Source organism: Nansenia antarctica (genome assembly GCF_963989245.1).
Source record: "Nansenia antarctica genome assembly, chromosome: 17".
Classification (NCBI taxonomy): Eukaryota; Metazoa; Chordata; class Actinopteri; order Argentiniformes; family Microstomatidae; genus Nansenia; species Nansenia antarctica.
The window spans coordinates 22874346-22946434 of record NC_137687.1 but is presented as its reverse complement, the minus strand read 5'-3'; positions in this window follow the sequence as shown (position 1 = coordinate 22946434).

Genomic DNA, 72089 nt, shown 5'->3' with positions numbered 1-72089 from the left:
ACAACCTTCTTGCTGAAGGTGTTATATCGCATTGAATATCTTCAAACTTGCAGTGGCCTCAACAGTGTGTGTGTTTTAGTAAATAGAGCCTACTACAGATATTGATTTCACTTTCTCATTATCTCTTTTTAGGACGTCTTCTGCTGGGACAGACAACAGTCGGGGCCGTGGAGATGCTGGTGCCGGTGATGCTCGTAGCCGGTCACCAATTCGCCAGCCCAACAGTACATCAGCTTGGAAAACCCTGGAAGACGCTGACATAACACCTCAGCAGCCACGGTTTACTCCAAAAAGAAAGCCTGGTGTCCAACTACCACTCAATGTTGGGAGACCAATGCCAGGGGAGATATTCTCCCACTTTTTTGACCTGGAAGTCCTCAGAGTGTTGTGTACCAACACCAACAAGAATGCTCTGAGGAACAAAGATAAGGGGAAGAAGTTCCTCTGCAAGGACATTGAAGTAGAGGAGTTGAGAATCTACCTGGGGATGCTGCTGTACATGGCAGTCATAAAATTGCCAAAGAGGGTTGACTTTTGGAGGAAGAACACCATATTTGACGCCTCCTTTCCTGGCACTGTCATGGCCAGAGATAGGTTCATGGCTGTTTCAGATAACCTCCATATGAGTGACCCGGACGAAGACGCTTCCAACGACGAGAAAAGGGGCACAGAGGAATATAACCCTCTCCAACGCCTCCAGCCCCTACTTGAGACGATGAGGAATCGGTGCATGAGCATTTACCAACCGAAGCAGCACATCTCAGTGGATGAACGGATGGTGGCTACGAAGGCCAGAGTGTCCATCAAGCAATATATGAAGGCCAAGTCTACCAAGTGGGGCATACAATTCTTTGTTCTTGCTGACGTCAATGGCTACACCGTTGACTTCAGATTATATACAGGAAAGAACAAGTTTGCGTCGGGGAAGGGGCTGTCCTTTGACGTGGTGGCGTCGCTGGTCAACAAACAGTTCCTGGGGTCTGGCTACATTGTATACTGTGACAATTTCTACACCAGTCCCCTCCTCTTCAGGCACCTGGGTCAGCAGGGCTTTGGGGCCTGTGGGACATACAGGCAGGGAAGAGTGGCTGTTCCATCAACACTGGAAAATGCTCTGAATAAAAGGTCACCGAGAGGCACAATCCGGTGGATTAGGGAAGGTGACCTTTTATTTGTGAAGTGGATGGACACCAGAGAGGTCTCCCTCCTTACATCCATCCACAGTGTGTACAGTGGGGAGACAGTCTTGCACTGGCAGAAGACAGGTATTGATATTGTGCCTACCATATGATTTATTTTGTGTTGTGTGGATTTTCCTGTGGATCAGTATGTGTATGCTGCAACTAACCTATCTATCTGTCTGTCTGCCTGTCTATCTATCTAGGTGACGGGCGGGAGCAGAGGGTCCCTATCCCCAGACCCACAGCAGTGTCTCAGTATAACAAGTTCATGGGAGGAGTCCACACCTCTGACCAGATGCTGGGGACCAATTCAGTCCACCGAAAAACCAAGAGAAAATCAACAGCACCACATGAAACAACAGCTGTAAGCGATAGTCACGCAGTGTCTGTCTATCTGTACCAGCTAACAGTCTGTCTGTCTGTCTGTCTGTACCAGCTAACAGTCTGTCTGTCTGTCTGTCTGTACCAGCTAACAGTCTGTCTGTATGTCTGTACCAGCTAACAGTCTGTCTGTCTATCTGTACCAGCTAACAGTCTGTCTGTCTGTCTGTACCAGCTAACAGTCTGTCTGTATGTCTGTACCAGCTAACAGTCTGTCTGTCTACCTGTACCAGCTAACAGTCTGTCTGTCTGTCTGTCTGTCTGTCTGTACCAGCTAACAGTCTGTCTGTCTGTCTGTACCAGCTAACAGTCTGTCTGTATGTCTGTACCAGCTAACAGTCTGTCTGTCTACCTGTACCAGCTAACAGTCTGTCTGTCTGTACCAGCTAACAGTCTGTCTGTCTGTCTGTCTGTCTGTCTGTACCAGCTAACAGTCTGTCTGTCTATCTGTACCAGCTAACAGTCTGTCTGTCTGTCTGTCTGTACCAGCTAACAGTATGTCTGTCTATCTGTACCAGCTAACAGTCTGTCTGTCTACAGTAATAGTTTACATTCATGCTGATTTGAATGGTGAAATCAATTCCCATATATGATTTGTTAAAAAAGAATTAACTAATGGTAATTTCACTGATTGAATTGTATTCCTTGACCCATAAAACCTAGGGTTAGACACCAACCCTACCTGTCTAAGTTGTACAGAAGTGGAGATATAGCCATTTGAAGATCGCGACAGCCATCTTGAAAATGACACCTTTCGTAAAATGTGATTTTACTAGATGTTTAGTATGTTTTTTAGCATGCCTAGAGGAACCCTAACCCTAACCCCACTGAAGCCCCTCCACCTGGCCCAGAAGCACCATGGGCTCAGTGGAAAACTCTCTAAATAAGAAAGAAAGAAAGAAAATAAATAAGAAAGAAAAAAAGAAAATAAATAAATAAGAAAGAGAGAAAAATAAATAAATAAGAAAGAAAGAAAAATGAATAATAAAGAAAGAAAATAAATAAGAAAGAAAGAAAGAAGATAAATAAGAAAGAGAGAAAAATAAATAAATAAAGAATGAAAATAAATAAGAAAGAAAGAAAGAAATGGGCAGACCATGGTCTGGAGCACTGCCTTGTCTGCCCACTACTCAATAGACCTTGCAGTGTCCAACAAACGTGAAATAAGAAAGAAAGAAAAATAAATAAATAAATAAAATAAATAAGAAAGAAAGAAATGGGAAACTGTCATATAACCACCATTCAGAGAAACGAAAAGAAGTAGAAGTACTATGGGTGGCATCAGATGTGGTAAAACACTGTGTTATCTCCTGGACAGAATCCAAAAAGAAACAATTGAATTGGATGGCTAGTCAGTGGGGTTTCCACTAATTAATTCACTAATATTAATTAACTTTGTTGCTTTATTTGTTTTGTCTACCAGTTAGTGGCTGCATCGCATCTTCAATCTTCAATCTTCAGAAAAGCTTTCAGTCTGGGGGAAGATGACAGAAAGACAGAAGTGGAGAGATAATTAGCCATAGGACTCTCACATAGACACGTGACAACATTAGACAACCAACTTTTTTGTTGTTGTTGTTGTTGAGCCAAACACCTCAACAAGCCCCTCATACTCAACAGTCTTGGTCACATTTTATATAAATTAAAGAACATGTGTGTTTGAAATGTCTGTGCATCGTACTTCCAACCTGCATTTCTCACCTCAACTTTCTTTTCTGCCAAATTGTCATCTTCCGGTCTGGAAACCTAGCTGCCTCTGGGTCCCCTGCCATCTCCTCGGTATAGAATTCTCCAGCGCCACTCTCCACCGCCTCCAGCCTCCGGTCTCTCTTATGAGCAGCCCACTTCTCATAGCGCTCCTCCTCCTTCTGAGTCTTGGCACTCTTCTTCTCTGCTTTTTCCTCCTGGATCTTATTCCATTTGTCCTCCCTCTTCTGTCTGTTCCTCTCCCTCTTTAAGAGCTCGGCTCTCTTCTCCTGCTCTCGCTGGGCCCGGGTGCACGTCGAGATTAAGCCCCCAGACGTGGGGATACCTGGCAGAGAAAAGGACGATATCCAAAGGTACGAAGTTTAGAATAGAATAGAACACCTAACAAAACGTTGACAGTAACTGATCCGAGAAATTGCTAATTGTCAGGCCTTGCTGTTGTAACTTTATACGTTACATGATTGATTAATATGTTACATTATTGATTGACAGTTAAAAGAGAATAGATTGATTAATATGTTACATGATTGATTGACAGTTAAAAGAGATTGATTAATATGTTACATTATTGATTGGCAGTTAAAAGAGATTGATTAATATGTTACATGATTGATTGATAGTTAAAAATAAGTACATTTCTGTTGTATTAACCAAATGGGTAATCATATAAGTTGACAGTTTGTTGTTTTTTGAGAAATACGAATTGTACATTGAATTGAAAGTGAATATCTAATAGCTCGTTTTATTGAAAAGAAAGTGATCACTAGTGTATGTCTGCAGATTTGAATATAAAGAACCTTTCGCTTGATATCACCAGTCCTAGCCATCATTTAGGCCATATAGTGTATAGAAGTATAGAAGTTCACATAATAGATACATTCTCAGATGTCTACCGATCACTTATCCCCCTATTTTTATTTATATCCCCCCCTATTTATGTCTCATTCTTGTTTAGTTTTTTTTATCTTAGGACTGTGTTTGTTTGTTAGCACCTAGGGTTTGCATTTGAATTTTGTTGTACCTGTCGCAATGACAATAAAGATCATTTTCTCTGAGTACCACATGTACAAAAGAAGAGATTTGGTGAGGCTGCATTCTCATTTTATGCACCCAAATTGTGGAATTCACTGCCAGTTTACATTAGGGATGCAACTTCAGCAAATATGAGTATATAATATATATATAAGTCAAGACTAAAAACCCATCTTTTTAATATTGCCTTTAAATGACTAAATAATTAAATGATGATTATATAATGATTGGAGCACTTTGAGCTGCAACGTTTGCAGGAAAAGCGCTATACAAATAAAAAGTTGTTATTATTATTCATTCATTCATTCATTTCAGAAGGTAGAAATACTACACTTACGTTGGATGTAGGTGTTGTGACCCTCCTCCTCCTCTCTCTGGTAGGTCCTCTGAATCCTCTGGAGATTGTTCTCCTTCTGCTTCTCATTAATGAAATTGAAGGCTCTTCTCCAGATGCTCTTGTCTTTCTGTGCCTCCATTCCATTTCCCTCTTTCTCAGGGGTTTTCTTTTTTTCATCCTCCATTGCCCTGTTGTTCTGCTCTTCCAACTGTTTCATCTGTTGCCCCTCCTCCTTCTGGATTCTCTCTCTCTCTAACTGTTCTTCTTTTTCTAGTTTTTGTTGTTCTAATCTAACGATATCTCTCTTCCTTTCCTCCTCTCTCTTTCTCTTCCACATCCTCTCTCTGTCTTCTCGTCCTCTCAAACGCAACTCTCTCTCCCTGGATGGTCCCCCCCTCTCTGCTCTTGCCTGGATGGTCCCCCATGCCTGGATGGTCCCCCCCTCTCTTCTCTTTTGTGTCGGTCTCTCCCAAGAGTTCTTAACTGTCTCTTCAGGCTTTTCAGCTTTCTGCCTTTCTTCCTCCTTTCTCTTCCTCTCCATTTCTTTTTGCTCCTCTCTCTGCATTCTGTCTCTCTCTAACAGTTTTTGCTTTTCTTGTTGCATCTGTCTTTTTCTAATTGCTGCCTGCTTTTCGGCTTTTGTCCTTTCCTCCTCTCTCTCCATCTCTATCATTTGTTCTTCTTCTCTTATCAATCTATCGATCTCTTTCTTCCCATCCTCCTCTCTCTCCATCTCTATCATTTGTTCTTCTTCTCTTATCAATCTATCGATCTCTCTCTTCCGTTCCTCCTCCTCCTCCTCCTTTCTCTTCCTCTCCATTTCTTGCTCTGCCTCTCTCTGCATTCTCTCCCTCTCCGTGTTCTCCGCGTCTCTTTCAGGGAGGATCTCCACCTGTCGCTCTTCCTTTCCCAGGTTTTCCTTGTCCCTTCTATCAATAAATAAATCTTGAATCTTGAATGTTGAATCTTCAGCACTCTTCCTCTTCAGCACTTCTTCATGTAACGCCCAAATCACTACCTCCTGATCTTTAATCTTTTGATTCAGTGATAGTATTATCGTTGGATATCGTTCCATCATTCGATTCACCAGGCTTTCTGTCTTCAACTTCAACCTTGGTATCACACCTTCCTCACTGTCTTCCTCACTCTTGTTTGAACATGTGAACATGAGAACATGTGAACATAAGAATATGCATATATATGTACATGCATGTATACTGTATGTATTATATATGTATATGCATGTATACTGTATGTATTATATTATATTAACACTTTGACACATTGTTTACAATTTCTATAAACAGTTCACAAGGCATATACACATTACCACATTGTATAGCTGTATTATAGAACATCAAGTATCTTTACAGTTTCATTTACATTAAACTTCACTCAAGTGTCAGTCTACACGCCATGCAACAGCATACTTCAAGACAATATCTTCATTAAGATGCATTGCTCTAATGCCTAATCTGTACAACATACCGTGTTACTGTCAGAGTGAGACATGGTGGTCTTCTCACTGTATTCATCACGGGATTCCTCACTCTTTTTTGAACATGTGAACATAAGAACATGTGAACACGTGACGTTAGAATTAAAAGGTTCTATCTCCATTTTTGACGAAATTTAGTTTTTTACATAATCTGATCCATTAGGTGTTTATTAACGCCTGTGTGGTGTTATTTTTAAAATGTTGACATTTTTGAGTTAGTAATTAATAAAATACAAAGGTTCCATCTCACAAAACATAATGGAATGTAAAAACTTTGACGCTCAATATCTCTGAACTGCCCTAAACGGAGATAGAACCTGATCATTCTAAACGGAGATAGAACCTTATCATTCTAAACGGAGGTAGAACCTGATCATTCTAAACGGAGATAGAACCTTCTCATTCTAAACGGAGATAGAACCTTATCATTCTAAACGGAGGTAGAACCTGATCATTCTAAACGGAGATAGAACCTGATCATTCTAAACTCACGAACATGTGAATGGCTCATGAATAAAACTAGCAGCAGCCTGTCCTTACAGACAATAACACACCATTGAATCTGTCTCATTAGACTTGAAGGGGCAATCTGGGATTGGTACATGCAGAATTATTATTATTATTATTTTTATTATTTTCTTCTTTTTTTTACATAAAACTTCCAATGAGTCCCAGATTTAATGTAACCTTTATTTTAGCAGGGAGTCTCTTTGAGAGCAAGGTCTGAGTTTACAGAGTTTACAACCATACAGAATACAGAGACCAGGGTCTGAGTTTACAACCATACAGAATACAGAGACCAGGGTCTGAGTTTACAACCATACAGAATACAGAGGCCAGGGTCTGGGTTTACAACCATACAGAATACAGAGACCAGGGTCTGAGTTTACAACCATACAGAATACAGAGAGCAGGGTCTGGGTTTACAACCATACAGAATACAAATACAAAATTACAACATTATAAAACAATCAAGACAAAAACAAACACATAGAGGTCCTCAATCAAAACGTTAAACTAGCTTCAGCACAAGAACACCCCACTGAAACGCTCTCTGCAGATTGGCCCAGCAGAGGGGCATAGATATCCATACTATATATACATATATACAGTATGTTACGGTACATGTGGGAAAACTAGGGTTAGGGTTAGGTGCTACGTCGACTTGGTACATGCTGGCATGTCTAACCCTAACCCTAGTTTTTCCCACATGTACCGTAACATAATACATATATACTAGCCTACATATATATTAAAACTAAACCCCAGGACACCCGGGGTTAGGTAATTGGTTAATGAGGTAATTAGCTAGGCAATTGATCATTGATGCAAATAAGCGCCTTCCCCTACCAAATGCTGGGTCAAAATGAACAGTTTAACGGTATGCATGTATACTGTAGCTATGTATTATTGACACTGGTATTTATTCAACAGTTTAACAGATCGTTTATAATTTCTATAAACAGTTCATAAGGCATATACCGTATACAGATTACTACATTGTATCCACTGTAGAACATCAAGTATCTCTACAGTTCATTTATATACATTAAACTTCACTCAAGTGTTAATCTGCACACCATGCAACAGCATAATTCAAGCCAATAACTTCATAATAATAATAATACTTATAGCAGACTTATATAGCGCTTTTCTAGCCACTCAAAGACGCTTTACAAACTGAAAAGATCGAGTAGTAAAATCAAAAGAAACAAAAAAAATATAGATAAAAGACAGTATAGCCTAGGGGTCTAATTAGTTTTTAGATTACTAAATCGAAGTGTCTTTGTAGGACAATCTACTCTGCATACTGCAATTACACCTATAGATTTCGGGCGGAGAAGCGGCGAACAAGCAACGCCAGCGTCCGGCATTTATTTAAAAAAAAAGTGATCATATCATACAATATAATGTGTTAAAGGAGCACAGTCTAATACTGAGCTACTGAGATGCTAACCCGCGGACTCTGGTTGACGCGCCGTGCGTTCTAGTTTGATGTGTGCTGTTGGTTATACACGATCCGTAGTCATTGGTTTGCTGCATAATAGACCTTTATTGCGTTACTATGTGCCATCAATGGCTTAATCACGGGTACAAAACACTAACAACAACAAACTCAGCGCCCTTGCGGTCAAACCTATTTGCCCTTCCGGGGTCAACACCTGACGATAACAACAAATGTACTACCTTATAAAGACCTGCCTCAGGTATTGTGACAGCGCCACCCCATGCCCACACAGTGAATTACAACACATATGACAGGACCATATCTGGCTCCTACATAATGTTTAGATTACTATATATAATATCTTTCTGTATTTATCAGAAATGACGAGAGTAGAACATACCGTGTTCTCCGCGTCTCTTTCAGGGAGGATCTCCACCTGTCGCTCTTCCTTTCCCAGGTTTTCCTTGTCCCTTCTATCAATAAATAAATCTTGAATGTTGAATGTTGAATCCCTCTTCAGCACTTCTTCATGTAACGCCCAAATCACTACCTCCTGATCTTTAATCTTTTGATTCAGTGGTAGTATTATCGTTTGATATCGTTCCATCATTCGATTCACCAGGCTTTCTGTCTTCAACTTCAACCTTGGTATCACACCTTCCTCACTGTCTTCCTCACTCTTGTTTGAACATGTGAACATGAGAACATGTGAACATAAGAATATGCATATATATGTACATAAATGTATACTGTATGTATTATATATGTATATGCATGTATACTGTATGTATTATATTATATTAACACTTTGACACATTGTTTACAATTTCTATAAACAGTTCACAAGGCATATACACATTACTACATTGTATAGCTGTATTATAGAACATCAAGTATCTTTACAGTTTCATTTACATTAAACTTCACTCAAGTGTCAGTCTACACGCCATGCAACAGCATACTTCAAGACAATATCTTCATTAAGATGCATTGCTCTAATGCCTAATCTGTACAACATACCGTGTTACTGTCAGAGTGAGACATGGTGGTCTTCTCACTGTATTCATCACGGGATTCCTCACTCTTTTTTGAACATGTGAACATAAGAACATGTGAACACGTGACGTTAGAATTAAAAGGTTCTATCTCCATTTTTGACTAAATGTAGTTTTTTTACATAATCTGATCCATTAGGTGTTTATTAACGCCTGTGTGGTGTTATTTTTAAAATGTTGACATTTTTGAGTTAGTAATTAATCAAATACAAAGGTTCCATCTCACAAAACATAATGGAATGTAAAAACTTTGACGCTCAATATCTCTGAACCGCCCTAAACGGAGATAGAACCTGATCATTCTAAGCTCACGAACATGTGAATGGCTCATGGATAAAACTAGCAGCAGTTTGAATCTGTCTCATTAGACTTGAAGGGGCAATCTGGGATTGATACATGCAGAATTATTATTATTATTATTATTATTTTCTTCTTTTTTTTTTACATAAAACTTCCAATGAGTCCCAGATTTAATGTAACCTTTATTTTAGCAGGGAGTATCTTTGAGAGCAAGGTCTGAGTTTACAGAGTTTACAACCATACAGAATACAGAGACCAGGGTCTGAGTTTACAACCATACAGAATACAGAGACCAGGGTCTGAGTTTACAACCATACAGAATACAGAGACCAGGGTCTGCATGTATACTGTATGTATTATTGACACTGGTATTTATTCAACAGTTTAACAGATCGTTTATCATTTCTATAAACAGTTCACAAGGCATATGTATATATATATATATATATATATATATATATATATATATATATGTATTAGTGGTTAGTCAGGGTTATATTATAAATATAGGTGTAGTTGACTCTAAGCGTTGCTAAGGACTCTAAGCGTTGCTAAGGACTAAGGGTTGCTAAGGACTCTAAGCGTTGCTAAGGACTCTAAGCGTTGCTAAGGACTCTAAGCTAGATGTACTTGCAGTATACAGAGCAGATTGTCCTATACCGTATACAGATTACTACATTGTATCCACTGTAGAACATCAAGTATCTCTACAGTTCATTTATATACATTAAACTTCACTCAAGTGTTAATCTGCACACCATGCAACAGCATAATTCAAGCCAATATCTTAATAATAATAATAATAATAATACTTATAGCAGACTTATATAGCGTCGAGTCGAACCCCGATCTCCCGCATAACCGACGGCCGCGCTAACCACTAGTTAACTCTCTTGGTATAGTGGTTAGCGGGGCCGTCGGTTATGCGGGAGATCGGGGTTCGACTCCCGCATGGGGCGAGTTACACTAGAAGATTCCCTTTCGCTACAATATCATACAATATAATCTTTAGATGACTATATATAACATCTTTCTGTATTTATCAGAAATGACGAGAGTAGAACATACCGTGTCGGAGTCTGACATTCTCTATCGCTATCACTCTCTATCACTCTCTATCTCTATCTATCTCTATCTATCTATCTCTATCACTATCTCTATCTCTATCTATCTATCTCTATCTATTATGTTCTTAACGCTTTCCAAACTTTCTCTACTCTTAATTCTCTCTTCTCTTCTCTTCTCTTCTCAACTAGTAGAATGGTGATAGAATAGCATCTCTTTGTCTTGAGATTCCACGGCGTCATAACCCCTCTGTTGCTATAGTATTCCGACATGGAATGTCTCTTCATATGTATACAAGTCAAATCCTAATGTGTCCTTAATATGTCAGATAATAATAATAATAATAATAATAATAAATCATACATAATATTATATATATATATATATATATATATATATATATATATATATTTGTATAGCGCTTTTCTTTGCTAGCATATCAGCCCAATAGAGCTCTCAGGTCTTCTGGCGCTGGTTTTCTCTGTGTACCACATGTACAAAAGAAGAGATTTGGTGAGGCTGCATTCTCATTTTATGCACCCAGATTGTGGAATGCACTGCCAGTTTACATTAGGGATGCAACCTCAGCACATAATATGTTCAAGTCAAGACTAAAAACCCATATTTTTAATATTGCCTTTAAATGACTAAATATTAAAATGATGGTTATTTGATTGGAGAACTTTGAGCTGCAACGTTTGCAGGACAAGTGCTATACAAATAAAACGTTATTATTATTATTATAATTATAATAATTATTATTATTATTATTATTATTATTATTATTATTATTATTATTATTATTATATTATCAGTACTCAGACACACTACACTCCACGAGAGAAAATAGATCCATAACAAGTCAAACAAAAGCACAGTCAGTAAAAACAACAATGAAAATAGTTAAAGATTAAAAGCAAGTTTAATGATTTGACTTTGAGGGATCGTTTGAGGAGGAGAACTATGGAACGCCCGCTCCGCTAAAATGGACTCGCGTATCATAGCCAATGAGGGACCTTGAATCAAGGCACTCATACATATTAATGAGGAGTTTCGCGTCATTGCTGTCGACAACAGCGTAGGGGGTACGTTTCGCTACGTATGGAAGGCCACACCCTGCAGGCGAGCCGATTTGAAAACTTCTCGCGGGGGAGTAAAGTTTCACAAGCAGACCAACTTCGTGAGGATGGCATTGCCGATTTGAAAACTTCTCGCGGGGGAGTAAAGTTAAGTGACTTCGTGAGGATGGCATTGCGGGCTTTTCTTTCGAATGCAACCGCACATTTAGTGAATGTGTGAGACTAGCAATGTCGGACGATGAGGAAGTAGTCCAAGCAGCTTTGGCAAGGTAAGATCAATCCTAGCTTTATGCATAGGTAATTAGGATATGATACAGTGGCTGGTCTGAATCTTATAGCCTGTTGTTTTACCAGTGGCGGGCGGTGCATTTCACACCTAGGCCTTCAGTGATGTCCGACACAGTCCTACCTGAATTATTCTACCTCTTAATACCATCATTATGACGCCATGGCTCTAGAAACTAGACAGAAACACAGTATAACCGGGCGTTGCATCACCTTAACATAATCAGACAAGTACAACAGAGTTATATTAATATTTCCGAAGCATTTTTAATCAATAAATCCGCATTTACAATGAAGAGTGTGATCTTTAAGATCGCTTCGCTTGGATACTGTCAAAACTTTTAAATAAAAGGCACTTTTATCGTCAAGAAACGTGACAAAACAATTCAACAAGTCTCCTTGAGTACTTTTACTGCACAGCTGATTCACGTGCGCCACCCACGTAATCTCCACATCTCTTGCAACCTGCAACAGACGCATCAAACATTTATTTTATAAGCCTATATTTGTCGTTTTAATTACCTATATATTAATTCGTTAATATTGAAACGAAAATAAAATGAATTTTAATTACCTATATATTAATTCGTTAATATTGAAACGAAAATAAAATGAAATAACGAAATAAAATGACAAAAATATATACAAATAAAATAAAAAATTAAATGCTTTGTACTCACCAAAACAACTTCATTTGAAAACAAAATCCATCCTCCTTTCTTTCCCAAACACCCGATCGATCTGTTGCAAATAGCAGGCATTGCCAGCAGTACAATTTGCAGTGCCTTTCGGAGCCTGTGAGCCAGGGGTACCGCTCGTAGTTAGCGATCTGAAAGTGCCGGACAAACCCTTTTCCCCGCTGAGAAAGGCTCGCAAGAGTCGGGGTTGGCCGTTCTCTGATAATGTCTATCTTTTCCTGGAAAGTTCTTCTAGACAATGGCGTTGTTTTAAGATCTGCCACCACATCTGCCTCTTCTCCCCCTTCCGCCATTGTAGCTGATTGCAGACGGTATAAAGATACGCAAATTACCTTGCTACGCATCTCAATAGTGCGTATCCAATCAAAAGACGTGCTGGGTGCTGACATCAGATTGAGCCTTCCAGCAGGCGCCGTTGTTGATTTTGCTCGCATCTACGTAGGTTTACTAGGAACGCCACAGGTTTTCTCGTTCCAACGTTAAGTTACAGGTCGAATTCGCGGCACCGTCTGTTGTGAAGGCGGGCAGATTTGGGAGCCCCCTAGCAACACATTTTGATTGGATAAAAGCTCATAAAGGCCAGCCCTCCAAATCTCAATTGGAGACTGGAAGCAGCGCAACCAAGAGGAAAGCTATGAAATGAAGAGAATAGACTATGGGGAATCATTAATACATATTTGTGGAAAAAATATATTAAATAAAATGTATATTCTGATGATGTTTAGGCCAGCAGAGAAGGCCTTGCTGGCCCTGACGGCACACCACTGTGTTTTACTGTGTTTATTTAACCTAGAATGGAGACAATGGAAACAAGTCTCCGATGGGCTAGAGGAAGGCTTGTTGAATCGGATTTTGTTGATCAGTTGTTGGGGTTCATCGATGAATTTCGTCAGGAGATTGGGCAAGAGCAACAACGGCCTCGTAAGTTCCCTCAATTTGCTTTTATACAACAGTTATACAGCCATGTATTAGTTAACAGTAATACATGACAACAGATTATGAATAGTTTGTTTATTTAATCATAAAAATAAACAAAAAAATATTTCCACAACTGAACTTCAACTGGACTGTTGCCTAGTAACGTGAACACAAACATGTAGTCTAATTAACATGTAGTCTAGTTAACGTTCATTTAGTAGAACATCTGTGTGGCGGAGTGATACATATAGTTAAAAGTCCCAGTGCTGTTATACTGTATATCAGCACTCATGGAATGCCTCTTGTCCAATCGAGATCCAAGATGTCGGAACTAACTGTTGTATAAATGTATATATAAATTGAGTTGTCCGCATGGCATATAAGATTACCTGAGTACCTTTGTATCAAATTAAACTTACAAAATGTATCAACAACGCAATTTATCTAAATAAACTACAATATTAAACTATTCAAATATATTATATAGTACCATTTATTCACTAGCACATAGCCCAATCTAATATTAGAATATCAATAATTATTATTACACTAAAGTAATATGATTTATTTTGTTTTTACCATGAAGAGATTTCGTTACCACACCTCTCCTCAAGTTAAGGCCTCTTTTACAATACAATGCAGGCCTCTAGTCAATTACAAATTAGCACAGGACACACTGGTGTTCACAGGTCTAGAGGAAGGTGGGACAGAAGTACTTCCACTCAACTCAATTAACATGGGTACAATGGATAACTAGACGCTGTCTGGAGGCCTGTTTTACAATACAATGCAGGCCTTTTGGCCTCTAGTCAATTGCAAATGACCACAGGACACATGGTGTTCACAGGTCTAGAGGAACGTGAGACAGAAGTACTCAACTCAATTAACAATAGACAGGCAGAGTGGGAGATGTTGTGGATTAAAGTATGTAAAATAGCAGTGTTACTGAACCGAATGTACACTTTTTGTTCTAATAAACCTTTTTGTTGTTTTTGTTGTTTCACCACTGCAGTGTCCCAAGGATATCGTGCTCCCCGAATTAGGGGACAGGCTGGACGGCCACGTTATTTGATCACCCAAGAGCAACTCGTGTTTTTATTATCTTTTAATTTTACCGTATGCCAGATCGCAGACATACTGGGTGTCTCAAGACGCACTGTTGAGCAACGTCTCAGGTAATTATTGATGCATTTAACCTGAGCTGTGTATAGTTGCACAGAGCCATTAGTTAATGTCAAAATGAGTGACTAATTTGCTCTCTTTTATTTTATTTTATTAAAGACTGTTTAATATCTCCATACGGCATCGCTACTCAACCATGACCGACGCAGAGTTGGATCAAAGAGTCATTGACCTGGTACAAGGAAACGATGAAATTGGCCCAGAAGCTGTGCGTGCACGTCTTTTTGGAGAGGGCGTTGTTGTGCAAAGGAGGCGTGTTCGACAAAGTCTGCTCAGGACAGACCCAGGCGGGGCTGCTCTTAGAGCTATGTCTAATAGACTGCACAGGCGTACATACAGAGTGGCTGGGCCAAACTCCTTGTGGCATCTGGATGGAAACCACAAGCTCATCAGGTCAGTAACTATACCCCATGTGTAATAAAAGTGCAGTGCAAATGTATTTGCCCCTTCCTGATTTCTTTTATGGTTACATATTAGTCTTTCTAAATAATTTCTAAATAATTCACTACATGTTTATAAGCTCACAGTATATATTTATCCATCTCTGTATATCTGATCCACCATTGTATATATGTTTATATGCTTACCTATCTATAACCAGTACTCATGATGTAGTGTTACAATAATAATAATATGCTATTTCTTTTCAAGGTGGAGAATCGTTATACATGGAGGAATCGATGGCTTCAGTCGAATGATCGTGTTCCTCCAAGCTTCACAAAACAATAGAAGCAGCACTGTGATGGAGCAGTTTGTTCAGGCGGTTGACAGATTTGGTGTCCCCTCTCGAGTGAGATGTGATCATGGTGGAGAGAATAATGCTGTTTGCCTCTTCATGGACGTCTTTCGAGGGTCAGCCAGGGGAAGTGCATTGAGAGGAAGGAGCACTCACAACCAAAGGATTGAAAGATTGTGGAGAGACGTTTGGAATGGCGTCTCTAATGTATACCACTCCCTCTTCACAATGCTGGAGCACGATGGAACACTGGACTGCAACAATGAGATGCACCTTTGGGCTCTACACTACGTGTACTTGCCAAGAATTAACCGAGACATGGGTCTCTTTGTGAACCAGTGGAACCGCCATGGGCTCAGGACTGAACGGTACATGTCCCTGTATCAACTCTTTGTGCAGGGATGTCTTCGACTACAAGCAGGAAACCTCACAGGTGTTCAAGGGGTTTTCGGTGCAGATGAGCAGCCAGCAGAGGGAGTACAGAGACAACCAGCACCTGCTTTCAACTGGCCAGAGAGGGTTGCTGTTCCCTCTAATCGGTTTGTTCTTGAGCCTGGTCGCCTTCAAGAACTCCAGCAGCGAGTCGACCCTTTGGCAGGTCCAAGAGAGAGTATTGGAGTCGATCTTCTGGAGGAAGTGCTTAGCTTTCTGTCATCATAAGCTGACACTGTGTGTCCTACTATAGTTTGCTACTGTGTGTTCTTCTATAGTATAGTTCTGTGTGATTGGTTCTGGTTAGCGCAAGCTACCACCATAGGGTGCTATGGTGGGTTGCTATTACATGTAGTGTGTTTTTGACTCCTTGCAGAGGGAGTGTGTGTTTGTCATTAAGTTAATTGTTTCACACTTGTTTAATTGTTAACTGTTTAATACTTGCATAGCTTTCTAATTTACTTTATTCTTTATTACTATATGATATCCATTTGCTCTTCATTCTATAGTCGTTTTTAGTTAAAGAGTTTCACGGAAACCTGTTTTCTTGTCCTTTTAAAATAAATATTATTTTATTTTTATTCTCCCATCTCTCCTGATTCTTGTTATAAAATTGTTACCCCCATATCCTAGACCATATATGGGGTTGTAACAATAGCAGACTCAGCAATATCTCAAAAAAGTACTGGATGTACAGGCACATGGCCTCAGAAGCAGGAACAGCCATGATATGTGTTTAGCTTACATGCATAGTGATAATTATGTATGAAATATACTACAATGGCTATGGAACAATTTACTTCTGTAGTATATTATAAGTGAAGAAATACTTAATCAAGGTCTGATGTTAATTGAACAATGACTTTATTATCAAGAAACCAAAGTGCTTTACAACGGCCAACTTTGTTATGGTTATGGTGGAATCAAAGAATAAGTGAGCAGTCAAATTCAGAATTCTCATACCTTACAGATAACCTAACCCAGATATAAATGAGTATAAATTATAACACATCAGTGTATATGTGACTATTTCTCCCAACCCTAGATTACAATCGAGCTCAAAGACAACTGTAATGTCTGGTCACACCAATATCGGTCCCATCTAGAACAAACAGTAATTAATAACGTCATAAAACATGTCAAGACATGTGGCCAGCCGAGGCTCGAACCGCCGATCTGCAGACCTTGAGACAGACTGCCTCTTATGCCACCCCAAAGGTGACGGCACAGCCAATTCCTGTCTCCATGGCCCCCTTGAATGCGCTGTATGTTGTACATACAGGGAGCCGGAGAATGAGGGCACAGGTGTTGGCCGTGGGGAACATGGCTGGTCCATCACTTGGGTGGAGAAACTCCAGCTCAGGAGGGGATGGAAACCCCATAGCTGGGATCTTCTCCAGGCCAGTGGCCAGTGGTGCATCTGACAACCCATGAGCTTGGAATACAGGCCCACTGTATTATGTTAGGTACGGACGTTACTGACCAACCCTAGGGAGAGCTGGGGATAAATCAGCATTGGAACCCCTGACAGAGGGGGTTGGTGGCCTAGGTTTGCCTTCCATAATCAATTGTGTCATGTTTGTTGTGCAATAGCCCACACTTTATCATAGAGAAACAATCTGTAGAGACCCAGTGTCCCAAGCCTACAAAAACCACAGCACTGTCACACAACAATGTTCAAAATAAATGTACATTCCATTTTCTAGGTTTTCATCCCATATAGCCTATATTTATTGAAAAATTAAATGACCTCAGTGTGCACTGCTATCGACAATACCAACCCCAGCAACAGGGTATTCACCCTGCTGCAATCTGGCAAGAGATACAGAAGTAAGTATGTAAGTAAGTAAAATGTATTTGGACAGCACCTTTCCCAGACCAAGGGTCACAAAGTCACAAAGAGTTTGGGAGCCACGGTTTGTAATGCTCTATCACCCTGGGTCTGTCTGTCTGTCTGTCTGAATGCTCTATCACCCTGGGTCTTCAGTCTGGCACGGGAGACAACCAGCAAACCCTGGTCAGAGGACCTGAGAGACCTGCTGGGGCTGTAAGGACCTGAGACCTACTGGGGCTGTAGGCTCAGAGACAGCTTCTTCCATCAAGCTATCAGACTACTGAACTCTGGCCACTAGCCTAGCTAGCCACTGCCAATATTGCACACTATCTCATTTAGTATTTTCTTTTTTCATTTAAAATATTATTTCTTTGCACTATGTTGTTGTCTGGTGCTGATGTAGAACGGAGCACGGACACACACACACACACACACACCCACACCCACCCACACACACACACACACACACACACACACACACACACACACACACACACACACACACCACACACACACACACACACACACACACACACACCCACACACACACACACACACACACACACACACACACACACACACACACCTGAGACCTACTGGGGCTGTAAGGCCTGAGACCTACTGGGGCTGTAAGGCCTGAGACCTACTGGGACTGTAAGGACCTGAGACCTACTGGGACTGTAAGGACTATATTTTGCATCTCATTGTGCATCCCTGTGTTATAGAATGCCAATAAATGAACCTTGTACCTTGTTGTTGTTACTAAGAGTCAGGGGATAAGATAAGAGAAAGGGGATAAGATATCAGAATGTGTATTACTCAGGCAAGACCAAATTTGTTTTGCACTGAACATCCGCCACCATGTAACATGACTATGAGTTTGTTTACCTTAGTTGATACCAAAATGTCAAGCAAAGTGATGTCCCCTTGCCAAAATAAATTATTAAATAAACAAACAAATCATAATCTGTTCTCGCTTATTACTGTTAAGTAATAAATGGCGCTGTAGAACTGCGGCCTCGTACCTATCACAGCCGTGCTGATATTAAGTATAACAGCACTCCCTCTCGTGTGATATTGCTTAGATGTTCATATGCCAATGGGCCATAATGTTGTCTTTCAATGTCATCCTCCCCTACTTTTCACCCCTTCATATCAATCGCTGGACAGACATTTGCTGATCTAATCTAATCTACTAATTAGTCAAATCTATATGAGCCCCAGGAAATAGGGGACAATAGAAAAATCAAATTTTCTTTTCTTTGTCTTACATGTGTAAACATACATGCTCTGTGTATATGTTTTCGATGTACTTATTGTTTTAAGACTGTAATTTCAACGTTAGTATTGAAGCAGTATTGAAATGACATTAAACTAAGACAATAAGATGGTTATCATAATTTTTCAAATCTTTATTTGTTTGGACCATTGTTTTTCTCATACAATTCTCTATGTATTATCTATCTCTCCTTTAATCTAAAGTGAAAGCAAAATTATATGTGTATATACATGAGAATATACATTATATATGGCATAGTGACGCCTAGTGGTAGGACTGGTAACATTACAAACATACATAGATTTCGAAATCTATGTCTGCTTTTAATGTTACCAGTCCTCGTTGCTTCTTCTTCTTTTGTTGTTTAAACAGCATCATCGTTCTAAAGGTAACTATTATAAAGTTAACTGGTAATGCACTGGTAACATTACAAACATACATAGATTTCGAAATCTATGTCTGCTTTTAATGTTACCAGTCCTCATTGCTTCTTCTTCTTTTGTTGTTTAAACAGCATCATCGTTCTAAAGGTAACTATTATAAAGTTAACTGGTAATGCACCTAAAAGCTGTTTGCCAAATAAACACCCAGACATCAGTAGAATGGAAACACCCAGACATCAGTAGAATGGAACAGCCCGTTGAAATCGACGTGTCTACGTAGACACGTAAAAAATCGACGTGTGGAATTGACGCCTAGAGGAGACGTGTGGAGACGTGCCGGTTTATGTGATCATGGCCTTCCATAGAGAACGGGATGGATTCTTTCGCGATGCGCGTGTACGTAGCGGCGATGCGCGTGTACGTAGCGGCGGAGCGCGTGTGCGTAGCGGCGGAGCGCGTGTGCGTAGCGGCGGAGCGCGTGTAGACAAGGTGGGTGAGGGTTCGTTAATTGGCCTTGACTTCTCGTGTGACGTCAGCATACTGGGTTCATTTACAAGCTCAGAATAGTTCACATCCTACTAAGCCTATTATACAAGATTGTTGGGGAGTATAATAAGACTGACTTATGTGAGTTTTGGATGAATAGGGAATACAATAGCGAAACGATATGACTTAGATAATAATCCACCGTATAGTCCTGCAGGTCCACATTCAATTATTCCACCTTGGTTATTTGTGAATCCACTAGTAGATGTATACAACAAGAACTGCGAAAGAAGTCCAAATATGCACATCCTGGTAATGTAGCACAGAACTATATAAAGAAGAGATTTGGTGAGGCTGCATTCTCATGTTATACACCCAGATTGTGGAATGCACTGCCAGTTTACATTAGGGATGCAACCTCAGCAAATATGTTCAAGTCAAGACTAAAAACCCATCTTTTTAATATAGCCTTTAAATGACTAAATCAGGGGTCTTCAACCTTTTCAGCCCAAGGACCCCTTGGACGAGAGACAACCAGACCAGGGACCCCCACATGTAATACATTTTTTAAAATGTCACACTTTAAGGCCTATAATAACTGTATTCACCTTATTAACCTATTTTGTCACGACCAGAGGTAGGACCCAAACGCAGACACAGGTGAACAGGTACGAGTTAAATAATAAAGGTTTATTTCTAGTAACAAGGCTGATGGGACAGGTGCAGGGGCACAGGTGGACAGGGGCAGGTGGGTCATCAGGCAGGCGGGAGGTCAGGCAGGAGGAAGGGTCGGCAGACAGGTGGGGAATCAAGCAGGAAGAATGGTCGGCAGGCAGGTGGAGTAGTCGGCAGACAGGCAGGGGGTCAGACAGGAGAAGTAGTCGGCAGACAGGCAGGGGGTCAGGTCACAAGGGAAAATTAATAAGTAACAGGCTAATTACTGGGTTATTAACCTATATGTGTTTATGATTGATAAAACGTTCATGCATAATTATTATTGGTTATTATTATCATTATTATTGTTGATGAGGCTTATATTTTCTATTATTATTATTATTATTATTCAACAATTAAACATTTAGCTTCAGGAAGTCAGGTATGCTTACCTCAGTGAGATGACTGGCCCTGCTGGGTGGTACACAGCTTGTCTTATCATACAGCTGAATGGCGTGTGTATTGCGGCCCTGCATAGAACTGTTCAGCCGGTTCAACTCTGCGAAAACGTCCGCCAGATATGCCAGTTTAAAGACCCAGGCATTGTCAATGAAATGCGCAGCCAGCTCCGCGCGGTTTTGGCCAATTAGAAATTCGTGGATAGCTGTGCGTAATTCAAATACTCGTGCCAATACGGATCCACGGGAAAGCCATCTGACTTCTGAATGGTAAAGGAGCGCTGTGTGTTCCTCTCCTGTAGCGGCGCATAAAGAAGCGAAGAGGCGAGTTTGTAGGGCACTCTTCTTAATAACATTTACAGCCTTTACAACAGTGTCCATAACATCGGCAAACTCAGCACTCATTTCTTTAGCGGCGAGGGATTCTCTGTGCAGCATGCAGTGAGTCCACATCACTTTGGGGGCGACTTTTCTGACAAGCGCCATCAGTCCACTCTTTTGCCCAGTCATAGCGCGCGCACCGTCGGTACACACCGCGACACACTTTGCCCAACGTACGTCATTTTCACAGAGAAAGTCATCAATCACTTTGAAAATGTCAGCACTTGTTGTGCGTTCAGGAAGCTTCTTACAAAACAAGAACTCTTCACACATTTCGTCTTGGTCAACAAAGCGCACAAATGCCAAGAGCTGTGCGTCTTTGGACATGTCCACTGATTCATCCAATTGGAGTGCAAATGCCTCCGCCGTTTGTAATTTCTCAATTAACTGCACCCTCACATCCGATGCCATTCACCAATTCGCCGAGCAATTGTTGTGTCTGACAATGGGATAGTCTTCAACTTTTCTGCATATCCATCATTCCCAAACATGGTCTTGCACATATCAGTGGCCGCAGGCAATATCAAATCTTCTGCAATTGTGTATGGCTTTTTACACTGGGCAACGCGAAGTTGCGAAGAGCAACTTGATATGAGGCTTTCAAAGCAAGCTCACCGACTTTCGCAGATTTTCTTATCATTGTCTGTTGGCCTTGGAGAGAGTGCAAACGAGCCTGAAAGTAGTCCAGTGCTTTATCTTGTAAGTGGCCATGATTCGTCTCCAAGTGTCGTTGCAGCTTTGATGGCTTCATGCTTTCGTTTGAGAGCGTCGCAGCACAAACAACACACACCGGAAATTCCACTCATTCGGTTTCTTTGAAAGTAAATCCAAACTTTAGGTGCACTTCTGAATATTTTCGGGACTTTTGCGTTTATCTGCCCCTGGGGCAGGCGCTGCTGGGGCCGAGGTGGAAGGAGTAGGCCTAGCCGTTGGATCTCGAGCTCGAGGTCTCGTTACTGTTACAAATGTATCCATCCTGCTTCACTAATTAATAGTAGTAACTAATAATGTGAAGTTATAATATAATTATTGGACTCGGACAACTTTCGCACGTTTAACTCAACCAGTTTAATCAACACTCAGCTTCAACAGTGTGATCGGGTCATTACCCATAATGCAAATAGTAAATAGTACATTTTTATTGTAAATAGTTTTTTGTCAAAAGTAGCTTATTATTGCCTATTAATGCTTGTAGTTTACTCAATATAACTTTTGTTATATTTTTTAATTGTCACAAATTATTTTGGTGAAAATTTTAAATTATTCGGAAAAAATTTGGCGGACCCCCTGCAGTACCTCTGCGGACCCCCGGTTGAAGACCACTGGACTAAATAATTAAATTATCATTATAAAACCCCATTCTTTTAATATTGCCTTTAAATTACACAAAATTTTTTTTTAGATTATAGAATGATTAAAGCACTTTGAGCTGCAACGTTTGCAGGACAAGCGCTATATAAATAAAGCTATTATTATTATTATTATTATTATTATTATTATTATTATTATTATTATTATTATATTGGTCTGCACTATAGTGATAAGGCTCTAATTTTTACAGATGGGTCAAAAGACCCAGAGACAGGACGTTCAGGAGCTGCAGTATTTCTCCCTCATATTGTACGGCGACCTTGTGCCATGAAAGGCGCCTTATAAAATAAATGTATTATTATTATTATTATTATTATTATATAAGGCAGGAATTTAAAAAAGAACCACCGATCATTTTTCAGTATACACAGTGGAGCTTCTAGACATTTTGACAGCATTAGAATGGTTGGTAGAGAACAGGGTAAATAATGCATTAATAGCTTCGGACAGCTGGGCAGCATTGTCTAGTATTAGATCTTTGAAATCTTGCAGAGAGGATATTATTTTCATGATTCATCAGTTAATTTATGGAATATATAATAGCACAGATATGACTGTTGTCAGTTAATACAGTATTTGAAAGACACTGGGTTGATAGACAGGATTTAACACCCCCCCCATTTCGTTTATTTCTTTCATCTTTGATAAGATGATGAATGTCAGATGAATGCGGAGACCGAGAGGTGTTGCTTCCTTATGATAATTAATTAATGCTCGAGATAGACAATTAAGATAAAGTTTAATCCATTACACAGCGCTGGGCCAGCCTCTCTCAACACACGGCAAGCAACGGTGAGAGACTCGCGCCTAATGACACTTTGCAGCGGCCTTATATGCTAGATTTCCGCTGACACCGGAAACAGCTGTCCCTTGCCAATCATCGGTCACCCGTCATACATGTTTACATACTAAAGTTAGAAGCTAGCTTGCCTCTGCTTCCCTACCATAACGGTTTGTTTGTTCCGGTCACCAGTTACCTGACTCTCAGTCAGCTGACCGTTCGTTCCCAAATATACTGATCTATTGACCCCAGTACCCATATAAGTCTACCACCTGGCTGACCACCACAAGGCTCCACTGTCCTTAGATCCCAACTGGTCCCCATCTCTATATTTGGCTCAGGTCCAGTTACAGAAACGCATGCTGACTCAGAGTGGTCAGTTTATGTCCTGAGAGTGGACACACTTAAAGTATGTTTAAGGTTACACAATGAGTATTGCAATATTTGATAGGCACACAGCATCTTGCACATAGCTACACAAAACGCATCATATCAGCTCACTCTTTTTTGTCTTCTCTAATGGACAGTAACTTTAATTATTTCTCTTTCTTTCCCCATGGTTGAGATCCCGCATTCCTCCCCCGGAATCGTCTTTAAATGACTTTTCCCATGGACAAATGCAAGTTCCCAGTCATGTGGCCTGACAAAGTGAACAAACATCTCACTCCACAATTGACTTGGCATGAGTAAAAGGTCACTTTGTGGTTAACTACTCTGATTAATAATCACCTCCTTTGGATAAAAACCTTTGTTGTTTAAAGGAGAAAATATCCAAATAGGTTTCTCATTGCTATGTCTAACTACTCATTACAAATGAAGTAGGTATCATTTCCATCATTAATTCAAATCACATGTTTTTCCATAGTTTGTTACATAATTATACATTTTTAACAAATAGGGATATCGTCAATCCTTTTCTTTAGGTGTCTTCGATATCCTAGGTCGATCTTCAACAGAGGGACCATCATGCTTTTCCGGTCGCAATGAGGCACTATCTGAGACGCTGGAACATTGTTGTCTTTCGCCTTCTCGTCCTCTTGTATTGTTGCTGTGTTATTGAGAGACTCACAGTAGAAATTATTTCATTCACCCTCATGCTGCTTGCTCAAATGTTTTAACAGTGTTATTGAAACTCTAAATCCTTACCCCCTACTTTTCTCTCCCCTATTGTTCTATGTCCCCATTGTCTGATCTTAAAGGTTTACTCCTGTTGTGGTGAATACGTACAACAATTGTCAACAAACTGGCAAACTCCTGCAACTGAGTCTAGTGCGCTATTTGGTTTAACTCCCTGGATGTCACGACGCATGCGAACAAGATTAGTGTCAGAGTCTTCAGTTAAAGTAAAGTCTGTTTCGTTAGTTAACACCCAGAGCGTATACAGAACCGATAGAATTGTGGCCATCCATCTTATGCACAATGAGGCCAGGATCACACGGTGTCTCCCGTCACGCATCGTCTGTCCGGTATCTCTTGTCCTAGTTTCAATCTTAATTCACAACAACATCAAGAATAATTGTTAATAGCAGAGATAGTTATCATTATGGTACTGGAATCAGTAATCGTTTCATAATACGTGTTTTCCCCTTTGCTTGGGTCTCATCGTCAGAGTTGAGAGTGGGTTGGGCCCCCTGTGGTCCCCCCCCTCTAGTGAGTTCTGCACTTGCCTGCTGAGACATTTTTAGATACAGGGATTGCACAATCGTTAAGTACAGGTAGACAGACATTTAGTTTCTCTCAAAATGGTTAACTCGTCCTTCATCAATGCTCCTAGAGGAAACAAAAGGATTTGTCATTTGAAGTTCATGCCATGGGTATTCAAACTAGGACGTGTGTTGTGAAAAACCGTGAACCGTCCCTTTAATATCCAAATCAGTTCTTTAATACTTAGTTTATTTACTGTCAATGTGCAATCTGAGTCAATTCTCATAAGCATACTTTTAATGAGGTAGATAGGTTCTATTCTACCCGTATGTTAAACATTCTGATCATAATCATAACTGATGGCTTGAATACTTCCCCGTTGGTCTATGTACACTATGAGCTTATTTTGCATTAATATTTACATTTGCTGTGAACATTTAAATGTTCTATCCCTTTCTTATAGTCAAATATTTCTCAGTCAATCACCCGTTGGTTTTAGTAGATTTATCAGAGACATTCTTGAGTCAGTGTGAATGGTTCTTTATCATAAATGTTGCATCAATGTGTAATGCTCGTGCATTCAGCTGTTGGCCGATTAACACTGTTGATTGTGTAAAATACCGTCATATTCGTATGTGTAATTGCTTTATCAAAGTCTGTAGTCTGTCATGTCATTATCATGTTTCCGCTTTCAAACAGAAAAACAACATTTTCGTTTACAGTTACACAGAGAATTATCATTTGTGGTTTCCCCTTTCTCTCATCCGTCAATCGTTCACTGTCATTTCAGCCCCCACTTCTGTTAGATCGGCCCTCAGCAACGCCCCCGTTTTCAGTCCGTCGCTCAGTTTTTTTTTTTTTTTGTCAGGAGATAGAATTGGCAAGAGTTGTGTTGTCCGTTCGGGATTATTCATCAATCAAAATGTCACATATTCCTCTTTGCTTGTGTGAACATCAACAGTCATCAATGCATGTCTCTGTTTACTAAGTAAATTCAAATGTTACGTTTACTGAGTCAATGCAGAATTGTATGATAATTACAATAAGAGACAACTACATTTTCATGTCTAACACTTCTATGTGTTCTCTGCGTGTCTGTGTCACCGAGCTGCGTCTTGTTTGCAAGGGCAGTTCTATTAATAGTGTTGGTTCAGAGCGTCGTCCCTGGTGCAGCGTTGTGGAGCACAAGTGCACTCGTGTCTCTTACCACCTTTTGCTGTTTGTGCTAAGCTATTTAGCTTGTCCTGAAAATACAATAGTTATTCATTTCACTCTTTATCATTTGTTTACAATATGTTAATCAATACAAGGATTATTATTACTTAACTCAATGATTTCCCTATAACTCTATCACTCGACATGCTTCACGTAAGACTTCATTACCCATAATGCTTAGTATTCATTCCAACCCTCTAGGTCCGCGTATTGCGCCAGCTCCAAGACTTGTGGTTGGTATCGCTTATTAAACAATCCCAAAGCTTCTAATTCCCTTATTCGTTTTTCAATCAATGCTGGTGTCATTGAGAAAATGTCTGGTGTCGATAATTTGAAGTTTTTCGCATCGTCTCCAATACCATCTAGAATCATATTTGTAAAGAATGCGTTAGGTTTGTCATCTAATTCCAAATTCGCCTTTTCTCTCCAGGTATTTTGGAATCTGATTACAAAGTCAGACATTGTTTCATTAGGCTTACGTTTACAGTTCAGAATCTGTGAGATATCACGGTTTTGACTGGCATGTTCGTTTAGAAATTTGGTTAATTGTTCAATGTGAGTCACTTTGTGTTGTTTATTAAACCATGGGAATCGTTCATTAATTGTATTACCTCTACATGGCCCATCATTATCTTCATTCAAAGTTTCACAAGCATTTATCAAAGTATCAATTTCAACATCTGGCATTAACGTGATCAGAATGTATCTTAAATCCGTGCCATTCAAATTACCATGTAGCAACATTGTTTCATACCAATTTATGAATCCTTTTGGGTTAATCAAGGGTCTGGGTGCGTCGACTATGATTGCAGATACGTCATTCAGGGTTAATGGTTTATACAGTACTTTCTCCTCTATATTTAACAATGGTGCCTGCACCCGGACCACGCTGCGTATCACAGACTGCTCCGCCTGTTCCGGCTGTACAGGAGGAGACACGCTCCGTATCTCCTTTACCTTGGGTATAGGGTTAAACCTATTGTGTTCCTTCTTTCTGACAATATTACCAGGCCATTGATTAGACATTATTACCCATGCTTGATAGACTTCTTTCATGTAATCAATATCCCATAATGGGTCGCAAATGCTTTTGTTTGATATCAAATATTCATCAATAATCTTTAGTTTATTCTTTTCAAAACTCCCGATACTTGGGAAATTATCGTCACTCCATTCCGCAATCTTTGTTAGAAACGGTTCTGCATAGAATGGTCCTAATTTAAGTAAAATCCATCCTTTTGGTGTCACTGTATCAGTGTATTTTATCGGAATATCAATTATGTGTGGATCAATTTCCAATAGTTTCTTAATAGATTTCTTTTCCCCTCGTGGCAAGTCCCTAACCGACTTGTACTTAATAATCCGTTTTTCACAATTTGCCGTCCTAGACATTCGATTCCCCATGTTTGATTAATTACACTGCACACAATGTTAGTAAAAAGGAATTCTTTTATCTAAATTGTCTCGTTAGAGCTTTATAGTTACACCATTCGTGTCATATACTTTAATTCAGTCTGTTGCATTGCGTCTCATCAAGGTCATTTAAATCCACGTCTCATCTGTTCTCTCCTGTCTCAATAAATCAATCTTGTCACTCAAATCTGTTGCGCTCTAACATTAACACAAATACCGTATCCGTTCAACTTCTTATCGTCCTACAACTGTCTTTTTACCGCTGACCTATATCTTTCATTATCATAAACCCACATTACTAGGCCACTTAAACACTTTCTTTAAATCACACTTCAAATTACATACCATAACCACTTGCGTGTCAATACCTTATTCATTTAACCATCTTAATCAACATTCTACTTCATAGTTTCAAATCCTGTGCTATAACACAATACCATATTTCTGTACCATACAGATAAACACATGTCTGTACCTTACAGATAAAAACATAAATAAAAACCCACGGAATGCCCAATTCCGTTTAATCAATTCTTCTATGAATTAATCAATATCCAGTGTCAGTATTAATCTCCTCCAGAGTGACACCTAGCAGCTCTGTCCTTTATAACGCATTATCCTATGTGGATCAATGACCTTCATGTTCACACCAATACTCAACCTTTAATATTTAGTCAAATCTAGTCATTGGCCCCCCCATCATCAAATTCATCCCCTTTCCTTCATTCAAGGAAAAAAATTACAGGTTTTTCCCTCTAGAACAACAATTCAGGTTAAGCACACAACCACACTGGTTTATCTGCCTTACCTGTCTCGCTGAATCTAGGATCCTGTTCGTTAAACGCCAATTTGATAAGATGATGAATGTCAGATGAATGCGGAGACCGAGAGGTGTTGCTTCCTTATGATAATTAATTAATGCTCGAGATAGACAATTAAGATAAAGTTTAATCCATTACACAGCGCTGGGCCAGCCTCTCTCAACACACGGCAAGCAACGGTGAGAGACTCGCGCCTAATGACACTTTGCAGCGGCCTTATATGCTAGATTTCCGCTGACACCGGAAACAGCTGTCCCTTGCCAATCATCGGTCACCCGTCATACATGTTTACATACTAAAGTTAGAAGCTAGCTTGCCTCTGCTTCCCTACCATAACGGTTTGTTTGTTCCGGTCACCAGTTACCTGACTCTCAGTCAGCTGACCGTTCGTTCCCAAATATACTGATCTATTGACCCCAGTACCCATATAAGTCTACCACCTGGCTGACCACCACAAGGCTCCACTGTCCTTAGATCCCAACTGGTCCCCATCTCTATATTTGGCTCAGGTCCAGTTACAGAAACGCATGCTGACTCAGAGTGGTCAGTTTATGTCCTGAGAGTGGACACACTTAAAGTATGTTTAAGGTTACACAATGAGTATTGCAATATTTGATAGGCACACAGCATCTTGCACATAGCTACACAAAACGCATCATATCAATCTTTAAGTTTTCCCTGTCAAATCTAACGTTCAAACACAGTCCGGTAGGTGGCGGTAATGCGCCTCAAGTTGGTCGCAAACCGCCACGATTACGAACCACCGATGTCTTCTGAACCAGGGTATGTAACCTTAATTCTTCGGGACGAAAGTTCTATGTTCATTCTGCATGGCAGCAGAATACAACATCAATAATTAAATAAGCAGGATCTAAAACACAATCAACAATAGCAGAATGCAAATCAACAATGATAGAATAGGCTTAGGGAGTAGCCGCAGAATGCACATCAACGTATGTAATCAACATTATTATGGCAAGTTCACGTAATAGTCGGGTTGTGCAAAAAACATGCCGTGCAGGTTACAGTGAGATAAAACACACTGTTATACGGTGGTGTGTTACACATATGGAGCAGTCCAGAGCACCACTCAGAGACTCACCCTCACTCTCCACTTTTAAATCCCACCTCAAAACCTACCTGTTCTCCCTAACCCTGCCACCCCCCCTCTCCCCCTGGACATGCATACAACCTCCCCTAACCCTGCCACCCCCCCTCCCCCCCTGGACATGCATACAACCTCCCCTAACCCTGCCACCCCTCCTCCCCCCCTGGACATGCATACAACCTCCCCTAACCCTGCCACCCCCCCTCTCCCCCTGGACATGCATACAACCTCCCCTAACCCTGCCACCCCCCCTCTCCCCCTGGACATGCATACAACCTCCCCTAACCCTGCCACCCCCCCTCTCCCCCTGGACATGCATACAACCTCCCCTAACCCTGCCACCCCCCCTCTCCCCCTGGACATGCATACAATCTCCCCTAACCCTGCCACCCCCCCCCCCCCCCCCCCCTGGACATGCATACAACCTCCCCTAACCCTGCCACCCCCCCTCCCCCCCTGGACATGCATACAACCTCCCCTAACCCTGCCACCCCCCCTCCCCCCCTGGACACCTCTGACCAGATGCTGGGGACCAATTCAGTCCACCGAAAAACCAAGAGAAAATCAACAGCACCACATGAAACAACAGCTGTAAGCGATAGTCACGCAGTGTCTGTCTATCTGTACCAGCTAACAGTCTGTCTGTCTGTCTGTCTGTCTGTACCAGCTAACAGTCTGTCTGTCTGTCTGTCTGTACCAGCTAACAGTCTGTCTGTATGTCTGTACCAGCTAACAGTCTGTCTGTCTATCTGTACCAGCTAACAGTCTGTCTGTCTGTCTGTACCAGCTAACAGTCTGTCTGTATGTCTGTACCAGCTAACAGTCTGTCTGTCTACCTGTACCAGCTAACAGTCTGTCTGTCTGTACCAGCTAACAGTCTGTCTGTCTGTCTGTCTGTCTGTACCAGCTAACAGTCTGTCTGTCTGTCTGTACCAGCTAACAGTCTGTCTGTATGTCTGTACCAGCTAACAGTCTGTCTGTCTACCTGTACCAGCTAACAGTCTGTCTGTCTGTACCAGCTAACAGTCTGTCTGTCTGTCTGTCTGTCTGTCTGTACCAGCTAACAGTCTGTCTGTCTATCTGTACCAGCTAACAGTCTGTCTGTCTATCTGTACCAGCTAACAGTCTGTCTGTCTGTCTGTACCAGCTAACAGTCTGTCTGTCTGTCTGTCTGTACCAGCTAACAGTATGTCTGTCTATCTGTACCAGCTAACAGTCTGTCTGTCTACAGTAATAGTTTACATTCATGCTGATTTGAATGGTGAAATCAATTCCCATATATGATTTGTTAAAAAAGAATTAACTAATGGTAATTTCACTGATTGAATTGTATTCCTTGACCCATAAAACCTAGGGTTAGACACCAACCCTACCTGTCTAAGTTGTACAGAAGTGGAGATATAGCCATTTGAAGATCGCGACAGCCATCTTGAAAATGACACCTTTCGTAAAATGTGATTTTACTAGATGTTTAGTATGTTTTTTAGCATGCCTAGAGGAACCCTAACCCTAACCCCACTGAAGCCCCTCCACCTGGCCCAGAAGCACCATGGGCTCAGTGGAAAACTCTCTAAATAAGAAAGAAAGAAAGAAAATAAATAAGAAAGAAAAAAAGAAAATAAATAAATAAGAAAGAGAGAAAAATAAATAAATAAATAAGAAAGAAAGAAAAATGAATAATAAAGAAAGAAAATAAATAAGAAAGAAAGAAAGAAGATAAATAAGAAAGAGAGAAAAATAAATAAATAAAGAATGAAAATAAATAAGAAAGAAAGAAAGAAATGGGCAGACCATGGTCTGGAGCACTGCCTTGTCTGCCCACTACTCAATAGACCTTGCAGTGTCCAACAAACGTGAAATAAGAAAGAAAGAAAAATAAATAAATAAATAAAATAAATAAGAAAGAAAGAAATGGGAAACTGTCATATAACCACCATTCAGAGAAACGAAAAGAAGTAGAAGTACTATGGGTGGCATCAGATGTGGTAAAACACTGTGTTATCTCCTGGACAGAATCCAAAAAGAAACAATTGAATTGGATGGCTAGTCAGTGGGGTTTCCACTAATTAATTCACTAATATTAATTAACTTTGTTGCTTTATTTGTTTTGTCTACCAGTTAGTGGCTGCATCGCATCTTCAATCTTCAATCTTCAGAAAAGCTTTCAGTCTGGGGGAAGATGACAGAAAGACAGAAGTGGAGAGATAATTAGCCATAGGACTCTCACATAGACACGTGACAACATTAGACAACCAACTTTTTTGTTGTTGTTGTTGTTGAGCCAAACACCTCAACAAGCCCCTCATACTCAACAGTCTTGGTCACATTTTATATAAATTAAAGAACATGTGTGTTTGAAATGTCTGTGCATCGTACTTCCAACCTGCATTTCTCACCTCAACTTTCTTTTCTGCCAAATTGTCATCTTCCGGTCTGGAAACCTAGCTGCCTCTGGGTCCCCTGCCATCTCCTCGGTATAGAATTCTCCAGCGCCACTCTCCACCGCCTCCAGCCTCCGGTCTCTCTTATGAGCAGCCCACTTCTCATAGCGCTCCTCCTCCTTCTGAGTCTTGGCACTCTTCTTCTCTGCTTTTTCCTCCTGGATCTTATTCCATTTGTCCTCCCTCTTCTGTCTGTTCCTCTCCCTCTTTAAGAGCTCGGCTCTCTTCTCCTGCTCTCGCTGGGCCCGGGTGCACGTCGAGATTAAGCCCCCAGACGTGGGGATACCTGGCAGAGAAAAGGACGATATCCAAAGGTACGAAGTTTAGAATAGAATAGAACACCTAACAAAACGTTGACAGTAACTGATCAGAGAAATTGCTAATTGTCAGGCCTTGCTGTTGTAACTTTATACGTTACATGATTGATTAATTTGTTACATTATTGATTGACAGTTAAAAGAGAATAGATTGATTAATATGTTACATGATTGATTGACAGTTAAAAGAGATTGATTAATATGTTACATTATTGATTGGCAGTTAAAAGAGATTGATTAATATGTTACATGATTGATTGATAGTTAAAAATAAGTACATTTCTGTTGTATTAACCAAATGGGTAATCATATAAGTTGACAGTTTGTTGTTTTTTGAGAAATACGAATTGTACATTGAATTGAAAGTGAATATCTAATAGCTCGTTTTATTGAAAAGAAAGTGATCACTAGTGTATGTCTGCAGATTTGAATATAAAGAACCTTTCGCTTGATATCACCAGTCCTAGCCATCATTTAGGCCATATAGTGTATAGAAGTATAGAAGTTCACATAATAGATACATTCTCAGATGTCTACCGATCACTTATCCCCCTATTTTTATTTATATCCCCCCCTATTTATGTCTCATTCTTGTTTAGTTTTTTTTATCTTAGGACTGTGTTTGTTTGTTAGCACCTAGGGTTTGCATTTGAATTTTGTTGTACCTGTCGCAATGACAATAAAGATCATTTTCTCTGAGTACCACATGTACAAAAGAAGAGATTTGGTGAGGCTGCATTCTCATTTTATGCACCCAAATTGTGGAATTCACTGCCAGTTTACATTAGGGATGCAACTTCAGCAAATATGAGTATATAATATATATAAGTCAAGACTAAAAACCCATCTTTTTAATATTGCCTTTAAATGACTAAATAATTAAATGATGATTATATAATGATTGGAGCACTTTGAGCTGCAACGTTTGCAGGAAAAGCGCTATACAAATAAAAAGTTGTTATTATTATTCATTCATTCATTCATTCATTTCAGAAGGTAGAAATACTACACTTACGTTGGATGTAGGTGTTGTGACCCTCCTCCTCCTCTCTCTGGTAGGTCCTCTGAATCCTCTGGAGATTGTTCTCCTTCTGCTTCTCATTAATGAAATTGAAGGCTCTTCTCCAGATGCTCTTGTCTTTCTGTGCCTCCATTCCATTTCCCTCTTTCTCAGGGGTTTTCTTTTTTTCATCCTCCATTGCCCTGTTGTTCTGCTCTTCCAACTGTTTCATCTGTTGCCCCTCCTCCTTCTGGATTCTCTCTCTCTCTAACTGTTCTTCTTTTTCTAGTTTTTGTTGTTCTAATCTAACGATATCTCTCTTCCTTTCCTCCTCTCTCTTTCTCTTCCACATCCTCTCTCTGTCTTCTCGTCCTCTCAAACGCAACTCTCTCTCCCTGGATGGTCCCCCCCTCTCTGCTCTTGCCTGGATGGTCCCCCATGCCTGGATGGTCCCCCCCTCTCTTCTCTTTTGTGTCGGTCTCTCCCAAGAGTTCTTAACTGTCTCTTCAGGCTTTTCAGCTTTCTGCCTTTCTTCCTCCTCCTCCTCCTTTCTCTTCCTCTCCATTTCTTTTTGCTCCTCTCTCTGCATTCTGTCTCTCTCTAACAGTTTTTGCTTTTCTTGTTGCATCTGTCTTTTTCTAATTGCTGCCTGCTTTTCGGCTTTTGTCCTTTCCTCCTCTCTCTCCATCTCTATCATTTGTTCTTCTTCTCTTATCAATCTATCGATCTCTTTCTTCCCATCCTCCTCTCTCTCCATCTCTATCATTTGTTCTTCTTCTCTTATCAATCTATCGATCTCTCTCTTCCGTTCCTCCTCCTCCTCCTCCTTTCTCTTCCTCTCCATTTCTTGCTCTGCCTCTCTCTGCATTCTCTCCCTCTCCGTGTTCTCCGCGTCTCTTTCAGGGAGGATCTCCACCTGTCGCTCTTCCTTTCCCAGGTTTTCCTTGTCCCTTCTATCAATAAATAAATCTTGAATCTTGAATGTTGAATCTTCAGCACTCTTCCTCTTCAGCACTTCTTCATGTAACGCCCAAATCACTACCTCCTGATCTTTAATCTTTTGATTCAGTGATAGTATTATCGTTGGATATCGTTCCATCATTCGATTCACCAGGCTTTCTGTCTTCAACTTCAACCTTGGTATCACACCTTCCTCACTGTCTTCCTCACTCTTGTTTGAACATGTGAACATGAGAACATGTGAACATAAGAATATGCATATATATGTACATGCATGTATACTGTATGTATTATATATGTATATGCATGTATACTGTATGTATTATATTATATTAACACTTTGACACATTGTTTACAATTTCTATAAACAGTTCACAAGGCATATACACATTACCACATTGTATAGCTGTATTATAGAACATCAAGTATCTTTACAGTTTAATTTACATTAAACTTCACTCAAGTGTCAGTCTACACGCCATGCAACAGCATACTTCAAGACAATATCTTCATTAAGATGCATTGCTCTAATGCCTAATCTGTACAACATACCGTGTTACTGTCAGAGTGAGACATGGTGGTCTTCTCACTGTATTCATCACGGGATTCCTCACTCTTTTTTGAACATGTGAACATAAGAACATGTGAACACGTGACGTTAGAATTAAAAGGTTCTATCTCCATTTTTGACGAAATTTAGTTTTTTACATAATCTGATCCATTAGGTGTTTATTAACGCCTGTGTGGTGTTATTTTTAAAATGTTGACATTTTTGAGTTAGTAATTAATAAAATACAAAGGTTCCATCTCACAAAACATAATGGAATGTAAAAACTTTGACGCTCAATATCTCTGAACTGCCCTAAACGGAGATAGAACCTGATCATTCTAAACGGAGATAGAACCTTATCATTCTAAACGGAGGTAGAACCTGATCATTCTAAACGGAGATAGAACCTTCTCATTCTAAACGGAGATAGAACCTTATCATTCTAAACGGAGGTAGAACCTGATCATTCTAAACGGAGATAGAACCTGATCATTCTAAACTCACGAACATGTGAATGGCTCATGAATAAAACTAGCAGCAGCCTGTCCTTACAGACAATAACACACCATTGAATCTGTCTCATTAGACTTGAAGGGGCAATCTGGGATTGGTACATGCAGAATTATTATTATTATTATTTTTATTATTTTCTTCTTTTTTTTACATAAAACTTCCAATGAGTCCCAGATTTAATGTAACCTTTATTTTAGCAGGGAGTCTCTTTGAGAGCAAGGTCTGAGTTTACAGAGTTTACAACCATACAGAATACAGAGACCAGGGTCTGAGTTTACAACCATACAGAATACAGAGACCAGGGTCTGAGTTTACAACCATACAGAATACAGAGGCCAGGGTCTGGGTTTACAACCATACAGAATACAGAGACCAGGGTCTGAGTTTACAACCATACAGAATACAGAGAGCAGGGTCTGGGTTTACAACCATACAGAATACAAATACAAAATTACAACATTATAAAACAATCAAGACAAAAACAAACACATAGAGGTCCTCAATCAAAACGTTAAACTAGCTTCAGCACAAGAACACCCCACTGAAACGCTCTCTGCAGATTGGCCCAGCAGAGGGGCATAGATATCCATACTATATATACATATATACAGTATGTTACGGTACATGTGGGAAAACTAGGGTTAGGGTTAGGTGCTACGTCGACTTGGTACATGCTGGCATGTCTAACCCTAACCCTAGTTTTCCCACATGTACCGTAACATAATACATATATACTAGCCTACATATATATTAAAACTAAACCCCAGGACACCCGGGGTTAGGTAATTGGTTAATGAGGTAATTAGCTAGGCAATTGATCATTGATGCAAATAAGCGCCTTCCCCTACCAAATGCTGGGTCAAAATGAACAGTTTAACGGTATGCATGTATACTGTAGCTATGTATTATTGACACTGGTATTTATTCAACAGTTTAACAGATCGTTTATAATTTCTATAAACAGTTCATAAGGCATATACCGTATACAGATTACTACATTGTATCCACTGTAGAACATCAAGTATCTCTACAGTTCATTTATATACATTAAACTTCACTCAAGTGTTAATCTGCACACCATGCAACAGCATAATTCAAGCCAATAACTTCATAATAATAATAATACTTATAGCAGACTTATATAGCGCTTTTCTAGCCACTCAAAGACGCTTTACAAACTGAAAAGATCGAGTAGTAAAATCAAAAGAAACAAAAAAAATATAGATAAAAGACAGTATAGCCTAGGGGTCTAATTAGTTTTTAGATTACTAAATCGAAGTGTCTTTGTAGGACAATCTACTCTGCATACTGCAATTACACCTATAGATTTCGGGCGGAGAAGCGGCGAACAAGCAACGCCAGCGTCCGGCATTTATTTAAAAAAAAAGTGATCATATCATACAATATAATGTTTAGATTACTATATATAATATCTTTCTGTATTTATCAGAAATGACGAGAGTAGAACATACCGTGTTCTCCGCGTCTCTTTCAGGGAGGATCTCCACCTGTCGCTCTTCCTTTCCCAGGTTTTCCTTGTCCCTTCTATCAATAAATAAATCTTGAATGTTGAATGTTGAATCCCTCTTCAGCACTTCTTCATGTAACGCCCAAATCACTACCTCCTGATCTTTAATCTTTTGATTCAGTGGTAGTATTATCGTTTGATATCGTTCCATCATTCGATTCACCAGGCTTTCTGTCTTCAACTTCAACCTTGGTATCACACCTTCCTCACTGTCTTCCTCACTCTTGTTTGAACATGTGAACATGAGAACATGTGAACATAAGAATATGCATATATATGTACATAAATGTATACTGTATGTATTATATATGTATATGCATGTATACTGTATGTATTATATTATATTAACACTTTGACACATTGTTTACAATTTCTATAAACAGTTCACAAGGCATATACACATTACTACATTGTATAGCTGTATTATAGAACATCAAGTATCTTTACAGTTTCATTTACATTAAACTTCACTCAAGTGTCAGTCTACACGCCATGCAACAGCATACTTCAAGACAATATCTTCATTAAGATGCATTGCTCTAATGCCTAATCTGTACAACATACCGTGTTACTGTCAGAGTGAGACATGGTGGTCTTCTCACTGTATTCATCACGGGATTCCTCACTCTTTTTTGAACATGTGAACATAAGAACATGTGAACACGTGACGTTAGAATTAAAAGGTTCTATCTCCATTTTTGACTAAATGTAGTTTTTTTACATAATCTGATCCATTAGGTGTTTATTAACGCCTGTGTGGTGTTATTTTTAAAATGTTGACATTTTTGAGTTAGTAATTAATAAAATACAAAGGTTCCATCTCACAAAACATAATGGAATGTAAAAACTTTGACGCTCAATATCTCTGAACCGCCCTAAACGGAGATAGAACCTGATCATTCTAAGCTCACGAACATGTGAATGGCTCATGGATAAAACTAGCAGCAGTTTGAATCTGTCTCATTAGACTTGAAGGGGCAATCTGGGATTGATACATGCAGAATTATTATTATTATTATTATTTTCTTCTTTTTTTTTTACATAAAACTTCCAATGAGTCCCAGATTTAATGTAACCTTTATTTTAGCAGGGAGTATCTTTGAGAGCAAGGTCTGAGTTTACAGAGTTTACAACCATACAGAATACAGAGACCAGGGTCTGAGTTTACAACCATACAGAATACAGAGACCAGGGTCTGAGTTTACAACCATACAGAATACAGAGACCAGGGTCTGCATGTATACTGTATGTATTATTGACACTGGTATTTATTCAACAGTTTAACAGATCGTTTATAATTTCTATAAACAGTTCACAAGGCATATGTATATATATATATATATATATATATATATATATATATATATATATATTAGTGGTTAGTCAGGGTTATATTATAAATATAGGTGTAGTTGACTCTAAGCGTTGCTAAGGACTCTAAGCGTTGCTAAGGACTAAGGGTTGCTAAGGACTCTAAGCGTTGCTAAGGACTCTAAGCGTTGCTAAGGACTCTAAGCTAGATGTACTTGCAGTATACAGAGCAGATTGTCCTATACCGTATACAGATTACTACATTGTATCCACTGTAGAACATCAAGTATCTCTACAGTTCATTTATATACATTAAACTTCACTCAAGTGTTAATCTGCACACCATGCAACAGCATAATTCAAGCCAATATCTTAATAATAATAATAATAATAATACTTATAGCAGACTTATATAGCGTCGAGTCGAACCCCGATCTCCCGCATAACCGACGGCCGCGCTAACCACTAGTTAACTCTCTTGGTATAGTGGTTAGCGGGGCCGTCGGTTATGCGGGAGATCGGGGTTCGACTCCCGCATGGGGCGAGTTACACTAGAAGATTCCCTTTCGCTACAATATCATACAATATAATCTTTAGATGACTATATATAACATCTTTCTGTATTTATCAGAAATGACGAGAGTAGAACATACCGTGTCGGAGTCTGACATTCTCTATCGCTATCACTCTCTATCACTCTCTATCTCTATCTATCTCTATCTATCTATCTCTATCACTATCTCTATCTCTATCTATCTATCTCTATCTATTATGTTCTTAACGCTTTCCAAACTTTCTCTACTCTTAATTCTCTCTTCTCTTCTCTTCTCTTCTCAACTAGTAGAATGGTGATAGAATAGCATCTCTTTGTCTTGAGATTCCACGGCGTCATAACCCCTCTGTTGCTATAGTATTCCGACATGGAATGTCTCTTCATATGTATACAAGTCAAATCCTAATGTGTCCTTAATATGTCAGATAATAATAATAATAATAATAATAATAAATCATACATAATATTATATATATATATATATATATATATATATATATATATTTGTATAGCGCTTTTCTTTGCTAGCATATCAGCCCAATAGAGCTCTCAGGTCTTCTGGCGCTGGTTTTCTCTGTGTACCACATGTACAAAAGAAGAGATTTGGTGAGGCTGCATTCTCATTTTATGCACCCAGATTGTGGAATGCACTGCCAGTTTACATTAGGGATGCAACCTCAGCACATAATATGTTCAAGTCAAGACTAAAAACCCATATTTTTAATATTGCCTTTAAATGACTAAATATTAAAATGATGGTTATTTGATTGGAGAACTTTGAGCTGCAACGTTTGCAGGACAAGTGCTATACAAATAAAACGTTATTATTATTATTATAATTATAATTATTATTATTATTATTATTATTATTATTATTATATTATCAGTACTCAGACACACTACACTCCACGAGAGAAAATAGATCCATAACAAGTCAAACAAAAGCACAGTCAGTAAAAACAACAATGAAAATAGTTAAAGATTAAAAGCAAGTTTAATGATTTGACTTTGAGGGATCGTTTGAGGAGGAGAACGGGATGGATTCTTTCGCGATGCGCGTGTACGTAGCGGCGATGCGCGTGTACGTAGCGGCGGAGCGCGTGTGCGTAGCGGCGGAGCGCGTGTGCGTAGCGGCGGAGCGCGTGTAGACAAGGTGGGTGAGGGTTCGTTAATTGGCCTTGACTTCTCGTGTGACGTCAGCATACTGGGTTCATTTACAAGCTCAGAATAGTTCACATCCTACTAAGCCTATTATACAAGATTGTTGGGGAGTATAATAAGACTGACTTATGTGAGTTTTGGATGAATAGGGAATACAATAGCGAAACGATATGACTTAGATAATAATCCACCGTATAGTCCTGCAGGTCCACATTCAATTATTCCACCTTGGTTATTTGTGAATCCACTAGTAGATGTATACAACAAGAACTGCGAAAGAAGTCCAAATATGCACATCCTGGTAATGTAGCACAGAACTATATAAAGAAGAGATTTGGTGAGGCTGCATTCTCATGTTATACACCCAGATTGTGGAATGCACTGCCAGTTTACATTAGGGATGCAACCTCAGCAAATATGTTCAAGTCAAGACTAAAAACCCATCTTTTTAATATAGCCTTTAAATGACTAAATCAGGGGTCTTCAACCTTTTCAGCCCAAGGACCCCTTGGACGAGAGACAACCAGACCAGGGACCCCCACATGTAATACATTTTTTAAAATGTCACACTTTAAGGCCTATAATAACTGTATTCACCTTATTAACCTATTTTGTCACGACCAGAGGTAGGACCCAAACGCAGACACAGGTGAACAGGTACGAGTTAAATAATAAAGGTTTATTTCTAGTAACAAGGCTGATGGGACAGGTGCAGGGGCACAGGTGGACAGGGGCAGGTGGGTCATCAGGCAGGCGGGAGGTCAGGCAGGAGGAAGGGTCGGCAGACAGGTGGGGAATCAAGCAGGAAGAATGGTCGGCAGGCAGGTGGAGTAGTCGGCAGACAGGCAGGGGGTCAGACAGGAGAAGTAGTCGGCAGACAGGCAGGGGGTCAGGTCACAAGGGAAAATTAATAAGTAACAGGCTAATTACTGGGTTATTAACCTATATGTGTTCATGATTGATAAAACGTTCATGCATAATTATTATTGGTTATTATTATCATTATTATTGTTGATGAGGCTTATATTTTCTATTATTATTATTATTATTATTCAACAATTAAACATTTAGCTTCAGGAAGTCAGGTATGCTTACCTCAGTGAGATGACTGGCCCTGCTGGGTGGTACACAGCTTGTCTTATCATACAGCTGAATGGCGTGTGTATTGCGGCCCTGCATAGAACTGTTCAGCCGGTTCAACTCTGCGAAAACGTCCGCCAGATATGCCAGTTTAAAGACCCAGGCATTGTCAATGAAATGCGCAGCCAGCTCCGCGCGGTTTTGGCCAATTAGAAATTCGTGGATAGCTGTGCGTAATTCAAATACTCGTGCCAATACGGATCCACGGGAAAGCCATCTGACTTCTGAATGGTAAAGGAGCGCTGTGTGTTCCTCTCCTGTAGCGGCGCATAAAGAAGCGAAGAGGCGAGTTTGTAGGGCACTCTTCTTAATAACATTTACAGCCTTTACAACAGTGTCCATAACATCGGCAAACTCAGCACTCATTTCTTTAGCGGCGAGGGATTCTCTGTGCAGCATGCAGTGAGTCCACATCACTTTGGGGGCGACTTTTCTGACAAGCGCCATCAGTCCACTCTTTTGCCCAGTCATAGCGCGCGCACCGTCGGTACACACCGCGACACACTTTGCCCAACGTACGTCATTTTCACAGAGAAAGTCATCAATCACTTTGAAAATGTCAGCACTTGTTGTGCGTTCAGGAAGCTTCTTACAAAACAAGAACTCTTCACACATTTCGTCTTGGTCAACAAAGCGCACAAATGCCAAGAGCTGTGCGTCTTTGGACATGTCCACTGATTCATCCAATTGGAGTGCAAATGCCTCCGCCGTTTGTAATTTCTCAATTAACTGCACCCTCACATCCGATGCCATTCACCAATTCGCCGAGCAATTGTTGTGTCTGACAATGGGATAGTCTTCAACTTTTCTGCATATCCATCATTCCCAAACATGGTCTTGCACATATCAGTGGCCGCAGGCAATATCAAATCTTCTGCAATTGTGTATGGCTTTTTACACTGGGCAACGCGAAGTTGCGAAGAGCAACTTGATATGAGGCTTTCAAAGCAAGCTCACCGACTTTCGCAGATTTTCTTATCATTGTCTGTTGGCCTTGGAGAGAGTGCAAACGAGCCTGAAAGTAGTCCAGTGCTTTATCTTGTAAGTGGCCATGATTCGTCTCCAAGTGTCGTTGCAGCTTTGATGGCTTCATGCTTTCGTTTGAGAGCGTCGCAGCACAAACAACACACACCGGAAATTCCACTCATTCGGTTTCTTTGAAAGTAAATCCAAACTTTAGGTGCACTTCTGAATATTTTCGGGACTTTTGCGTTTATCTGCCCCTGGGGCAGGCGCTGCTGGGGCCGAGGTGGAAGGAGTAGGCCTAGCCGTTGGATCTCGAGCTCGAGGTCTCGTTACTGTTACAAATGTATCCATCCTGCTTCACTAATTAATAGTAGTAACTAATAATGTGAAGTTATAATATAATTATTGGACTCGGACAACTTTCGCACGTTTAACTCAACCAGTTTAATCAACACTCAGCTTCAACAGTGTGATCGGGTCATTACCCATAATGCAAATAGTAAATAGTACATTTTTATTGTAAATAGTTTTTTGTCAAAAGTAGCTTATTATTGCCTATTAATGCTTGTAGTTTACTCAATATAACTTTTGTTATATTTTTTAATTGTCACAAATTATTTTGGTGAAAATTTTTAATTATTCGGAAAAAATTTGGCGGACCCCCTGCAGTACCTCTGCGGACCCCCTAGGGGTCGCGGACCCCCGGTTGAAGACCACTGGACTAAATAATTAAATTATCATTATAAAACCCCATTCTTTTAATATTGCCTTTAAATTACACAAAAAAATTTTTTGGATTATATAATGATTAAAGCACTTTGAGCTGCAACGTTTGCAGGACAAGCGCTATATAAATAAAGCTATTATTATTATTATTATTATTATTATTATTATTATTATTATTATTATTATTATTATATTGGTCTGCACTATAGTGATAAGGCTCTAATTTTTACAGATGGGTCAAAAGACCCAGAGACAGGACGTTCAGGAGCTGCAGTATTTCTCCCTCATATTGTACGGCGACCTTGTGCCATGAAAGGCGCCTTATAAAATAAATGTATTATTATTATTATTATTATTATTATTATTATATAAGGCAGGAATTTAAAAAAGAACCACCGATCATTTTTCAGTATACACAGTGGAGCTTCTAGACATTTTGACAGCATTAGAATGGTTGGTAGAGAACAGGGTAAATAATGCATTAATAGCTTCGGACAGCTGGGCAGCATTGTCTAGTATTAGATCTTTGAAATCTTGCAGAGAGGATATTATTTTCATGATTCATCAGTTAATTTATGGAATATATAATAGCACAGATATGACTGTTGTCAGTTAATACAGTATTTGAAAGACACTGGGTTGATAGACAGGATTTAACACCCCCCCCATTTCGTTTATTTCTTTCATCTTTAAGTTTTCCCTGTCAAATCTAACGTTCAAACACAGTCCGGTAGGTGGCGGTAATGCGCCTCAAGTTGGTCGCAAACCGCCACGATTACGAACCACCGATGTCTTCTGAACCAGGGTATGTAACCTTAATTCTTCGGGACGAAAGTTCTATGTTCATTCTGCATGGCAGCAGAATACAACATCAATAATTAAATAAGCAGGATCTAAAACACAATCAACAATAGCAGAATGCAAATCAACAATGATAGAATAGGCTTAGGGAGTAGCCGCAGAATGCACATCAACGTATGTAATCAACATTATTATGGCAAGTTCACGTAATAGTCGGGTTGTGCAAAAAACATGCCGTGCAGGTTACAGTGAGATAAAACACACTGTTATACGGTGGTGTGTTACACATATGGAGCAGTCCAGAGCACCACTCAGAGACTCACCCTCACTCTCCACTTTTAAATCCCACCTCAAAACCTACCTGTTCTCCCTAACCCTGCCACCCCCCCTCTCCCCCTGGACATGCATACAACCTCCCCTAACCCTGCCACCCCCCCTCCCCCCCTGGACATGCATACAACCTCCCCTAACCCTGCCACCCCTCCTCCCCCCCTGGACATGCATACAACCTCCCCTAACCCTGCCACCCCCCCTCTCCCCCTGGACATGCATACAACCTCCCCTAACCCTGCCACCCCCCCTCTCCCCCTGGACATGCATACAACCTCCCCTAACCCTGCCACCCCCCCCCCCCCCCCCCCCCCCTGGACATGCATACAACCTCCCCTAACCCTGCCACCCCCCCTCCCCCCCTGGACATGCATACAACCTCCCCTAACCCTGCCACCCCCCCTCCCCCCCTGGACACCTCTGACCAGATGCTGGGGACCAATTCAGTCCACCGAAAAACCAAGAGAAAATCAACAGCACCACATGAAACAACAGCTGTAAGCGATAGTCACGCAGTGTCTGTCTATCTGTACCAGCTAACAGTCTGTCTGTCTGTCTGTCTGTCTGTCTGTACCAGCTAACAGTCTGTCTGTCTGTCTGTCTGTACCAGCTAACAGTCTGTCTGTATGTCTGTACCAGCTAACAGTCTGTCTGTCTATCTGTACCAGCTAACAGTCTGTCTGTCTGTCTGTACCAGCTAACAGTCTGTCTGTATGTCTGTACCAGCTAACAGTCTGTCTGTCTACCTGTACCAGCTAACAGTCTGTCTGTCTGTACCAGCTAACAGTCTGTCTGTCTGTCTGTCTGTCTGTCTGTCTGTACCAGCTAACAGTCTGTCTGTCTGTCTGTCTGTACCAGCTAACAGTCTGTCTGTATGTCTGTACCAGCTAACAGTCTGTCTGTCTACCTGTACCAGCTAACAGTCTGTCTGTCTGTACCAGCTAACAGTCTGTCTGTCTGTCTGTCTGTCTGTCTGTCTGTACCAGCTAACAGTCTGTCTGTCTATCTGTACCAGCTAACAGTCTGTCTGTCTATCTGTACCAGCTAACAGTCTGTCTGTCTGTCTGTCTGTACCAGCTAACAGTATGTCTGTCTATCTGTACCAGCTAACAGTCTGTCTGTCTACAGTAATAGTTTACATTCATGCTGATTTGAATGGTGAAATCAATTCCCATATATGATTTGTTAAAAAAGAATTAACTAATGGTAATTTCACTGATTGAATTGTATTCCTTGACCCATAAAACCTAGGGTTAGACACCAACCCTACCTGTCTAAGTTGTACAGAAGTGGAGATATAGCCATTTGAAGATCGCGACAGCCATCTTGAAAATGACACCTTTCGTAAAATTTGATTTTACTAGATGTTTAGTATGTTTTTTAGCATGCCTAGAGGAACCCTAACCCTAACCCCACTGAAGCCCCTCCACCTGGCCCAGAAGCACCATGGGCTCAGTGGAAAACTCTCTAAATAAGAAAGAAAGAAAGAAAATAAATAAGAAAGAAAAAAAGAAAATAAATAAATAAGAAAGAGAGAAAAATAAATAAATAAATAAGAAAGAAAGAAAAATGAATAATAAAGAAAGAAAATAAATAAGAAAGAAAGAAAGAAGATAAATAAGAAAGAGAGAAAAATAAATAAATAAAGAATGAAAATAAATAAGAAAGAAAGAAAGAAATGGGCAGACCATGGTCTGGAGCACTGCCTTGTCTGCCCACTACTCAATAGACCTTGCAGTGTCCAACAAACGTGAAATAAGAAAGAAAGAAAAATAAATAAATAAATAAAATAAATAAGAAAGAAAGAAATGGGAAACTGTCATATAACCACCATTCAGAGAAACGAAAAGAAGTAGAAGTACTATGGGTGGCATCAGATGTGGTAAAACACTGTGTTATCTCCTGGACAGAATCCAAAAAGAAACAATTGAATTGGATGGCTAGTCAGTGGGGTTTCCACTAATTAATTCACTAATATTAATTAACTTTGTTGCTTTATTTGTTTTGTCTACCAGTTAGTGGCTGCATCGCATCTTCAATCTTCAATCTTCAGAAAAGCTTTCAGTCTGGGGGAAGATGACAGAAAGACAGAAGTGGAGAGATAATTAGCCATAGGACTCTCACATAGACACGTGACAACATTAGACAACCAACTTTTTTGTTGTTGTTGTTGTTGAGCCAAACACCTCAACAAGCCCCTCATACTCAACAGTCTTGGTCACATTTTATATAAATTAAAGAACATGTGTGTTTGAAATGTCTGTGCATCGTACTTCCAACCTGCATTTCTCACCTCAACTTTCTTTTCTGCCAAATTGTCATCTTCCGGTCTGGAAACCTAGCTGCCTCTGGGTCCCCTGCCATCTCCTCGGTATAGAATTCTCCAGCGCCACTCTCCACCGCCTCCAGCCTCCGGTCTCTCTTATGAGCAGCCCACTTCTCATAGCGCTCCTCCTCCTTCTGAGTCTTGGCACTCTTCTTCTCTGCTTTTTCCTCCTGGATCTTATTCCATTTGTCCTCCCACTTCTGTCTGTTCCTCTCCCTCTTTAAGAGCTCGGCTCTCTTCTCCTGCTCTCGCTGGGCCCGGGTGCACGTCGAGATTAAGCCCCCAGACGTGGGGATACCTGGCAGAGAAAAGGACGATATCCAAAGGTACGAAGTTTAGAATAGAATAGAACACCTAACAAAACGTTGACAGTAACTGATCAGAGAAATTGCTAATTGTCAGGCCTTGCTGTTGTAACTTTATACGTTACATGATTGATTAATATGTTACATTATTGATTGACAGTTAAAAGAGAATAGATTGATTAATATGTTACATGATTGATTGACAGTTAAAAGAGATTGATTAATATGTTACATTATTGATTGATAGTTAAAAATAAGTACATTTCTGTTGTATTAACCAAATGGGTAATCATATAAGTTGACAGTTTGTTGTTTTTTGAGAAATACGAATTGTACATTGAATTGAAAGTGAATATCTAATAGCTCGTTTTATTGAAAAGAAAGTGATCACTAGTGTATGTCTGCAGATTTGAATATAAAGAACCTTTCGCTTGATATCACCAGTCCTAGCCATCATTTAGGCCATATAGTGTATAGAAGTATAGAAGTTCACATAATAGATACATTCTCAGATGTCTACCGATCACTTATCCCCCTATTTTTATTTATATCCCCCCCTATTTATGTCTCATTCTTGTTTAGTTTTTTTTATCTTAGGACTGTGTTTGTTTGTTAGCACCTAGGGTTTGCATTTGAATTTTGTTGTACCTGTCGCAATGACAATAAAGATCATTTTCTCTGAGTACCACATGTACAAAAGAAGAGATTTGGTGAGGCTGCATTCTCATTTTATGCACCCAAATTGTGGAATTCACTGCCAGTTTACATTAGGGATGCAACTTCAGCAAATATGAGTATATAATATATATAAGTCAAGACTAAAAACCCATCTTTTTAATATTGCCTTTAAATGACTAAATAATTAAATGATGATTATATAATGATTGGAGCACTTTGAGCTGCAACGTTTGCAGGAAAAGCGCTATACAAATAAAAAGTTGTTATTATTATTCATTCATTCATTCATTCATTTCAGAAGGTAGAAATACTACACTTACGTTGGATGTAGGTGTTGTGACCCTCCTCCTCCTCTCTCTGGTAGGTCCTCTGAATCCTCTGGAGATTGTTCTCCTTCTGCTTCTCATTAATGAAATTGAAGGCTCTTCTCCAGATGCTCTTGTCTTTCTGTGCCTCCATTCCATTTCCCTCTTTCTCAGGGGTTTTCTTTTTTTCATCCTCCATTGCCCTGTTGTTCTGCTCTTCCAACTGTTTCATCTGTTGCCCCTCCTCCTTCTGGATTCTCTCTCTCTCTAACTGTTCTTCTTTTTCTAGTTTTTGTTGTTCTAATCTAACGATATCTCTCTTCCTTTCCTCCTCTCTCTTTCTCTTCCACATCCTCTCTCTGTCTTCTCGTCCTCTCAAACGCAACTCTCTCTCCCTGGATGGTCCCCCCCTCTCTGCTCTTGCCTGGATGGTCCCCCATGCCTGGATGGTCCCCCCCTCTCTTCTCTTTTGTGTCGGTCTCTCCCAAGAGTTCTTAACTGTCTCTTCAGGCTTTTCAGCTTTCTGCCTTTCTTCCTCCTCCTCCTCCTTTCTCTTCCTCTCCATTTCTTTTTGCTCCTCTCTCTGCATTCTGTCTCTCTCTAACAGTTTTTGCTTTTCTTGTTGCATCTGTCTTTTTCTAATTGCTGCCTGCTTTTCGGCTTTTGTCCTTTCCTCCTCTCTCTCCATCTCTATCATTTGTTCTTCTTCTCTTATCAATCTATCGATCTCTTTCTTCCCATCCTCCTCTCTCTCCATCTCTATCATTTGTTCTTCTTCTCTTATCAATCTATCGATCTCTCTCTTCCGTTCCTCCTCCTCCTCCTCCTTTCTCTTCCTCTCCATTTCTTGCTCTGCCTCTCTCTGCATTCTCTCCCTCTCCGTGTTCTCCGCGTCTCTTTCAGGGAGGATCTCCACCTGTCGCTCTTCCTTTCCCAGGTTTTCCTTGTCCCTTCTATCAATAAATAAATCTTGAATCTTGAATGTTGAATCTTCAGCACTCTTCCTCTTCAGCACTTCTTCATGTAACGCCCAAATCACTACCTCCTGATCTTTAATCTTTTGATTCAGTGATAGTATTATCGTTGGATATCGTTCCATCATTCGATTCACCAGGCTTTCTGTCTTCAACTTCAACCTTGGTATCACACCTTCCTCACTGTCTTCCTCACTCTTGTTTGAACATGTGAACATGAGAACATGTGAACATAAGAATATGCATATATATGTACATGCATGTATACTGTATGTATTATATATGTATATGCATGTATACTGTATGTATTATATTATATTAACACTTTGACACATTGTTTACAATTTCTATAAACAGTTCACAAGGCATATACACATTACCACATTGTATAGCTGTATTATAGAACATCAAGTATCTTTACAGTTTCATTTACATTAAACTTCACTCAAGTGTCAGTCTACACGCCATGCAACAGCATACTTCAAGACAATATCTTCATTAAGATGCATTGCTCTAATGCCTAATCTGTACAACATACCGTGTTACTGTCAGAGTGAGACATGGTGGTCTTCTCACTGTATTCATCACGGGATTCCTCACTCTTTTTTGAACATGTGAACATAAGAACATGTGAACACGTGACGTTAGAATTAAAAGGTTCTATCTCCATTTTTGACGAAATTTAGTTTTTTACATAATCTGATCCATTAGGTGTTTATTAACGCCTGTGTGGTGTTATTTTTAAAATGTTGACATTTTTGAGTTAGTAATTAATAAAATACAAAGGTTCCATCTCACAAAACATAATGGAATGTAAAAACTTTGACGCTCAATATCTCTGAACTGCCCTAAACGGAGATAGAACCTGATCATTCTAAACGGAGATAGAACCTTATCATTCTAAACGGAGGTAGAACCTGATCATTCTAAACGGAGATAGAACCTTCTCATTCTAAACGGAGATAGAACCTTATCATTCTAAACGGAGGTAGAACCTGATCATTCTAAACGGAGATAGAACCTGATCATTCTAAACTCACGAACATGTGAATGGCTCATGAATAAAACTAGCAGCAGCCTGTCCTTACAGACAATAACACACCATTGAATCTGTCTCATTAGACTTGAAGGGGCAATCTGGGATTGGTACATGCAGAATTATTATTATTATTATTTTTATTATTTTCTTCTTTTTTTTACATAAAACTTCCAATGAGTCCCAGATTTAATGTAACCTTTATTTTAGCAGGGAGTCTCTTTGAGAGCAAGGTCTGAGTTTACAGAGTTTACAACCATACAGAATACAGAGACCAGGGTCTGAGTTTACAACCATACAGAATACAGAGACCAGGGTCTGAGTTTACAACCATACAGAATACAGAGGCCAGGGTCTGGGTTAACAACCATACAGAATACAGAGACCAGGGTCTGAGTTTACAACCATACAGAATACAGAGAGCAGGGTCTGGGTTTACAACCATACAGAATACAAATACAAAATTACAACATTATAAAACAATCAAGACAAAAACAAACACATAGAGGTCCTCAATCAAAACGTTAAACTAGCTTCAGCACAAGAACACCCCACTGAAACGCTCTCTGCAGATTGGCCCAGCAGAGGGGCATAGATATCCATACTATATATACATATATACAGTATGTTACGGTACATGTGGGAAAACTAGGGTTAGGGTTAGGTGCTACGTCGACTTGGTACATGCTGGCATGTCTAACCCTAACCCTAGTTTTCCCACATGTACCGTAACATAATACATATATACTAGCCTACATATATATTAAAACTAAACCCCAGGACACCCGGGGTTAGGTAATTGGTTAATGAGGTAATTAGCTAGGCAATTGATCATTGATGCAAATAAGCGCCTTCCCCTACCAAATGCTGGGTCAAAATGAACAGTTTAACGGTATGCATGTATACTGTAGCTATGTATTATTGACACTGGTATTTATTCAACAGTTTAACAGATCGTTTATAATTTCTATAAACAGTTCATAAGGCATATACCGTATACAGATTACTACATTGTATCCACTGTAGAACATCAAGTATCTCTACAGTTCATTTATATACATTAAACTTCACTCAAGTGTTAATCTGCACACCATGCAACAGCATAATTCAAGCCAATAACTTCATAATAATAATAATACTTATAGCAGACTTATATAGCGCTTTTCTAGCCACTCAAAGACGCTTTACAAACTGAAAAGATCGAGTAGTAAAATCAAAAGAAACAAAAAAAATATAGATAAAAGACAGTATAGCCTAGGGGTCTAATTAGTTTTTAGATTACTAAATCGAAGTGTCTTTGTAGGACAATCTACTCTGCATACTGCAATTACACCTATAGATTTCGGGCGGAGAAGCGGCGAACAAGCAACGCCAGCGTCCGGCATTTATTTAAAAAAAAAGTGATCATATCATACAATATAATGTTTAGATTACTATATATAATATCTTTCTGTATTTATCAGAAATGACGAGAGTAGAACATACCGTGTTCTCCGCGTCTCTTTCAGGGAGGATCTCCACCTGTCGCTCTTCCTTTCCCAGGTTTTCCTTGTCCCTTCTATCAATAAATAAATCTTGAATGTTGAATGTTGAATCCCTCTTCAGCACTTCTTCATGTAACGCCCAAATCACTACCTCCTGATCTTTAATCTTTTGATTCAGTGGTAGTATTATCGTTTGATATCGTTCCATCATTCGATTCACCAGGCTTTCTGTCTTCAACTTCAACCTTGGTATCACACCTTCCTCACTGTCTTCCTCACTCTTGTTTGAACATGTGAACATGAGAACATGTGAACATAAGAATATGCATATATATGTACATAAATGTATACTGTATGTATTATATATGTATATGCATGTATACTGTATGTATTATATTATATTAACACTTTGACACATTGTTTACAATTTCTATAAACAGTTCACAAGGCATATACACATTACTACATTGTATAGCTGTATTATAGAACATCAAGTATCTTTACAGTTTCATTTACATTAAACTTCACTCAAGTGTCAGTCTACACGCCATGCAACAGCATACTTCAAGACAATATCTTCATTAAGATGCATTGCTCTAATGCCTAATCTGTACAACATACCGTGTTACTGTCAGAGTGAGACATGGTGGTCTTCTCACTGTATTCATCACGGGATTCCTCACTCTTTTTTGAACATGTGAACATAAGAACATGTGAACACGTGACGTTAGAATTAAAAGGTTCTATCTCCATTTTTGACTAAATGTAGTTTTTTTACATAATCTGATCCATTAGGTGTTTATTAACGCCTGTGTGGTGTTATTTTTAAAATGTTGACATTTTTGAGTTAGTAATTAATAAAATACAAAGGTTCCATCTCACAAAACATAATGGAATGTAAAAACTTTGACGCTCAATATCTCTGAACCGCCCTAAACGGAGATAGAACCTGATCATTCTAAGCTCACGAACATGTGAATGGCTCATGGATAAAACTAGCAGCAGTTTGAATCTGTCTCATTAGACTTGAAGGGGCAATCTGGGATTGATACATGCAGAATTATTATTATTATTATTATTATTTTCTTCTTTTTTTTTTACATAAAACTTCCAATGAGTCCCAGATTTAATGTAACCTTTATTTTAGCAGGGAGTATCTTTGAGAGCAAGGTCTGAGTTTACAGAGTTTACAACCATACAGAATACAGAGACCAGGGTCTGAGTTTACAACCATACAGAATACAGAGACCAGGGTCTGAGTTTACAACCATACAGAATACAGAGACCAGGGTCTGCATGTATACTGTATGTATTATTGACACTGGTATTTATTCAACAGTTTAACAGATCGTTTATAATTTCTATAAACAGTTCACAAGGCATATGTATATATATATATATATATATATATATATATATATATATATATATATATATATATATATATATGTATTAGTGGTTAGTCAGGGTTATATTATAAATATAGGTGTAGTTGACTCTAAGCGTTGCTAAGGACTCTAAGCGTTGCTAAGGACTAAGGGTTGCTAAGGACTCTAAGCGTTGCTAAGGACTCTAAGCGTTGCTAAGGACTCTAAGCTAGATGTACTTGCAGTATACAGAGCAGATTGTCCTATACCGTATACAGATTACTACATTGTATCCACTGTAGAACATCAAGTATCTCTACAGTTCATTTATATACATTAAACTTCACTCAAGTGTTAATCTGCACACCATGCAACAGCATAATTCAAGCCAATATCTTAATAATAATAATAATAATAATACTTATAGCAGACTTATATAGCGTCGAGTCGAACCCCGATCTCCCGCATAACCGACGGCCGCGCTAACCACTAGTTAACTCTCTTGGTATAGTGGTTAGCGGGGCCGTCGGTTATGCGGGAGATCGGGGTTCGACTCCCGCATGGGGCGAGTTACACTAGAAGATTCCCTTTCGCTACAATATCATACAATATAATCTTTAGATGACTATATATAACATCTTTCTGTATTTATCAGAAATGACGAGAGTAGAACATACCGTGTCGGAGTCTGACATTCTCTATCGCTATCACTCTCTATCACTCTCTATCTCTATCTATCTCTATCTATCTATCTCTATCACTATCTCTATCTCTATCTATCTATCTCTATCTATTATGTTCTTAACGCTTTCCAAACTTTCTCTACTCTTAATTCTCTCTTCTCTTCTCTTCTCTTCTCAACTAGTAGAATGGTGATAGAATAGCATCTCTTTGTCTTGAGATTCCACGGCGTCATAACCCCTCTGTTGCTATAGTATTCCGACATGGAATGTCTCTTCATATGTATACAAGTCAAATCCTAATGTGTCCTTAATATGTCAGATAATAATAATAATAATAATAATAATAATAATAATAAATCATACATAATATTATATATATATATATATATATATATATATATATATATATATATATATATATATATATATTTGTATAGCGCTTTTCTTTGCTAGCATATCAGCCCAATAGAGCTCTCAGGTCTTCTGGCGCTGGTTTTCTCTGTGTACCACATGTACAAAAGAAGAGATTTGGTGAGGCTGCATTCTCATTTTATGCACCCAGATTGTGGAATGCACTGCCAGTTTACATTAGGGATGCAACCTCAGCACATAATATGTTCAAGTCAAGACTAAAAACCCATATTTTTAATATTGCCTTTAAATGACTAAATATTAAAATGATGGTTATTTGATTGGAGAACTTTGAGCTGCAACGTTTGCAGGACAAGTGCTATACAAATAAAACGTTATTATTATTATTATAATTATAATTATTATTATTATTATTATTATTATTATTATTATTATTATTATATTATCAGTACTCAGACACACTACACTCCACGAGAGAAAATAGATCCATAACAAGTCAAACAAAAGCACAGTCAGTAAAAACAACAATGAAAATAGTTAAAGATTAAAAGCAAGTTTAATGATTTGACTTTGAGGGATCGTTTGAGGAGGAGAACGGGATGGATTCTTTCGCGATGCGCGTGTACGTAGCGGCGATGCGCGTGTACGTAGCGGCGATGCGCGTGTGCGTAGCGGCGGAGCGCGTGTGCGTAGCGGCGGAGCGCGTGTAGACAAGGTGGGTGAGGGTTCGTTAATTGGCCTTGACTTCTCGTGTGACGTCAGCATACTGGGTTCATTTACAAGCTCAGAATAGTTCACATCCTACTAAGCCTATTATACAAGATTGTTGGGGAGTATAATAAGACTGACTTATGTGAGTTTTGGATGAATAGGGAATACAATAGCGAAACGATATGACTTAGATAATAATCCACCGTATAGTCCTGCAGGTCCACATTCAATTATTCCACCTTGGTTATTTGTGAATCCACTAGTAGATTTATACAACAAGAACTGCGAAAGAAGTCCAAATATGCACATCCTGGTAATGTAGCACAGAACTATATAAAGAAGAGATTTGGTGAGGCTGCATTCTCATGTTATACACCCAGATTGTGGAATGCACTGCCAGTTTACATTAGGGATGCAACCTCAGCAAATATGTTCAAGTCAAGACTAAAAACCCATCTTTTTAATATAGCCTTTAAATGACTAAATCAGGGGTCTTCAACCTTTTCAGCCCAAGGACCCCTTGGACGAGAGACAACCAGACCAGGGACCCCCACATGTAATACATTTTTTAAAATGTCACACTTTAAGGCCTATAATAACTGTATTCACCTTATTAACCTATTTTGTCACGACCAGAGGTAGGACCCAAACGCAGACACAGGTGAACAGGTACGAGTTAAATAATAAAGGTTTATTTCTAGTAACAAGGCTGATGGGACAGGTGCAGGGGCACAGGTGGACAGGGGCAGGTGGGTCATCAGGCAGGCGGGAGGTCAGGCAGGAGGAAGGGTCGGCAGACAGGTGGGGAATCAAGCAGGAAGAATGGTCGGCAGGCAGGTGGAGTAGTCGGCAGACAGGCAGGGGGTCAGACAGGAGAAGTAGTCGGCAGACAGGCAGGGGGTCAGGTCACAAGGGAAAATTAATAAGTAACAGGCTAATTACTGGGTTATTAACCTATATGTGTTTATGATTGATAAAACGTTCATGCATAATTATTATTGGTTATTATTATCATTATTATTGTTGATGAGGCTTATATTTTCTATTATTATTATTATTATTATTATTATTCAACAATTAAACATTTAGCTTCAGGAAGTCAGGTATGCTTACCTCAGTGAGATGACTGGCCCTGCTGGGTGGTACACAGCTTGTCTTATCATACAGCTGAATGGCGTGTGTATTGCGGCCCTGCATAGAACTGTTCAGCCGGTTCAACTCTGCGAAAACGTCCGCCAGATATGCCAGTTTAAAGACCCAGGCATTGTCAATGAAATGCGCAGCCAGCTCCGCGCGGTTTTGGCCAATTAGAAATTCGTGGATAGCTGTGCGTAATTCAAATACTCGTGCCAATACGGATCCACGGGAAAGCCATCTGACTTCTGAATGGTAAAGGAGCGCTGTGTGTTCCTCTCCTGTAGCGGCGCATAAAGAAGCGAAGAGGCGAGTTTGTAGGGCACTCTTCTTAATAACATTTACAGCCTTTACAACAGTGTCCATAACATCGGCAAACTCAGCACTCATTTCTTTAGCGGCGAGGGATTCTCTGTGCAGCATGCAGTGAGTCCACATCACTTTGGGGGCGACTTTTCTGACAAGCGCCATCAGTCCACTCTTTTGCCCAGTCATAGCGCGCGCACCGTCGGTACACACCGCGACACACTTTGCCCAACGTACGTCATTTTCACAGAGAAAGTCATCAATCACTTTGAAAATGTCAGCACTTGTTGTGCGTTCAGGAAGCTTCTTACAAAACAAGAACTCTTCACACATTTCGTCTTGGTCAACAAAGCGCACAAATGCCAAGAGCTGTGCGTCTTTGGACATGTCCACTGATTCATCCAATTGGAGTGCAAATGCCTCCGCCGTTTGTAATTTCTCAATTAACTGCACCGTCACATCCGATGCCATTCACCAATTCGCCGAGCAATTGTTGTGTCTGACAATGGGATAGTCTTCAACTTTTCTGCATATCCATCATTCCCAAACATGGTCTTGCACATATCAGTGGCCGCAGGCAATATCAAATCTTCTGCAATTGTGTATGGCTTTTTACACTGGGCAACGCGAAGTTGCGAAGAGCAACTTGATATGAGGCTTTCAAAGCAAGCTCACCGACTTTCGCAGATTTTCTTATCATTGTCTGTTGGCCTTGGAGAGAGTGCAAACGAGCCTGAAAGTAGTCCAGTGCTTTATCTTGTAAGTGGCCATGATTCGTCTCCAAGTGTCGTTGCAGCTTTGATGGCTTCATGCTTTCGTTTGAGAGCGTCGCAGCACAAACAACACACACCGGAAATTCCACTCATTCGGTTTCTTTGAAAGTAAATCCAAACTTTAGGTGCACTTCTGAATATTTTCGGGACTTTTGCGTTTATCTGCCCCTGGGGCAGGCGCTGCTGGGGCCGAGGTGGAAGGAGTAGGCCTAGCCGTTGGATCTCGAGCTCGAGGTCTCGTTACTGTTACAAATGTATCCATCCTGCTTCACTAATTAATAGTAGTAACTAATAATGTGAAGTTATAATATAATTATTGGACTCGGACAACTTTCGCACGTTTAACTCAACCAGTTTAATCAACACTCAGCTTCAACAGTGTGATCGGGTCATTACCCATAATGCAAATAGTAAATAGTACATTTTTATTGTAAATAGTTTTTTGTCAAAAGTAGCTTATTATTGCCTATTAATGCTTGTAGTTTACTCAATATAACTTTTGTTATATTTTTTAATTGTCACAAATTATTTTGGTGAAAATTTTAAATTGTTCGGAAAAAATTTGGCGGACCCCCTGCAGTACCTCTGCGGACCCCCTAGGGGTCGCGGACCCCCGGTTGAAGACCACTGGACTAAATAATTAAATTATCATTATAAAACCCCATTCTTTTAATATTGCCTTTAAATTACACAAAATTTTTTTTTAGATTATATAATGATTAAAGCACTTTGAGCTGCAACGTTTGCAGGACAAGCGCTATATAAATAAAGCTATTATTATTATTATTATTATTATTATTATTATTATTATTATTATTATTATTATTATTATTATATTGGTCTGCACTATAGTGATAAGGCTCTAATTTTTACAGATGGGTCAAAAGACCCAGAGACAGGACGTTCAGGAGCTGCAGTATTTCTCCCTCATATTGTACGGCGACCTTGTGCCATGAAAGGCGCCTTATAAAATAAATGTATTATTATTATTATTATTATTATTATATAAGGCAGGAATTTAAAAAAGAACCACCGATCATTTTTCAGTATACACAGTGGAGCTTCTAGACATTTTGACAGCATTAGAATGGTTGGTAGAGAACAGGGTAAATAATGCATTAATAGCTTCGGACAGCTGGGCAGCATTGTCTAGTATTAGATCTTTGAAATCTTGCAGAGAGGATATTATTTTCATGATTCATCAGTTAATTTATGGAATATATAATAGCACAGATATGACTGTTGTCAGTTAATACAGTATTTGAAAGACACTGGGTTGATAGACAGGATTTAACACCCCCCCCATTTCGTTTATTTCTTTCATCTTTAAGTTTTCCCTGTCAAATCTAACGTTCAAACACAGTCCGGTAGGTGGCGGTAATGCGCCTCAAGTTGGTCGCAAACCGCCACGATTACGAACCACCGATGTCTTCTGAACCAGGGTATGTAACCTTAATTCTTCGGGACGAAAGTTCTATGTTCATTCTGCATGGCAGCAGAATACAACATCAATAATTAAATAAGCAGGATCTAAAACACAATCAACAATAGCAGAATGCAAATCAACAATGATAGAATAGGCTTAGGGAGTAGCCGCAGAATGCACATCAACGTATGTAATCAACATTATTATGGCAAGTTCACGTAATAGTCGGGTTGTGCAAAAAACATGCCGTGCAGGTTACAGTGAGATAAAACACACTGTTATACGGTGGTGTGTTACACATATGGAGCAGTCCAGAGCACCACTCAGAGACTCACCCTCACTCTCCACTTTTAAATCCCACCTCAAAACCTACCTGTTCTCCCTAACCCTGCCACCCCCCCTCTCCCCCTGGACATGCATACAACCTCCCCTAACCCTGCCACCCCCCCTCCCCCCCTGGACATGCATACAACCTCCCCTAACCCTGCCACCCCTCCTCCCCCCCTGGACATGCATACAACCTCCCCTAACCCTGCCACCCCCCCTCTCCCCCTGGACATGCATACAACCTCCCCTAACCCTGCCACCCCCCCTCTCCCCCTGGACATGCATACAACCTCCCCTAACCCTGCCACCCCCCCCCCCCCCCCCCCCCCCTGGACATGCATACAACCTCCCCTAACCCTGCCACCCCCCCTCCCCCCCTGGACATGCATACAACCTCCCCTAACCCTGCCACCCCCCCTCCCCCCCTGGACACCTCTGACCAGATGCTGGGGACCAATTCAGTCCACCGAAAAACCAAGAGAAAATCAACAGCACCACATGAAACAACAGCTGTAAGCGATAGTCACGCAGTGTCTGTCTATCTGTACCAGCTAACAGTCTGTCTGTCTGTCTGTCTGTACCAGCTAACAGTCTGTCTGTCTGTCTGTCTGTACCAGCTAACAGTCTGTCTGTATGTCTGTACCAGCTAACAGTCTGTCTGTCTATCTGTACCAGCTAACAGTCTGTCTGTCTGTCTGTACCAGCTAACAGTCTGTCTGTATGTCTGTACCAGCTAACAGTCTGTCTGTCTACCTGTACCAGCTAACAGTCTGTCTGTCTGTACCAGCTAACAGTCTGTCTGTCTGTCTGTCTGTCTGTACCAGCTAACAGTCTGTCTGTACCAGCTAACAGTCTGTCTGTATGTCTGTACCAGCTAACAGTCTGTCTGTCTACCTGTACCAGCTAACAGTCTGTCTGTCTGTACCAGCTAACAGTCTGTCTGTCTGTCTGTCTGTCTGTCTGTACCAGCTAACAGTCTGTCTGTCTATCTGTACCAGCTAACAGTCTGTCTGTCTATCTGTACCAGCTAACAGTCTGTCTGTCTGTCTGTCTGTACCAGCTAACAGTATGTCTGTCTGTCTATCTGTACCAGCTAACAGTCTGTCTGTCTACAGTAATAGTTTACATTCATGCTGATTTGAATGGTGAAATCAATTCCCATATATGATTTGTTAAAAAAGAATTAACTAATGGTAATTTCACTGATTGAATTGTATTCCTTGACCCATAAAACCTAGGGTTAGACACCAACCCTACCTGTCTAAGTTGTACAGAAGTGGAGATATAGCCATTTGAAGATCGCGACAGCCATCTTGAAAATGACACCTTTCGTAAAATGTGATTTTACTAGATGTTTAGTATGTTTTTTAGCATGCCTAGAGGAACCCTAACCCTAACCCCACTGAAGCCCCTCCACCTGGCCCAGAAGCACCATGGGCTCAGTGGAAAACTCTCTAAATAAGAAAGAAAGAAAGAAAATAAATAAGAAAGAAAAAAAGAAAATAAATAAATAAGAAAGAGAGAAAAATAAATAAATAAATAAGAAAGAAAGAAAAATGAATAATAAAGAAAGAAAATAAATAAGAAAGAAAGAAAGAAGATAAATAAGAAAGAGAGAAAAATAAATAAATAAAGAATGAAAATAAATAAGAAAGAAAGAAAGAAATGGGCAGACCATGGTCTGGAGCACTGCCTTGTCTGCCCACTACTCAATAGACCTTGCAGTGTCCAACAAACGTGAAATAAGAAAGAAAGAAAAATAAATAAATAAATAAAATAAATAAGAAAGAAAGAAATGGGAAACTGTCATATAACCACCATTCAGAGAAACGAAAAGAAGTAGAAGTACTATGGGTGGCATCAGATGTGGTAAAACACTGTGTTATCTCCTGGACAGAATCCAAAAAGAAACAATTGAATTGGATGGCTAGTCAGTGGGGTTTCCACTAATTAATTCACTAATATTAATTAACTTTGTTGCTTTATTTGTTTTGTCTACCAGTTAGTGGCTGCATCGCATCTTCAATCTTCAATCTTCAGAAAAGCTTTCAGTCTGGGGGAAGATGACAGAAAGACAGAAGTGGAGAGATAATTAGCCATAGGACTCTCACATAGACACGTGACAACATTAGACAACCAACTTTTTTGTTGTTGTTGTTGTTGTTGAGCCAAACACCTCAACAAGCCCCTCATACTCAACAGTCTTGGTCACATTTTATATAAATTAAAGAACATGTGTGTTTGAAATGTCTGTGCATCGTACTTCCAACCTGCATTTCTCACCTCAACTTTCTTTTCTGCCAAATTGTCATCTTCCGGTCTGGAAACCTAGCTGCCTCTGGGTCCCCTGCCATCTCCTCGGTATAGAATTCTCCAGCGCCACTCTCCACCGCCTCCAGCCTCCGGTCTCTCTTATGAGCAGCCCACTTCTCATAGCGCTCCTCCTCCTTCTGAGTCTTGGCACTCTTCTTCTCTGCTTTTTCCTCCTGGATCTTATTCCATTTGTCCTCCCTCTTCTGTCTGTTCCTCTCCCTCTTTAAGAGCTCGGCTCTCTTCTCCTGCTCTCGCTGGGCCCGGGTGCACGTCGAGATTAAGCCCCCAGACGTGGGGATACCTGGCAGAGAAAAGGACGATATCCAAAGGTACGAAGTTTAGAATAGAATAGAACACCTAACAAAACGTTGACAGTAACTGATCAGAGAAATTGCTAATTGTCAGGCCTTGCTGTTGTAACTTTATACGTTACATGATTGATTAATATGTTACATTATTGATTGACAGTTAAAAGAGAATAGATTGATTAATATGTTACATGATTGATTGACAGTTAAAAGAGATTGATTAATATGTTACATTATTGATTGGCAGTTAAAAGAGATTGATTAATATGTTACATGATTGATTGATAGTTAAAAATAAGTACATTTCTGTTGTATTAACCAAATGGGTAATCATATAAGTTGACAGTTTGTTGTTTTTTGAGAAATACGAATTGTACATTGAATTGAAAGTGAATATCTAATAGCTCGTTTTATTGAAAAGAAAGTGATCACTAGTGTATGTCTGCAGATTTGAATATAAAGAACCTTTCGCTTGATATCACCAGTCCTAGCCATCATTTAGGCCATATAGTGTATAGAAGTATAGAAGTTCACATAATAGATACATTCTCAGATGTCTACCGATCACTTATCCCCCTATTTTTATTTATATCCCCCCCTATTTATGTCTCATTCTTGTTTAGTTTTTTTTATCTTAGGACTGTGTTTGTTTGTTAGCACCTAGGGTTTGCATTTGAATTTTGTTGTACCTGTCGCAATGACAATAAAGATCGTTTTCTCTGAGTACCACATGTACAAAAGAAGAGATTTGGTGAGGCTGCATTCTCATTTTATGCACCCAAATTGTGGAATTCACTGCCAGTTTACATTAGGGATGCAACTTCAGCAAATATGAGTATATAATATATATAAGTCAAGACTAAAAACCCATCTTTTTAATATTGCCTTTAAATGACTAAATAATTAAATGATGATTATATAATGATTGGAGCACTTTGAGCTGCAACGTTTGCAGGAAAAGCGCTATACAAATAAAAAGTTGTTATTATTATTCATTCATTCATTCATTTCAGAAGGTAGAAATACTACACTTACGTTGGATGTAGGTGTTGTGACCCTCCTCCTCCTCTCTCTGGTAGGTCCTCTGAATCCTCTGGAGATTGTTCTCCTTCTGCTTCTCATTAATGAAATTGAAGGCTCTTCTCCAGATGCTCTTGTCTTTCTGTGCCTCCATTCCATTTCCCTCTTTCTCAGGGGTTTTCTTTTTTTCATCCTCCATTGCCCTGTTGTTCTGCTCTTCCAACTGTTTCATCTGTTGCCCCTCCTCCTTCTGGATTCTCTCTCTCTCTAACTGTTCTTCTTTTTCTAGTTTTTGTTGTTCTAATCTAACGATATCTCTCTTCCTTTCCTCCTCTCTCTTTCTCTTCCACATCCTCTCTCTGTCTTCTCGTCCTCTCAAACGCAACTCTCTCTCCCTGGATGGTCCCCCCCTCTCTGCTCTTGCCTGGATGGTCCCCCATGCCTGGATGGTCCCCCCCTCTCTTCTCTTTTGTGTCGGTCTCTCCCAAGAGTTCTTAACTGTCTCTTCAGGCTTTTCAGCTTTCTGCCTTTCTTCCTCCTCCTCCTCCTTTCTCTTCCTCTCCATTTCTTTTTGCTCCTCTCTCTGCATTCTGTCTCTCTCTAACAGTTTTTGCTTTTCTTGTTGCATCTGTCTTTTTCTAATTGCTGCCTGCTTTTCGGCTTTTGTCCTTTCCTCCTCTCTCTCCATCTCTATCATTTGTTCTTCTTCTCTTATCAATCTATCGATCTCTTTCTTCCCATCCTCCTCTCTCTCCATCTCTATCATTTGTTCTTCTTCTCTTATCAATCTATCGATCTCTCTCTTCCGTTCCTCCTCCTCCTCCTCCTTTCTCTTCCTCTCCATTTCTTGCTCTGCCTCTCTCTGCATTCTCTCCCTCTCCGTGTTCTCCGCGTCTCTTTCAGGGAGGATCTCCACCTGTCGCTCTTCCTTTCCCAGGTTTTCCTTGTCCCTTCTATCAATAAATAAATCTTGAATCTTGAATGTTGAATCTTCAGCACTCTTCCTCTTCAGCACTTCTTCATGTAACGCCCAAATCACTACCTCCTGATCTTTAATCTTTTGATTCAGTGATAGTATTATCGTTGGATATCGTTCCATCATTCGATTCACCAGGCTTTCTGTCTTCAACTTCAACCTTGGTATCACACCTTCCTCACTGTCTTCCTCACTCTTGTTTGAACATGTGAACATGAGAACATGTGAACATAAGAATATGCATATATATGTACATGCATGTATACTGTATGTATTATATATGTATATGCATGTATACTGTATGTATTATATTATATTAACACTTTGACACATTGTTTACAATTTCTATAAACAGTTCACAAGGCATATACACATTACCACATTGTATAGCTGTATTATAGAACATCAAGTATCTTTACAGTTTCATTTACATTAAACTTCACTCAAGTGTCAGTCTACACGCCATGCAACAGCATACTTCAAGACAATATCTTCATTAAGATGCATTGCTCTAATGCCTAATCTGTACAACATACCGTGTTACTGTCAGAGTGAGACATGGTGGTCTTCTCACTGTATTCATCACGGGATTCCTCACTCTTTTTTGAACATGTGAACATAAGAACATGTGAACACGTGACGTTAGAATTAAAAGGTTCTATCTCCATTTTTGACGAAATTTAGTTTTTTACATAATCTGATCCATTAGGTGTTTATTAACGCCTGTGTGGTGTTATTTTTAAAATGTTGACATTTTTGAGTTAGTAATTAATAAAATACAAAGGTTCCATCTCACAAAACATAATGGAATGTAAAAACTTTGACGCTCAATATCTCTGAACTGCCCTAAACGGAGATAGAACCTGATCATTCTAAACGGAGATAGAACCTTATCATTCTAAACGGAGGTAGAACCTGACCATTCTAAACGGAGATAGAACCTTCTCATTCTAAACGGAGATAGAACCTTATCATTCTAAACGGAGGTAGAACCTGATCATTCTAAACGGAGATAGAACCTTCTCATTCTAAACGGAGATAGAACCTTATCATTCTAAACGGAGGTAGAACCTGATCATTCTAAACGGAGATAGAACCTGATCATTCTAAACTCACGAACATGTGAATGGCTCATGAATAAAACTAGCAGCAGCCTGTCCTTACAGACAATAACACACCATTGAATCTGTCTCATTAGACTTGAAGGGGCAATCTGGGATTGGTACATGCAGAATTATTATTATTATTATTTTTATTATTTTCTTCTTTTTTTTACATAAAACTTCCAATGAGTCCCAGATTTAATGTAACCTTTATTTTAGCAGGGAGTCTCTTTGAAAGCAAGGTCTGAGTTTACAGAGTTTACAACCATACAGAATACAGAGACCAGGGTCTGAGTTTACAACCATACAGAATACAGAGACCAGGGTCTGAGTTTACAACCATACAGAATACAGAGGCCAGGGTCTGGGTTTACAACCATACAGAATACAGAGAGCAGGGTCTGGGTTTACAACCATACAGAATACAAATACAAAATTACAACATTATAAAACAATCAAGACAAAAACAAACACATAGAGGTCCTCAATCAAAACGTTAAACTAGCTTCAGCACAAGAACACCCCACTGAAACGCTCTCTGCAGATTGGCCCAGCAGAGGGGCATAGATATCCATACTATATATACATATATACAGTATGTTACGGTACATGTGGGAAAACTAGGGTTAGGGTTAGGTGCTACGTCGACTTGGTACATGCTGGCATGTCTAACCCTAACCCTAGTTTTCCCACATGTACCGTAACATAATACATATATACTAGCCTACATATATATTAAAACTAAACCCCAGGACACCCGGGGTTAGGTAATTGGTTAATGAGGTAATTAGCTAGGCAATTGATCATTGATGCAAATAAGCGCCTTCCCCTACCAAATGCTGGGTCAAAATGAACAGTTTAACGGTATGCATGTATACTGTAGCTATGTATTATTGACACTGGTATTTATTCAACAGTTTAACAGATCGTTTATAATTTCTATAAACAGTTCATAAGGCATATACCGTATACAGATTACTACATTGTATCCACTGTAGAACATCAAGTATCTCTACAGTTCATTTATATACATTAAACTTCACTCAAGTGTTAATCTGCACACCATGCAACAGCATAATTCAAGCCAATAACTTCATAATAATAATAATACTTATAGCAGACTTATATAGCGCTTTTCTAGCCACTCAAAGACGCTTTACAAACTGAAAAGATCGAGTAGTAAAATCAAAAGAAACAAAAAAAATATAGATAAAAGACAGTATAGCCTAGGGGTCTAATTAGTTTTTAGATTACTAAATCGAAGTGTCTTTGTAGGACAATCTACTCTGCATACTGCAATTACACCTATAGATTTCGGGCGGAGAAGCGGCGAACAAGCAACGCCAGCGTCCGGCATTTATTTAAAAAAAAAGTGATCATATCATACAATATAATGTTTAGATTACTATATATAATATCTTTCTGTATTTATCAGAAATGACGAGAGTAGAACATACCGTGTTCTCCGCGTCTCTTTCAGGGAGGATCTCCACCTGTCGCTCTTCCTTTCCCAGGTTTTCCTTGTCCCTTCTATCAATAAATAAATCTTGAATGTTGAATGTTGAATCCCTCTTCAGCACTTCTTCATGTAACGCCCAAATCACTACCTCCTGATCTTTAATCTTTTGATTCAGTGGTAGTATTATCGTTTGATATCGTTCCATCATTCGATTCACCAGGCTTTCTGTCTTCAACTTCAACCTTGGTATCACACCTTCCTCACTGTCTTCCTCACTCTTGTTTGAACATGTGAACATGAGAACATGTGAACATAAGAATATGCATATATATGTACATAAATGTATACTGTATGTATTATATATGTATATGCATGTATACTGTATGTATTATATTATATTAACACTTTGACACATTGTTTACAATTTCTATAAACAGTTCACAAGGCATATACACATTACTACATTGTATAGCTGTATTATAGAACATCAAGTATCTTTACAGTTTCATTTACATTAAACTTCACTCAAGTGTCAGTCTACACGCCATGCAACAGCATACTTCAAGACAATATCTTCATTAAGATGCATTGCTCTAATGCCTAATCTGTACAACATACCGTGTTACTGTCAGAGTGAGACATGGTGGTCTTCTCACTGTATTCATCACGGGATTCCTCACTCTTTTTTGAACATGTGAACATAAGAACATGTGAACACGTGACGTTAGAATTAAAAGGTTCTATCTCCATTTTTGACTAAATGTAGTTTTTTTACATAATCTGATCCATTAGGTGTTTATTAACGCCTGTGTGGTGTTATTTTTAAAATGTTGACATTTTTGAGTTAGTAATTAATAAAATACAAAGGTTCCATCTCACAAAACATAATGGAATGTAAAAACTTTGACGCTCAATATCTCTGAACCGCCCTAAACGGAGATAGAACCTGATCATTCTAAGCTCACGAACATGTGAATGGCTCATGGATAAAACTAGCAGCAGTTTGAATCTGTCTCATTAGACTTGAAGGGGCAATCTGGGATTGATACATGCAGAATTATTATTATTATTATTATTTTCTTCTTTTTTTTTTACATAAAACTTCCAATGAGTCCCAGATTTAATGTAACCTTTATTTTAGCAGGGAGTATCTTTGAGAGCAAGGTCTGAGTTTACAGAGTTTACAACCATACGGAATACAGAGACCAGGGTCTGAGTTTACAACCATACAGAATACAGAGACCAGGGTCTGAGTTTACAACCATACAGAATACAGAGACCAGGGTCTGCATGTATACTGTATGTATTATTGACACTGGTATTTATTCAACAGTTTAACAGATCGTTTATAATTTCTATAAACAGTTCACAAGGCATATGTATATATATATATATATATATATATATATATATATATATATATATATATATATGTATTAGTGGTTAGTCAGGGTTATATTATAAATATAGGTGTAGTTGACTCTAAGCGTTGCTAAGGACTCTAAGCGTTGCTAAGGACTAAGGGTTGCTAAGGACTCTAAGCGTTGCTAAGGACTCTAAGCTAGATGTACTTGCAGTATACAGAGCAGATTGTCCTATACCGTATACAGATTACTACATTGTATCCACTGTAGAACATCAAGTATCTCTACAGTTCATTTATATACATTAAACTTCACTCAAGTGTTAATCTGCACACCATGCAACAGCATAATTCAAGCCAATATCTTAATAATAATAATAATAATACTTATAGCAGACTTATATAGCGTCGAGTCGAACCCCGATCTCCCGCATAACCGACGGCCGCGCTAACCACTAGTTAACTCTCTTGGTATAGTGGTTAGCGGGGCCGTCGGTTATGCGGGAGATCGGGGTTCGACTCCCGCATGGGGCGAGTTACACTAGAAGATTCCCTTTCGCTACAATATCATACAATATAATCTTTAGATGACTATATATAACATCTTTCTGTATTTATCAGAAATGACGAGAGTAGAACATACCGTGTCGGAGTCTGACATTCTCTATCGCTATCACTCTCTATCACTCTCTATCTCTATCTATCTCTATCTATCTATCTATCTCTATCACTATCTCTATCTCTATCTATCTATCTCTATCTATTATGTTCTTAACGCTTTCCAAACTTTCTCTACTCTTAATTCTCTCTTCTCTTCTCTTCTCTTCTCAACTAGTAGAATGGTGATAGAATAGCATCTCTTTGTCTTGAGATTCCACGGCGTCATAACCCCTCTGTTGCTATAGTATTCCGACATGGAATGTCTCTTCATATGTATACAAGTCAAATCCTAATGTGTCCTTAATATGTCAGATAATAATAATAATAATAATAATAATAAATCATACATAATATTATATATATATATATATATATATTTGTATAGCGCTTTTCTTTGCTAGCATATCAGCCCAATAGAGCTCTCAGGTCTTCTGGCGCTGGTTTTCTCTGTGTACCACATGTACAAAAGAAGAGATTTGGTGAGGCTGCATTCTCATTTTATGCACCCAGATTGTGGAATGCACTGCCAGTTTACATTAGGGATGCAACCTCAGCACATAATATGTTCAAGTCAAGACTAAAAACCCATATTTTTAATATTGCCTTTAAATGACTAAATATTAAAATGATGGTTATTTGATTGGAGAACTTTGAGCTGCAACGTTTGCAGGACAAGTGCTATACAAATAAAACTTTATTATTATTATTATAATTATAATTATTATTATTATTATTATTATTATTATTATATTATCAGTACTCAGACACACTACACTCCACGAGAGAAAATAGATCCATAACAAGTCAAACAAAAGCACAGTCAGTAAAAACAACAATGAAAATAGTTAAAGATTAAAAGCAAGTTTAATGATTTGACTTTGAGGGATCGTTTGAGGAGGAGAACGGGATGGATTCTTTCGCGATGCGCGTGTACGTAGCGGCGATGCGCGTGTACGTAGCGGCGGAGCGCGTGTGCGTAGCGGCGGAGCGCGTGTGCGTAGCGGCGGAGCGCGTGTAGACAAGGTGGGTGAGGGTTCGTTAATTGGCCTTGACTTCTCGTGTGACGTCAGCATACTGGGTTCATTTACAAGCTCAGAATAGTTCATATCCTACTAAGCCTATTATACAAGATTGTTGGGGAGTATAATAAGACTGACTTATGTGAGTTTTGGATGAATAGGGAATACAATAGCGAAACGATATGACTTAGATAATAATCCACCGTATAGTCCTGCAGGTCCACATTCAATTATTCCACCTTGGTTATTTGTGAATCCACTAGTAGATGTATACAACAAGAACTGCGAAAGAAGTCCAAATATGCACATCCTGGTAATGTAGCACAGAACTATATAAAGAAGAGATTTGGTGAGGCTGCATTCTCATGTTATACACCCAGATTGTGGAATGCACTGCCAGTTTACATTAGGGATGCAACCTCAGCAAATATGTTCAAGTCAAGACTAAAAACCCATCTTTTTAATATAGCCTTTAAATGACTAAATCAGGGGTCTTCAACCTTTTCAGCCCAAGGACCCCTTGGACGAGAGACAACCAGACCAGGGACCCCCACATGTAATACATTTTTTAAAATGTCACACTTTAAGGCCTATAATAACTGTATTCACCTTATTAACCTATTTTGTCACGACCAGAGGTAGGACCCAAACGCAGACACAGGTGAACAGGTACGAGTTAAATAATAAAGGTTTATTTCTAGTAACAAGGCTGATGGGACAGGTGCAGGGGCACAGGTGGACAGGGGCAGGTGGGTCATCAGGCAGGCGGGAGGTCAGGCAGGAGGAAGGGTCGGCAGACAGGTGGGGAATCAAGCAGGAAGAATGGTCGGCAGGCAGGTGGAGTAGTCGGCAGACAGGCAGGGGGTCAGACAGGAGAAGTAGTCGGCAGACAGGCAGGGGGTCAGGTCACAAGGGAAAATTAATAAGTAACAGGCTAATTACTGGGTTATTAACCTATATGTGTTTATGATTGATAAAACGTTCATGCATAATTATTATTGGTTATTATTATCATTATTATTGTTGATGAGGCTTATATTTTCTATTATTATTATTATTATTATTATTATTCAACAATTAAACATTTAGCTTCAGGAAGTCAGGTATGCTTACCTCAGTGAGATGACTGGCCCTGCTGGGTGGTACACAGCTTGTCTTATCATACAGCTGAATGGCGTGTGTATTGCGGCCCTGCATAGAACTGTTCAGCCGGTTCAACTCTGCGAAAACGTCCGCCAGATATGCCAGTTTAAAGACCCAGGCATTGTCAATGAAATGCGCAGCCAGCTCCGCGCGGTTTTGGCCAATTAGAAATTCGTGGATAGCTGTGCGTAATTCAAATACTCGTGCCAATACGGATCCACGGGAAAGCCATCTGACTTCTGAATGGTAAAGGAGCGCTGTGTGTTCCTCTCCTGTAGCGGCGCATAAAGAAGCGAAGAGGCGAGTTTGTAGGGCACTCTTCTTAATAACATTTACAGCCTTTACAACAGTGTCCATAACATCGGCAAACTCAGCACTCATTTCTTTAGCGGCGAGGGATTCTCTGTGCAGCATGCAGTGAGTCCACATCACTTTGGGGGCGACTTTTCTGACAAGCGCCATCAGTCCACTCTTTTGCCCAGTCATAGCGCGCGCACCGTCGGTACACACCGCGACACACTTTGCCCAACGTACGTCATTTTCACAGAGAAAGTCATCAATCACTTTGAAAATGTCAGCACTTGTTGTGCGTTCAGGAAGCTTCTTACAAAACAAGAACTCTTCACACATTTCGTCTTGGTCAACAAAGCGCACAAATGCCAAGAGCTGTGCGTCTTTGGACATGTCCACTGATTCATCCAATTGGAGTGCAAATGCCTCCGCCGTTTGTAATTTCTCAATTAACTGCACCCTCACATCCGATGCCATTCACCAATTCGCCGAGCAATTGTTGTGTCTGACAATGGGATAGTCTTCAACTTTTCTGCATATCCATTGTCGTATATTTTCTACTATATATATCCTATTTTCTAGTGTTGTGCAATGGTTCTTGTAATCTGACCAGCCCCTCGGACTTGGGGCCGTGGTGACATCACAGGGGACGGCCCTCATGGCCATCTGGATAAGGTGATAGGCTATGACCTGTGACTGTATTTGCATAAGAGGGCAGGGATCTAGGGAACTAGGGAAAACCAGCGAGGAAGGGAGGAAGCGGCCTCTTTTTGTCACCAGGCCCCAGCTTAAACACGTGTATGTATAAATCTGTTTGTAACTCGGATTAAATCATCTTAAACTCACTAGCTGTTGTTTGATTCATAACCAATAAGAATACACGACAATGATGGCGAGCAAGTAACGGAGATAATATAGCTTAATTTACAGTATTTTGCAAACTTCAATCTAATGAAGAAGGTAGGTTTCTACAGAGATCGCTCTCTAGTCGATTGGTGTGTTTAAAATAGACTGTAAATCTCAGATAAGTTATAGTCAAAAGAATCTGTGTAACGGTAATCTTGTTGGAATAGAAACACATCTTTCATAGTCTTTAAGCTGGGGTTGGTGAGAGCCGGATTTTGAGGTCCGTTTTTGTAAATATACGATTAGATTGGTATATTGGTGATATAGGCCTGAATTTGGTAATTCGCTTTTTTATGTTAAAATATTAGTTGTGTAACTAATAGCGGTATTACGGAATATCGTGAGTGTGTGTGTAGAATTGTGTTAAGGGTCTGTTTGAAACGACGCCATTGTGTAAGCGGCCATTTGCAGTGTTCTGTCAGAGAATCTATTCTTAGACGCCATTTTTCTTTGTCCTTGAGAAAGGACACACACAGAGGCCATCTTTATGAGGGAAACGTGAACGTAGAATATTTGAATGAGATAAATAATAGTTTAACTGGATTGAAAGATAATCTTGATATTGCTGTGTCGTGAAAAGTAATCGTTTATGAAAACAAGTTGTGTTAAAGAGATTGTTTTAAGCAGGCCCCAATACGGCCGTGGGCTTTCAAGAACAATAAAGCCCTTCCCTCTTCCTGCTTTGCAAAAAGCGCAGACACACAGTGGAACATTCCTTTAGAAGGGAACCTGAGTTTGATAGATTTCAGTACTCATCTCTTAAAGATAACGATAAAACCATACACATAGACTAGTATTGATAAAGATATAGATATAGTGAATTGATCAGCGGGGTATTTTAAATAGTTTAGAGTTACGGTTAAAACATTCATAGCCTCCATTTTACATGGAAGAGTTGGCGCATGCGCAATCGATGCGCGTTAGCCGGAGCACAGCTCCATCTGCTGGTCAAAATACGACAAGACATTTTTAAAACATTGGCTCTCTGTAAATTGATGAAATACAACCCTCCTTCATTGATGATGTTTGTAGAGGATTGTTAGATATTACTTTAATTAATTTAATTAATTACTAATTGATTGAATTAATTATTCAGATCATTTCATTTTCTGTTTCACAGAACTTTGATCAATTGTTTTGTGATAATCTAATAATAACCATTTCTTTGTGTCGATAATAGCTAATTGACTTTACAGGTTTACATCAATGAAGTGTCAATGAATAATTCTAACTAATCATTCATTCCTTTCACTTAACAAGTCGATTTCTTTACAGGTTATAATTAATATTTGTAATTTACATATTTTATTTTAGTTAGGTCATTTCCACAGTGTTTGATTAAGGAATAGCAGAATAGTACAT